The 72,089-nt window shown below is 45.3% G+C and overlaps 1 protein-coding gene and 1 long non-coding RNA gene across 2 annotated transcripts; both read left to right on the top strand.

The window, feature by feature from the left end:
- The first annotated feature begins 34,541 nt into the window (after window positions 1-34,541).
- LOC103646676 (UDP-glycosyltransferase 92A1) lies at window positions 34,542-36,312 on the top strand. Its single transcript, XM_008671382.4, has one exon. The coding sequence runs from the start codon at window positions 34,654-34,656 to the stop codon at window positions 36,103-36,105; it is 1,452 nt and encodes a 483-aa protein (XP_008669604.1). The 5' UTR covers window positions 34,542-34,653; the 3' UTR covers window positions 36,106-36,312.
- Window positions 36,313-53,345: 17,033 nt separating this feature from the next.
- Window positions 53,346-55,708, top strand: LOC109944523 (uncharacterized). The gene is made up of 2 exons (XR_002267586.2): window positions 53,346-53,484; window positions 55,534-55,708. It is a non-coding gene; the product is annotated as an uncharacterized lncRNA (long non-coding RNA).
- Window positions 55,709-72,089: the final 16,381 nt, after the last annotated feature.

Raw genomic sequence — 72,089 nt, 5'->3', positions numbered from 1 at the left:
CTCTTGAAGATAGGGGCGGTTCCAGGAAGAAGCTCTATAGCAAACTCAACTTTCCGCTCTGGTGGCATACCCGGTAAGTCCTTTGGAAACACATCTGGGAACTCGAACACAACCTTGATCCTCTCAATTGGGTCTGCTTCACTGCTATCAACAGCTATCTGATAACAACTTCCTTTCTTTGGCTCAGGCGGGACTAACTCGGTCACCACTTCCTCTCCTAGTGGGGACACCAACTTGATTGTCCTTTTATCACAACTGATAACTGCCTGATACTTATCTAGCCAATTCATCCCTAGGATGACATCTATTCCCTGAGTACCCATTACTATAAGGTTGGCGATAAATGCTATCCCCCTTATTTCCACACTTATATTCAAACAAATGCTATCGGCTCGAATTCTACCACCGGCTGAGTCAATTTGAATGGGGGTTGACATGGTAGTAATTGGAAGATTATGTGCTTCTACCCATGATGCAGTAATGAAAGAATGCGTTGCTCCAGTATCAAATAACACTTCTGCAATATGGGAGTCGACTGGGAACATACCTACTATCATGCCGGGGGTCTCCTGAACTGCTTCAGCCTCCAAGTGGTTCAGTCTCCCATGATTATAGCGCGGCTGAGAGCGGTTGCCTGCTCCAGGCTGAGGCACATTCTGCTTTGCTGGGGCATTGGGGCCTGACTGCTGCTGGGCTGCCTTCTTCGGACATTGCATCACCCAGTGGCCTTGCTCTCCACAGTGGAAACATGCCCTGTTTCCAACCTGAGCTGGTGCTGCCTGACTGTTCTGCTGGGCTGCTGGGGCAGGAAGACGAGGTGCCTGCTGATTCTGCCTCTGAAACTGACCTCCTGACTGATTGCTCTGACGGTTCTGGTACTGGTGCTGAGGATACTGCCTTTGGAACTGCTGATGCTGCTGAGGTGGACGCTGGTTCTGCCTGAACTGCTGAGGTTGATTGCCTGAGAAACGAGGACGATTGCTGCTTCCAGGCTAGGGTCCACTGATCTTGCGTTTACGATCCTCCATCTCCTTACGCTTCCTCTCTGTCATGATTGCTCTGTCAATCAGGTGCTGGAATGTCGGGAAGGTGTGATTCATCAGTTGGTACTGCAGAGGGTCAACCAAGCCTCTCAGGAAACGGTACTGCCGCTTGGCGTCGGTGTTGACATCTTCAGGAGCATAGCGAGACAACTGCAGAAACCTGTCCCGGTACTCACTGACAGACAATGGCCCTTGCTTGAGGGCCAGGAACTCCTCCTTCTTCACTGTCATCAGACCTGCAGGAACATGGTACTGACGAAAGCTACCTCTGAACTCTTCCCAGGTGATGGCGTCAGGGTGGGCATGGGTGGAGAGGTAAGACTCCCACCATGACTGGGCTGCTCCTCTCAACAGACGGGGACCATACAGAACCTTCTCCCTGTCATCGCACTGAGCGGTATGCAACTCCCGCTCCACAGTGCGCAGCCAGTCTTCAGCATCCATGGGGTCAGAAGAATGAGCGAACGTTGGTGGATGACCTCTCATGAATTCAACACGCTTGTCTCTGGGCATCTGAGGCATCTGAGGCTGAGGTGGGGCCTGCTGCTGCTGCTGCTGAATGGCGGTCAGAGTCTGACCGATGGCTTGAACTGCCTGAGTCTGCATCAGAAACATCTGCTCGATCGACATCGGGGGCGGGGGCGGCAGGTGCTGCTGCTGGGGCACCTCATCCTGTTGAGCGGCTCGCTCCTGCTGAGCACGCCTTCCTCCTCTGCGCCTGTTCTCTGACATCTGCAGAATGCAACCACACATCAGAACTGATCTGGCAAATCTTGCAGCATAAGAAAAGAGTATAGAATCCTTCAACAGCACTGAATAGATGAGCATCTTCACTGATCTCCAACACAGACCACACAACTTCTCAGAATAAGAGGAAAGTGGAATAAAAGGTTTCCCAACTATATAACTAACTCCATTAACATAATAGGTAAACCAAAATGCAGGGGATACCCACACTCTGGTGACAGTCATTACAAAGATCCAAACCAAACATAGTTCATCATGACAAACATAGATGCACAGGATATAACAAACTACCCTGTCTAACTAAGACTAACTAAGACTGAGACTAACGCTAAGACTGTAGCTTCTATGTATATATTTCGTATTAATTACAAGATCCAACTCTAACGAGCTATGGTTCTAGAGTTATCTTGGTCTTGCAGTCGGGATTGCCATAAGGCTGGTGTCCACGCTGAGGTGAGCGGTACGGGTGCTGAGTCCCGACGGGAGCGGGGGAACCACCGTCCAGGTGACGACGTTCCGCGCGCTCAGCCCGCAGCAGGGCGATCTCAGCACGAGCCCTACTCAGCTCGTCTAATGCATGGTCCAGCTCCGTGTTTAGCACGGCGGCTAGGTTGACTGTGCTGCTCAACCTAGGATTGCCCTCACCGACAGGTGAGACAATCACGCCTCCTGTGCTGCCAGATGGACGGCGGGGGTAATACTTCAGGTCAAGACCGTCAGCTGCCCCACCGAAAACCGAGCAGTAGTGCGAAAGCGCACGCCGTGCAGCATCTTGCATGGCTGCCTCAGCTGAGTCCCGCTCAGAGATAGAATAGTGCTCTGAGCAGGCCTCTGCACCCTGGAGACTGTTCTCCGGACAGCGCACCAAACAGGTTGCCTCCCAGCGGTCCGGGTAGACCCCGCGACTATGCTGGTAGACCACACAGCGATACTCGACAGACCAAGTATGGCGGTTAAATGCCCGACGTAGCAGGGTGTCGAGCGCATCATGGAAGTGACACCCGCGAGCAGCGTCGCGAGTGATGGGTCGAGCAACCCATCCTTCCGGCTCAAGGTTAGCAGAGAAGTCGGTGTCGTGGCTCGAGCTGTCGTCGCCACCTCCGTCGTCTGGGTCTCCTCCAGCAGCTACTCCAGAAGCTGGGGCGCCCAGTGGTGGTGCAGGGGGCGCCTCCAAAGGAAGCACAGGGGAGCAGCTCCTCACAGATTCTATCTCCTGTTGGAGCGAGAAGGAAGAGCCCTGCTGCTCCTGTCGTCGACGCTCCTGCTCCTCACGCAGGCGGTGGTGCAGTCTCTCCAAGTGGCTGGACTGTCCGGCCACGGGACGGCGAAGCGGACGCTCAGCAAGGCGGGAGGGTAAGAAGGGGATGACTGACTTTCGTGCAGTGTGTCTAAGTCGAGCCATCTACAAAAGACATTGCAAGCAAAAGGGTGAGAACAGAATTAATATGACCAGCAAATAATGAATCATAAGTAAATGAAGGATTAGAATAAAACACAATTTTCAGCAAGGTATATTATATAGTAGAACATAGGTTTGGTCGGTATGACCAACTTTTGAAGGGATATCAAAGTCAAGGCAGGGACAGAGGTCTATAGTCCTTAGAACGACCATTCTACTCTAGGTTAGCGGTCCTACAGTCAGCACGGCTTTGATACCACTTATGTCACACCCGGTTTTAGAAGGCAAACCGAATGCGAACCATGTACGTGCCAGGATCAGTTATTCACGTACACAACAGTTACATAATATGGACATCATCACACAATGCTCAAAATAGTATTAAGAAGGGAAATAGTCGATTACATCATACATCTGAGACGTCCATATAGTCCTTACAATAAATCAAAGTGCGGAAAAGAAACGTAGATAACCGCGGCCTTCACAGGCAGCCGACTGGGGGTTGCCGCTAACCCACACCTAGAACACGTCGTAGTCTTGGAACTCCTAGAAGTCTCCTTCCACAGCTTCATCTTCGCCTGAGCAGTGGTTGCAATGCTGACAACCTGGGGATGGGGGGGGGGTTTGGTGTGTAGAGCAAGGGTGAGTACACATCAACATACTCAGCAAGTATCCTGTTTGGCTGTAGTGGACTAGCTTTATGTGGGGGATAAGTCAAGCAGTTGCTTTTAGTTGGTCAGATTATTACTTACTAGTAGAAAGCCAAGTTTTAGCATTAACCCAAGTTATTAACCCAAACATGCTCCTTTCCAAACAGAAAGAGTACCACTTACCAGCACCATAGTCATAACCAAAACCATCGATCTCATAACCACCTATACCAAAGTATCTCTGATCAAGTACCACTAATCACTGGAGCTCCCTTGGCCGCTCATAACCGCGAGCACGGCTGATATATTAGTTTTCAAACACTCTGCAGAGGTTGTGCACTTTACCCACAAGCTGTGATTCCCATTCTGCCCGGAGATCATGACTCTCCATTGATCACTACCAAGGTGACCCAGCAGGGCATCACTACGTAGCCTTTACAGAGATTCCCCGGGGCTGTAGCCACCCGTTAGGTTTCCTAAATGCACCGCACTCCTCCCCAAGGGGCGAACCCAAACTTGGCAGAGCGAGCCGCATACACCGAGCCCCATTGATGGCACGACGGCTAAGTGAACTACACCCCGGATCCTCTAATTATTCAGCTAAGGGCATCCCATTCCACCCTCATGGTTGCACTGTTTTCCCGGGCGGTCATCCATAGAACAGGTCCTTACGAAGAGGCACTCGAGAAACCGCTCGAGCCCCCTTGATGACCACAAGTACCACATCATAATAAGAGAAGGGAAAACAGCGTATCATAGATAATCTCATCATGTTCATTGATTATAGTTGAGCAATAGCATAAAGCTAAACAGTAATAATCCAACCCAAATAGGTAAACAAGGACATGGATAACAAAGCTAGTCAATCCTTAGGCATAAATGTGTAAAGCGAGAGGTGAATTAAATAATGAATAGGACGGAGATAGGTCAAGGGACACTTGCCTCCACCAACCGACTGCTGCTCAGGGGCTTCTCCTGCGAGTTCCTCGGGCTCTTCGACCGGATCGTTCTCTAAGCGGGTGCAAACATACATACATCCATCCATTGAAATTAGGAAACCAACAGTACACCATACAAGAGAACAAGTAAAGCAAATATGCATAGAATACCACATACGATAATGGATTTACCTTGGTTAGAAAGAAACGAGGGAAGGTTTCGCAGGGGTTAAGGCTTATGCTCGAGGGGCACTACGGGTAAACGAATGACTAGACGTCACGCGCTCTAGTTCCAGTTGGTCCTAACAAAAGGATTAGCTACATGCACTAATGTAAACACGATCACTTTTAGTAGATTAACATTGAATAAGATAGACGATTGACTATACAAATTAACTAACGTAACCAATTTCCAAATTGAGACTCCTACTCTATTAATATAAACAACGTGATTAGCGCATATAGGAGACGGGGGGGGGGGGGGTAGACGGGGCGTCTGGGGGTAGACGGGGCACGATGAGTCGTGCCAAGGCACGCGCGCGAGGCCGCATGCACACGCCACGAACTAACCGTGCGCACGTCGGGGCCGTGCGCTAGCCGAGCTCAAAGCCGCGCGCCATAGGCACGCTGGGCCGAACTCAAGGCTACGCCGGGGCCGACACGACGCGAGCAAGGCACGGCGGGGCGGGCGGGCAAGCACGCCGGGGCAAGCGAGCGCGAGCGAGCGAGGACGCGGCCGGACGAGGCCGAGCGCGGGGACGGGCGGCCGAGCTGGGGCACGGGGGCGGTTGAACCGGGGGGGGCCCGAGCTCGCCGGGAGGCGGGCGCGCGCGGGCGGCTCGCCGGAGCGGGCGCGAGGGCGGGGCCGAGCGGGCGCGGACGGGGAAGGGGCGGCGCGGGGCGGTCGAGCTCGCCGGAGCCGGGTCGGGCGAGGGCGGCCGAGGGCGGGGAAGGGCCGGGGCGGGGCCGGGCGAGGGCGGCTCGCCGGAGGGCGGCGAGGCGGGGCCGGGGCGGGCGCGGGGTCGCCGGAGCGGGGCCGGGCGCGGGGCCGCCGGAGCGCGGCCGGGCGGGGGCAGCCGGGGCGCGGGGCGCGGCCGGTCGCCGGAGCGGGGCCGGGCGTGGGGTCGCCGGAGCGGGGCCGGGCGCGGGGCCGCCGGAGCGCGGCCGGGCGGGGGCAGCCGGGGCGCGGGGCGGGGCGGGGCGCGGCCGGTCGCCGGAGCGGGGCCGGGCGCGGGGTCGCCGGAGCGCGGCCGGGCGGGGCCGGCCGAGGTCGAGGACGGGCGCGCCCATGGCGCGGGGGAGAGGGCGCCGGAGGGAGGGGAGGAGAGGGGGGGAGGGGAGGAGAGGGGGTCTCACCGGAGGGGAGAACGGCGGCGGCGGCGCCGGGGAGCGGCGGCGGCGCGGGGGCAAGGGGCGGCGGCGGCTAGGGTTAGGGTTCGGGTGAGGGAGGGAGAGAGAGAGATGACGAGCGGGGCCCGCGGGGGGGATTTTTGGAAAAAAAAGAAAAGGGGTGGGGGGCGGCTGGGCCGTTTGGGCCCAAAGTGGGGGGAGGGGGCGCGCGGCTGGGCCGGCGCGGGGCCCACGCGGGGGGGGGGAGAGTGGAGGGGGCGGCTGGGCCGCCAGCTGGGCCGGCCGAAGGGGGGGGGGGCAGCTGGGCCGAATAGGGGAGAAAAAGGGGGGGAGAAGAGAGAGGGAAGAAAAAGAAAGAAAGAAAAAAAAGAAAAGGCTTTTTCCTTTTTTCTAATTTCTAATTTTCTCTAGACGAAAGCATTCACATTTTTAATCAATCAAAAGGTATGCATGGTTCGGCATGGTGCATCACACGAAATAAAGTGTTTTAAGGTTTTGCTTTACACGAGGTCTAAAGCCAAAACCCGCTGCGACTTTGGAAAAGATCAAGGCTTAGCGAGAAGAAAAGGGAAAAAGGAAAGAGTAACGCCTGAATTTGGTGAGAGAAAAGAAGAAAAAAATTCTACCCCCAAATTCAGGGCGTTACAGTTTAATGCGCTATCGTGCAACATTATTTATCTTGTGCTATTCCTACTCATATGCAATCATGTGCATCATGCATTTTATTAGGCGTGCTAGTTGATCATGTGATGTGAAGGACAAGAACTGAGTCAACCCCAAGATGGTGTAAAGTCCAAGCTACTCCACAAGGTAATGTCGGTGAATCAACCTAAAGATGGGAAGACGAAGCAAGTACCGGAACAAAAGCTGATCGCCAAGTGGTCGTCATCTAACCAGCACTAACTTAGTGTTATTCCAAGCAAGCCCCGGTGCATGCAACCCCTTCTTTATGTTTTTAAATGATTTTTACACATTTTAAGTCTAGTGAAATATGCATTAGGTTTATAGGAGTTGTTTGGAAACCTTTGATGCGTTGGCTACCTTGAAATCCATTCCTTTTATAGATACTTCTGGTGAAGTATCAAATTTTATTTACAAAATTTCTTAGCCCTGCCTAGAGGTAAATCTTGCAGATAGGGTTTGTCCTTTGCACTAATGCCTAGCTCAGGTTTATCCTGAGGAAGGATGGCTCTACCTACAAGAATATTTTCACCAGGATCATTGCGGGATCTAACGCAAGGTTCCCTATGATGTTTTAATCATCCTAAGGAACACAAACAATCCTAAGGATGGAAGTACTTAAATCGAGACTTGGGCTAGGAACAGGTGATGTTCTACCCAGGTTGATTAAGGATTATAGGGAATGTAGGCTTGATGATCGAGGACCTTTTAACTGGCCATATGCCTCATCATGGGTAAGCTTTGCCTCGATCGGACCAATACCAGAAAGGCCAACACGCAATGGGAGTGGAGAGATGGCGAGAGTAGCGTGTACCCTCCGTGGCAAGAGGCTGGACAATGGTGTATCTGTGCTCTTGGTTGGCGTAAACCCGGTCTGGTCTTGAGAAACTCGGTGGCGAGTTGACATATGCAAGGATTAAGTGCTACATATGTCGTGTGGTTGGAGATCCCCAGCTGGGTATTAATCGATTTGGATCGTCGTTACTTCTCGGATATGAAGACTTTGTCACTGCCTTGCAATCTAAGTCATGGATGGAATCATAATGAGCAAAAATCATGTTGTATTAATAAATGTGATGATGAAATTAGACTAGATGCAAACAAGGTCTATTAATACTTAATCTAGCATTAAAATGTTGAAAGTAAGGAGTCATTTTAGTAAGCTTTTCTGTAAACTATTAAAGTTGATTCTTGCTAAAAAGCCTTTCCTTGATTCCCAAATCTAGCATATCCTTGAGAGTTTTTTCCTTAGTTGGGTAAGACTTGCGAAAGTACACTTCGTACTCAGGGTTTTCGAACCCATGTTGTTGCAGGTACTAGATTTGTGCTAGTGTGGATGGTGTTAAGTGCCAGTGGGCACGACCTTCTTATAGGTCTATGTAGCTCTTCTATACTTCTTATTGAGGATTGTCATTGAGCTAGCATATATTTCAAACTTATAAATAATTTATAACATTTCAAAGTATATTTCTTTGGATCACTTTGTAATCACTCTGATAAATATAATGTAAAATTGTTGTAATTTGTAACTTTTTGTAATAAAGAAAATTCCACTGCAAAATGTGGGTGTGTGATTTGTGTTTACTTAATCTTGCGATCTTAGTTGTAAGTGGTTGTCACACCTAGTTTTAGAAGGCAAACCGAATGCAAACCATGTACGTGCCAGGATCAACAATTCACGTACACAGCAGTTACATAACTGGACATCATCACACAGTGCTAAAATAATGACATAAAAGAGGGTATAATAGTCGATTACATCATGATGTCCGAGACATCCACATAGTCTTTAACAATAATCAAAGTGCGGAAAAGAAACGTAGATACACACGGCCTACACAGGCAGCCGACTTGGGGTTTGCCGTTAACCCACGCCTAGAACTCATCGTACTCTTGGAACTCCTGGAAATTCTCCTCCACGACTTCATCTTCAACTCAGCAGTGGTTACAACGCGGACAACCTAGGGGGGGTTGGTGTGTAAAGCAAGGGTGAGTACACATCAACATACTCAGCAAAATGTCCCATTTAGCTGTAGTGGACTAGCTTTATGTGCAGTTAAGCCAAGCAGTTGCTTTTAGTTGGTCAGGTTATTATTACAAGTAGAAAGCCAGATTTTAGTATTAACCCAAGTTATTAACCCAATGTACCATTTCCAAACGGAAAGAATACCACTTACCATTACCATAGGCATAACCAAAACCATCATCCTCGTCACCACCTGTAAACCATACATCTCTGATCAAGTATCTCTAATCAATGGAGCTCCCTTTGCCGCTCATAACCGCGACCACGACTGATATATCAGTTTCATAACACTCTGCAGAGGTTGCACACTTTACCCACAAGCCGTGATTCCCTCTTGCCTCGGGCCGATCAAACCCTTAAACACTACCAAGGTGAATAGGCAGGGTCTCACTATGTAGCCTTTACAAAGATTTCCTAGGGCTGTAGCCGCCCGTTAGGTTTCCTAAATGCACTGCACTCCTCCCCAAGGGGCGAACCAACCTTGGCAGAGCGAGCTTCATACACCGAGCCCCATTAACGGCACGACGGCGAAGCGAACTACACCCCAGTTCCTCTAATTACTCAACTAAGGGCGTCCCACTCCACCCTCATGGTTGCACTGTTTTCCCGGGCGGTCATCCAACGAACCATTCCTTACGGAGAGGCACTCGAGAAACAGCTCGAGCCCCCTTAAATGTCACAGTACCACCATCATAGTCAAAAGAGAAAACAGCGTATCATAGATAATCTCATCATGTTCATTTATTAATGTGAAGCACTAGCATATAGCTAAACCAGAATAACCCAACCAGAATAGGTAAACAAGGACAAGATAAACAAAAGCTAGTCAATCCTTAGGTATAAACTGTGTAAATGCGGGGAGTGAATTATAAGAATGAGTAGGACATAGATGGGTCAAGGGACACTTGCCTTCACAAACCGACTACTGCTCAGGGTCTTCACCTGCAACTCCTTCGGACTCCACCAACTGACCGTTATCTATACGAGTTTCAAACATACATTCCACAAATTTCATACAAAAGAACACTATACCAAACAATATAATGCAGTAAATAAACAGACGTTCGACGCAGGGCTCACACCTACGACTAAGCGAGGAAGGGAAAGCAACGGTCAAGGCTACGGCCGACGAGCGATCACGTCACACGATTAGAAATTAAAATACTCGTCTAAACAGAACGGTATTAATTTAGCCATCACGTTTAGCATAGTGTAAAGTCATGTTCCATGTTTAATTATTATGAACAGATAAAAGCAAATTAAAAGGATTGTCGCGCGGCGAAACGCGCGACACAGCATTTAAATTGAATTAAGAAATAAACGACTCGTCACGCGACAGAGCGCACAATGAGGCACTTGCATTAATTATAAAGAGACGTTGAGCGTCGCGCGACGAAACGCACGACGACATATGCCATCTAAAACTGAATTTAAAACGAAACGTCGCGCGACTGGATGCGCGACGCCACACATTAAATAATTATGAAATTAGGACAAATCGTCGCGCGACGAAGCGCGTGATGCAACACGTCAATAGAATCTAAAATCAAATTAATTTGCCGCGCGACGAAGTGCGCAATGCAGCACGTTCATTAAACTAAATTTAAAAACTAATTAAATCGAGGTTCGATCGCCACGCGCGCTGGGGCTGCGCGCGCGGGCATGCGCTGGGTGAGCCACGAGGGGCCGCGCTGCTAGGGGCCAGGGGCTGTGCGCCGGATAGGGGACGCGCGCCAGACAGGGGCCGCACCGGGGACCACGCCGGGGACGAGGGGCCGCGCGCAGGGGCGTCAGGGAGCCTCGCCCGAGGGGCCTGGGGCCGGGCGGGGCCGCGCCGCCGCGCAAGGGGGCCGGGCGGGGCCACACCGTGCGAGGGGAGCAGGGGAAGGGGCCGCCGCCGTGCGAGGGGGCCGAGAGAGGGGAGCCGTCGCGCGCCAGGGGGCGGGGGAGGGGCGCCGCCACGCGCTGGGGGCCGGGGGAGGGGCACCGCCGTGCGTAGAGGTCGCGCGTAGGGGAGGAGAAGGGGAGGGGAATAAAGAGAGGGAGAGGGAGAGGGAGAGGGAGAGGGGAGCTCACCTCGGGGTCCAAATCCGGCGATCACCGTCTCCAAAACCTAGGGCACCACGGGTGGAGAGAGAGAGGTGGAGGAGAGGAGGTTGCTGCGCGGGAAAATCAAATGAGAGAAAGGGAGAGAAGGGAAGGGGCGCGCATGGGGGAGGCACGGGCGCCAGGGGCGTGCGGGTCGGAGCGGGCCGGGCTGGTTCGGGCTGGGTCGCGTCGCGGGGCAAAAACCCACGACACGCACAACCACCGATCGGAATCCGATCGCGAATCAAAATCCGAAACGAGACGAGACGAACACGCGATTAAACACGACATCAGACAAAAGAAATATGCTTCGGCATGATGCAACACCCATAACAACTTAGGTTTTTGTTTACACGTAATACGGACACCAGTCGCTACACCGCTTTGAAATTGTGAACAAGGAGCAAAACGGGAAGAGAAAAGAGAGTAAAAAGAAGAAAAAAATTCTACCCCCAAATTCAGGGCATTACAAACCTAACCCCCTTAAAAGAATATCGCCCTCGAGATTCAAGGTTGGCTAGCAAAGAGTTCAGGATATTTAGCCATCAGATCATCCTCACACTCCCAGGTTACTTCTTCCTCAGAGTGGTGATCCCATCTGACTTTGCACATTCTGATTGTTTTCCTCTAGGTGGCCCTGTCTGCAGTCTCAAGAATCTGCACTGGCTTCTCTATGTAGGTCAAGTCCTCTTGGACCTCCAGACCTTCCACTGGAAACTGCTCTTCTGGCACATGCAGACACTTCTTCAACTGAGACACATGGAAGACATCATGCACTGCAGACAAACCTTCTGGCAGACTAAGCTGATAAGCCACTTCTCCACGCTTTGCGAGAATCTGATACGGACCAACATAGCGGGGTGCTAGCTTGCCTTTGACTCCGAATCTTCTGACTCCTCTGATCGGTGATACTTTCAGGTAGACAAAATCTCTGACTTCGAAACTCAGCTCTCTCCTTCTTGTGTCTGCATAGCTACGCTGCCTTGATTGCACTATCTTTAGATTCTCCTGAACCATCTTGATGTTCTCTTCAGCTTCAAGAAGAATGTCTGGCCCAAACACTTGCTTTTCTCTAGGCTGATCCCATTGCAACGGAGTTCTACAACTCCTTCCATAAAGCGCCTGAAATGGTGACATCTTCAAGCTGGCCTGGTAACTGTTGTTATAGGAGAATTCTGCATAAGGCAATCTCTTGTCCCATCCGGACTGATCTTGCAACGCACAAGCTCTTAACATATCTTCAAGGATTTGATTGGTTCTTTCAGTCTGACCGTCTGTCTGCGGATGGTAGGCTGAACTGAAATTCAAATGTGTACCCAAAGCTTCATGCAACTGCTGCCAGAAATGAGAGGTGAACTGCATTCTTCTGTCTGACACTATCTTCTTTGGCACACCGTGAAGATAAATGATCCAGGACATGTACAACTCCGCCAACACTGCACTACTGTAGTTAGTCTTGACAGGTATGAAGTGAGCTGACTTGGTTAAGCGGTCCACCTCTACCCAAATGGAATCGTAGCCGGCTCGAGTGCGAGGCAATCCGACTATGAAGTCCATCCCGATTTCATCCCATTTCCACTGAGGAATTCGCAACGGTTGCAACAATCCAGCTGGCCTCTGATGCTCTGCCTTGATCCTTTGGCAACTGTCACATATAGCCACATGCTCTGCGATCTCCCTTTTCATTCCGTACCACCAGAATTTCTTCTTCAGATCCTGATACATCTTCTCACTTATAGGGTGTATAGAATAAGCTGACTCATGAGCTTCCTTGAGGATCAACTCTCGAATAGACTGGACATTGGGAACACACGAACGGTCCTTGAACCATACCACACCTTCTGCATCTTCCCGAAAGTCTTTGCCTCTGCCCTCTAGAATCAGCTGCCGGATTTCACTTATCTTCTCATCATTCTTTTGTGCTTCTTTGATTTCCCGCTCTAGGGTGGGCGCTAACTCGACTGTCACTCCTCGCATACAGTTCAGAAATCTGAGGCTCAACCTGTCAAACTCTTTGGCCAGCTCATAAGGCATCGTTGAGCGACCATCATATTAATCTGACTTTTCCTGCTCAAAGCGTCTGCCACTATGTTCGCTTTGCCTGGATGGTAATGAATTTCCAATTCATAGTATTTGATCAACTCTAACCATCTTCGTTGTCTCATGTTCAACTCCGACTGAGTTAATATGTATTTTAGACTCTTGTGGTCTGTGTAAACATCGCATTTCTGCCCATACAAAAAGTGTCTCCATGTCTTTAGTGCATGAACCACTGCTGCCAACTCTAGGTCATGGATTGGGTAATTCTTCTCATGAACCTTCAGCTTTCGGGATGAGTAAGCCACAACTCTTCCCTCTTGCATCAACACACATCCCAAGCCAGTGCAACAAGCGTCGCAATACACTGAGAAGGGCTTGTGCACATCAGGCAAGACTAAGACAGGTGTTATAGTCAACTTCTCTTTCAGGCTTCGAAGGCTTCTTGGCATTTCTGGGTCCACTTGAACTCCACTTTGTTGCCTAGCAAAGCTGTCATCGATTTCGCGATCTTCGAAAACCCTTCAATGAATTGCCGATAATATCCGGCCATTCCAATGAAGCTCTTGATTCCTCGGGCATCTGTTGGCGCTTTCTAGTTTAGAATATCTGCCACTTTCTTCGGATCCACAACTAATCCATCTTTGTTAATTATGTGACCCAAGAACAAGACTTCATTGTTCCAGAACATGCACTTACTCAACTTTGCATACAGCTGGTGCTCTCGCAATCTCTGCAATACCATCTTCAAATGATTCACATGCTCTTCTTCACTTTGATAAAATATAAGAATATCATCAATAAATACCACCACAAACTTGTCAAGATAATCCATGAATACATTGTTCATCAGATTCATGAAGAAGGCTGGTGCATTCGTTAGACCAAAGGACATAACAGTGAACTCATACAACCCATACATGGTAATGAATGTCGTCTTCAGAATGTCTGAGGGTCGGAACCTGAGCTGATGATAACCTGACCTCAGATCTATCATTGAGAACACGCTGACTCCTCTCAACTGGTCGAATAGATCTTCTATTCTGGGAAAGGGGTACTTGTTCTTAATCATGACCTCATTCAGAGCTCGATAATCGATGCACATCCTTCTGGTGCCATCTTTCTTCTCCACGAACAGGACAGGGGCGGCCCAAGGCGAGGTGCTTGGCCTTATATAACCTTTCTCTGACAGCTCATCGATCTGCTTCTTGAGTTCAACCAACTCTGGTCCAGACACCCTGTAGGCTCTTTTAGAGATGGGGGCGGTGCCAAGAAGAAGCTCTATGGCAAACTCAACTTTCCGCTCAGGTGGCATACCTGGTAAGTCTTCCGGGAATACATCTGGGAATCCGGACACCACTTTGATAATCTCGAGTGAATCTGGCTCCTTGCTATCAATAGCCATCTGATGACAACTTCCTTTCCTTGGCTCAGGTGAGATTAACTCGGCTACCACTTCTTCTCCTAGTGGGGACACCAACTTAATTGTCCTCTTATCACAACTGATAATTGCTTGGTACTTATCTAACCAGTTCATCCCTAGGATGACATCTATTTCCTAAGTACCCATTACTATGAGATTAGCGGGGAACACTATCCCCCTTATTTCCACACTTACATTCAAGCAAATGCTATCGGCTCGAATTCTACTACCGGCTGAGTCAATTTGGATAAGGGTTGACATGGAAGTGATTGGAAGATTATGTGCTTCTACCCATGATGCAGTAATAAATGAATGCGTTGCTCTAGTATCAAATAACACTTCTGCAATATGGGAGTCGACTGGAAACATACCTACTGTCATGCCGGGGGTTTCCTGAACTGCTTCAGCCTCCAAGTGATTCAGTCTCCCATGGTTATAGCGTGGCTGAGAGCGGTTGTCTGCTCTAGGCTAAGACACATTCTGCTTTGCTGGTGCACTAGGGCCTGATTGCTGCTGGGCTGCCTTCTTCGGACATTGCATCACCCATTGGCCTTGCTCTCCACAATGGAAACATGCTCTGCTTCCACCTTGAACTGGGGATGCTTGGCTGCTCTGGTTGGTTGCTGGGGCGAGGAGGCGAGGTGCCTGCTGATTCTGCCTCTGGAACTGACCTCCTCCTGACTGATTGTTCTGACGATTCTGCTGCTGGTGCCGGGGTACTGCCTCTAAAACTGCTGCTGTTGAGGTTGGCGCTGGTTCTGTCTGAACTGCTGAGGTGCGTTGCCTGAGAAACGAGGGCGATTGCTGCTTCCAGGCTGAGGTCCACCAATCTTGCACTTGTGATCCTCCATCTCCTTGCGCTTCTTCTCGATCATGATCGCTTTGTCGATCAGGTGCTGAATAGTGGGGAAGGTATGATTCATCAGCTGATACTGCAGAGGATCAACTAAGCCTCTCAAGAAGCGATACTGCCTCTTGGCATATGTGTTGACATCCTCAGGAGCATAGCGGGACAGCTGCAGAAACTTGTCTCGGTACTCACTGACAGACATAGGCCCTTGCTTGAGCGCCAGGAACTCCTCCTTCTTCACTATCATCAGGCCTGCTGGAACATGGTACTGGCGGAAATTGTCTCTGAATTCCTCCCAGGTAATAGTGTCGGGGTTGGCATAGGTGGCGAGATAGGACTCCCACCAAGACTGGGCTGCTCCTCTCAACAAACGGGGACCATACAGAACCTTCTCCCTGTCGTCGCACTGAGTGGTGTGCAACTCCCGCTCCATAGTGCGCAGCCAATCTTCAGCATCCATGGGGTCGGAAGAGTGAGCGAACACTGGGGATGACCTCTCATGAATTCAGCATGCTTGTCTCTGGGCATCTGAGGCTGAGGTGGTGGCTGCTGCTGCTGCTGCTGAATGGCGGCCAGAGTCTGACCAGTGGCTTGAACTGCCTGAGTCTGCATCAAGAACATATGCTCGATGGTCGTCGGGGGCGGTGGTGGCAGCTGCTGATGGGGTTCCTCATCTTGCGGGGCTGCCTGCTCCTGCTGAGCACGCCTTCCTCCTCTGCGTCTGTTGTCTGACATCTGCAGAATGCAACCACACATCAGAACTGATCTTGCAAGCTTGCACATTAAGAAAAGAGTATAGAATTCTTCCACAATACTGAACAGATGAGCATCTTCACTGACTTCCAACACAGGCAAACACAACTTCTCAGATAAAGAGGAAAGTAGAACAAAAGGGCTTCCCAACTAGATAACTAATTTTTATTAACATTTAACAGGTAAACCAAAGTGCAGGAGATACCCACACCCTGGCGACAGTCATTACAAAGATCCAAATCCAACATAGTTCATCATGACAAACATAAAGGCATAGGATAAGCAAACTACCCTGTCTAACTAAGACTAACTAAGAGTAAGACTGATGCTAAGACTATAGCTCCTATATATATATTTTTGCATTAATTACAAGATCTAACGCTGACAATCTATGGTTCTAAATTTATCTTGGTCCTGCAGTCAGGGTTACCATAAGCATGGTGTCCACGCTGAGGTGAGCGGTACGGGTGCTGAGTCCCGACGGGAGTGGGGGAGCCATCCTCCAGGTGACGATGCTCTGCGCGCTCAGCCCGCAGCTCGACAATCTCAGCACAAGCCCTACTCAGCTCATCTAATGCATGGTCTAGCTCCATGTTTAGCAGGGCGGCTAGGTTGACTGTGCTGCTCAATCTAGGATTGTCCTCACCGACAGGCGAGACAACCACGCCTCCTGTGCTGCCAGATGGACAGTGGGGGTAATACTTCAAGTTAAAACCATCAGCTACCCCACCGAGCACTGAGTAGTAGTGCGAAAGCGCATGCCGTGTGGCAGCTTGCATGACCGCCTCAGCTGAGTCCTGCTCAGAGATAGAATAGTGCTCTGAACAGACCTCTACACCCCGGAGACTGTTCTCTGGACGGCGCACCAAGCAGGTCACCTCCCAACGGTTCGGGTAAACCCCGCGACTATGCTGAAAGAAAACACAACGATACTCGATAGACCAAGTGCGCTGGTCGAGTGCCTGGCGTAGCAAGGTGTCGAGCGCATCGTGGAAGTGACACCCGCGAGCAGTGTCACGAGTGATGGGTCGAGCAACCCATCCTTCCAGCTCCTGCTCCTCTGAAAGGTCAGTGCTGTGGCTTGAGCTGCTGTCGCCACCTCCGTCGTCTGGGTCTCCTCCAGCGGCTGGGGCGCTCAGTGGTGGGGCAGGGGGCGCCTCTAGCGGAAGCACAGGGGAACAGCTCCTCACAGACTCTATCTCCTACTGAAGCGAGAAAGAAGAGCCCTGCTGCTCCAGCTCCTGTCGTTGACGCTCCTGCTCCTCGTGCAGGCAGTGGTGCAGCCTCTCCAAGTGGCTAGACTGACCAGTCACTAGACGGCGAAGCGGACGCTCAGCGAGACGAGAAGGCAAGAAAGGAATGACTGACTTCCGTGCAGTGTGTCTAAGACGAGCCATCTACAAAAGACACCATAAGCATAAAAGTGAGAACAGAACTAATATGACCAGCAAGTAGACCATAAATAAATGAGGAATTAGAATAAAACAAAATTTTCAGCAAGGTATAATAATATATAGTAGAACATAGGTTTGGTCGATATGACCAACTTTTGAAGGGGAACCAAAGTCAAGGTGATAATAGGGGTCTATAATCATTAGAACGACCATTCTACTCTAGGTTAGCGGTCCTACAGTCAGCACGGCTTTGATACCACCTATGTCACACCCGGTTTTAGAAGGCAAACCGAATGCGAACCATGTACGTGCCAGGATCAGCAATTCACGTACACAGCAGTTACATAACTGGACATCATCACACAGTGCTAAAATAATGACATAAAAGAGGGTATAATAGTCGATTACATCATGATGTCCGAGACATTACATAGTCTTTAACAATAATCAAAGTACGGAAAATAAACGTAAATACACACGGCCTACACAAGCAGCCGACTGGGGGTTTGCCGCTAACCCATGCCTTGAACTCATCGTACTCTTGGAACTCCTGGAAGTCCTCCTCCACAACTTCATCTTCACCTGAGCAGTGGTTGCAACGCGGACAACTTGGGGGGGTTTGGTGTGTAAAGCAAGGGTGAGTACACATCAATATACTCAGCAAAATGTCCCATTTGGCTGTAGTGGACAAGCTTTATGTGGAGTTAAGCCAAGCAGTTGCTTTTTGTTGGTCTGGTTATTATTACTAGTAGAAAGCCAGGTTTTAGTATTAACCCAAGTTATTAATTCAATGTACCCTTTCCAAATGGAAAGAATACCCCTTACCATTACCAAAGGCATAACCAAAACCATCATCCTTGTCACCACCTGTAAACCATACATATCTGATCAAGTATCTCTAATCAATGGAGCTCCATTGGCCGCTCATAACCGCGAGCACGACTGATATATCAGTTTCATAACACTCTGCATAAGTTGCGCACTTTACCCACAAGCCGTGATTCCCTCTTGCCTCGGTCCGATCAAACCCTTAAACACTACCAAGGTGAATAGGCAGTGTCTCACTACGTAGCCTTTACAAAGATTTCCTGGGGCTGTAGCCGCCCGTTAGGTTTCCTTAATGCACCGCACTCCTCCCCAAGGGGCGAACCAACCTTGGCAGAGCGAGCCACATACACCGAGCCCCATTAACGGCACGACGGCGAAGCGAACTACACCTCAGTTCCTCTAATTACTCAGCTAAGGGCGTCCCACTCCACCCTCATGGTTGCACTGTTTTCCCGGGTGGTCATCCAATGAACCAGTCCTTACGGAGAGGCACTCGAGAAATAGCTCGAGCCCCCTTAAATGTCACAGTACCACCATCATAGTCAAAAGGGAAAACAGCGTACCATGGATAATCTCATCATGTTCATTGATTAATGTGAAGCACTAGCATATAGCTAAACCAGAATAACCCAACCAGAATAGGTAAACAAGGACAAGATAAACAAAAGCTAGTCAATCCTTAGGTATGAACTGTGTAAATGCGGGGAATGAATTATAAGAATGAGTAGGACATAGATGGGTCAAGGGACACTTTCCTTGACCAACCGACTGCTTATCAGGGTCTTCACCTGCAACTCCTTCAGACTCCACCAAATGATCGTTATCTATACGAGTTTCAAACATACATTCCACAAATTTAATACAAAAGAACAGTACTCCAAACAATATAATGTAGTCAATAAACAGACGTTGAACGCAGGGCTCACACCTACGACTAAGCGAGGAAGGGAAAGTAACGGTCGAGGCTACGGCCGATGAGCGATCACGTCACACGATTAGAAATTAAAATACTCGTCTAAAAAGAACGGTATTAATTTAGCCATCGCGTTTAGCATAGGGTAAAGTCATGTTCCATGTTTAATTATTATGAACCGATAAAGGTAAATTAAAAGAATTGTCGCGCGGCGAAACGCGCGACACAACATTTAAATTGAATTAAGAAATAAACGACTCGTCACGTGACGGAGCGCACAACGAGGCACTTGCATTAATTACAAAGAGACGTGAAGCGTCTTGCGACGAAACGCACGACGACATACACCATCTAAACTGAATTTAAAACAAAACGTCGTGCGACTGGACGTGCGAAGCCACACATTAAATAATTCTAAAATTAAGACGATTCATCGCGCGACGAAGCGCGTGACGCAACACGTCAATAGAATCTGAAATCAAACTAATTCGCCGCGCGACGAAGTGCGCAACGCAGCACATTCATTAAACTAAATTTAAAAACTAATTAAACCGAGGTTCGATCACCACGCGCGCTGGGGCTACGCGCGGGGGAATGCACTGGGCGAGCCACGAGGGGCCGCGCTGCTAGGGGTTAGGGGCCGCACCGGGGGCCGCGCCGGCGACCACGGTGCCCGAGGGCAGGGGCCGCGCACAGGGGCGCCAGGGAGCCGCGCCCGAGGGGCCAGGTCCGGGCGAGGCCGCACCGCCGCGTAGGGCCGGGCGGGGCCGCGTCGCGCCGCACGAGGGGACCCGGGGGAGGGGCCGCCGCCGCACGAGGGGGGACCGGGGGAGGGGGCCGCCACCACGCCAGGGGAGCCGGGGGGAGGGGCCGCCGCCGCGCGACGGGGCCGGGGAGGGGTCGCGCGCCGCGCGCTTGGGGCCAGAAAAGGGGCGCCGCCGCGCGCCAGGGGGTGGGGGCAGGGGAGGGGCGCCGCTTCGCACTAGGGGCCAGAGGAGGGGCGCCGCCGCGTGTAGAGGCCGCACGCGCGTGAGGGGCGGGGGAGGGGTCGCACGCAGGGGAGGAGAAGGGGAGGGGAAGAGAGAGAGGGAGAGGGAGAGTGAGAGGGAGAGTGGAGGGGAGTACACCTCGGGGTCCAAATTCGGCGATCACCGTCTCCAAAACCTAGGGCACCACAGGGGGAGAGAGAGAGGTGGAGGAGAGGAAGTTGCTGCGCAGGAAAATCAAATGAGAGAAAGGGAGAGAAGGGAGGGGGCGCATGGGGGAGGCACGGGCGCCAGGGACGCGCGCGCCAGAGCGGACCGGGCCGAGCTGGGTCGGGCTGGGTCACGTCGCGGGGCAAAAACCCACGACACGCACAACCACCGATCGGAATCCGATCACGAACCGAAATCCAAAACGAGACGAGACGAACACGCGATTAAACACGACATCAGACAAAAGAAATATGCTTCGGCATGATGCAACACCCATGACAACTAAGGTTTTTGTTTACATGTAATATGGACACCAGTCGCTACACCGCTTTGAAATTGGGAAGAAGGAGCGAAACGGGAAGAGAAAAGAGAGTAACGCCTGAATTTGGTGAGTAAAAAGGAGAATAAATTCTACCCCCAAAATCAGGGCGTTAAAGTGGTTTATCCGGGGTCCTCGGGACACTCGGACGGATCCTGTTAAGTTATCTGGTGCACATGCATAACTATCTGAGGTCTTTGAGACAAGAGCAGGTGCATGTGGGTCCAATAACTTGGGACGTTCTGCCACATCGATGTATGCGGTATGTGGTGTAGTGGTGGTATGGAAAATAGGTTGGAATGCAATTTGCTAGTTGATGAGTTCAATTAGACTTGTTTTGTTAATGTGGAATGCATGGTGAAGTGATGACATGACTTTGTAGGCATCACGCCACTTATTGTGTGACTATGGCTAAATGTTAAAACAACTATAGAAGCATAAGTGAATAAACCTTGTGTTGCTAAAGTAAGCTTCATGAATGATGATGTCCATACTACTCGTAAATAACTTCTTAGCTCATTTGCATTTAGCATACATGCACTTTAGGTATTTTGCTCTAATGGTATAGTGATAGAATTGTATCTCTTGGTCACTTGTTCTCGAATGTTGTGGATCCAGAACAAGACAACACAATTGTTAAGAATTAAGGACCTTCGTCCTCCAATACATTATTTCCTCTCGGATATAATGATCTTCAGACGAAGGTCATGAATGACATGTTCTTATCATTTAGTGTGTGAATGAGAATACATGAAGATAATGAAGATAATGAATGTAATCTATTGGATCATTCACATTTATATTTCATAATATACACATAAAGATTAGCAAAATTTATATTACATTAATACCTTAAGCTTGTTCGAAGGTGTTGACGTGAAAGTGATTACAATCCAGCGTGAATAGTACGATACTATTGTTCATCTACTTATAGGCACGGGACGCAGCACGGGCAAAAGTACATTTATGTCCTTGACATTTACTTATGAACATAACATAAATCATTATGGACTAGCTGGTCTTTTTCCCTTCCGGTCAGCATCATGTTTGGTCTTCATCGCCATTTTTAAGCCGAAGCTATTACTCTTCGGCTATAGCTTCGGCGTTCATTCTTATCATCTTCGGATTATATCTTCACCTCGTATGCCTTTGCCATGGGAGAAAACCTCCATCCTAAAGACGAAGCTCCCTATAATATTCCATATCACACTGAAAACATATGGTTAGTCATGTTTTTGAGGACTTTCAGAAGAGGAAGGCCCCCAACAGTAGCCCCTTGCAGTATTAATTTGTTTTTTAGTAACAAATTCAAACTGTGATGTGAACGAAGGCCTTTAGCCGAAGGTCCGAAAAACACCTTCCCTTCGCTAGAATAGCAAATCATTCTGAATCGTGGGACCCACCGAGCTGTGGGGCTCTGAGTATATATATATAGAAGGTTGCGTTGTGGAGATTTTTCATGCCATCTAGTTGTTTGTGCTATAATTGCCATCTTAGCCTTCTTCTCTTTTGCAAGCTCGGTTGACTTTTGAGCTTCGGCATTTGCCGCAACCATCGTCTGAATGGCCGAGGACAAGAAGATTATAGACCCCACAATGTCTAGGTTTTACGAAGCTAAGGAGAAGACCAACACAGAAAAGATCACCAATGGGATGTTGGCTGGGTTGTCTGAGGATTGCAGTGATAGCAACAATTTTGACGTGGAGAGCGGGAATGAAGATGTCGAAGATCGGCCGTGGAGGCCGAGCCATTTTGTTTTTGGGAAGTCAACTGTCAAACAAGGGCAAATCGAAGCGATGAAGGGCAAATATTTTCATGATGTTTCTATAGTGAGGGCCAAAGGGGAAAGCACAGTTCCCCTTCCCGAAGCTGATGAGGTGGTGGTCTTTAAGAGCTTCATGAAAGCTGGGCTTCGCTTTCCACTACACAAGATGTTGGTTGATGTTCTGAGGACATTCGAAATATACCTTCATCAACTTACCCCCGAAGCTCTTATCAAAGTGGGGGTTTTTATATGGGCTATGAAGAGTCAGGGGCTAGAGCCGGATGCTAAGTGCTTATGCAATATCCACGAGTTATCCTACCAGACGAAGGCAACCGGAAAAGAACAATACCTTAACAACTTCGGCTGCTACAGCTTCGTGTCCCGCTCTAAGGCAAATTATCATGTGCCTACATTTTGGAAGAAGTGGTCGGGCTCTTGGATGAAACAATGGTTTTACGTAAAGAATGATCCAAATCAGAGGGAGGATGTGAGGGGCATCATTCAACGTCTCGTATGGTCATGTTTCGGCATTAGGAGGCCATCAATCGCAACTAGGAATGAAGTGCAAGCATGCCTAATGGCTTTCAACACCGTATGTACCTACATCGGTACTAGAGATTTAGTTCAAGAACACATCGCTTTTAAAGTATGGCCTCTTGCAAATGAATGGGAAATGCCGAAGGAAACTGTCACTGGCTCCAATTAGGGTGGTTCGGTTTACCTTAAATATTCCTTCCGGTACAGAAGTCAGTTTGACGAGCCAAATGCTGATTGGCTAGACGCTATAGAGGCAACGAGTGATGAGCTATTTGGAGCCTACTCGAGGACAGAGGATGAGGCCATGACTGTTGCCTTCGCCTCTCGAGGGAAAAGGAGACTGAACAGGGTTTTTGATGTTATTGGGTTTGTTTACCCTTATTATTGTTTTCCTGTTTGAAGGCAAGGGGAAAAAGGAAAGTTGCTGCTTCAACCTCTTCTAGTGCGTCGAAGCCGAAGAGGGCCAAGGTCTTGACACGTAGGCCGAAGCCTATTGGGACGGCCGAGGTGCCGAAGCTTATTGAAAGTGCAGAGGGTGCCCCCTTAGCCAAAGAAACAACTCCTGCGATGTTGATCGAATCTAGTACAGGACCGGTAAAAGAGCCAAAATCAGAAAAGGCAGCAGAACAGCCAAAAGTGTTGAGCCCTCTAGCTGTAACAGGGTTGTCGAATCCATCGAGTACTGCAATAGCAACTCCAAGGAATAGAAGAATGGCTAGCATTTTAGATGCTGTTTTAGAGTCCATGAAAGCGTGAGTTCCTGTTTCTACCGAAGCATCTGGTGAAAAATCTAGAGATGCAAAAGAAGTGATTACTGCAAGCACGGCTAATGCTCTTGCCGAAGCCGGACCTTCGAAAGCCGCGCCAATAGGGCTGGTGGAAGAGAGTGTTCCTGAAAAATCTAAATCTTCTGCTCCCGAAGCACCTCACCACGGCTAATACATTGTTCGACATGCTTTGGGAAAGTAGTTATCATTAGAACAAATTGCCAAAGTAGAACACTATGCCAAGGACTTGAAATACCCCCGAGGGTCCTTGGTATATGGAGGGGATGACGAAGACGACTTCCTCTACTATTTGCCCGACAGTAAGGAGGTTAATGTTTGTCGCGAGATGATGAACAACATGGGATTTCCGAAGCTCGAACTTGGTTTGTACGCTATGATAAAGGACCAGCTTGCGGACAACCTCGATTACAATAGCTTGAAGGTTTGCACATTTTGGCTTAGTATTTGGTACTTTTCGAGCTATTTTTTGGTAATTCTTACTTTTATTGTTTGTTTGTTCTTTTGTTTGGTAGGGTCTAATCCTCAGTAAGGCTCCGAAGGCTCAAAATGATGCAGAGGATGAGAGCTGACAGATAGCACATGGAAACCTCCGATCGGAGGTTATAACCTTGAGAAACGAAGCTCTTGCAAAGGACAAGATTTTGCTGTCTTTGGTCGAAAGGCTGAAATCCAGTGAAGCTAAGATATCTGCTCAAGCAGAAGCGCACAAAGCTGATGTGCAAGAGTTAGAAAAGAAAGTTGCCAAAGCAACTGAAAATTTTAATGTGGAGCTGACAAAACATGAAATATTTGAAATCGAACGATCAAGGGCACAAAGAAATGTTGACGAGCTTCGTGCAGCTAAAGAAAAATGCTACGATGTGGCTATAGAATGCGCGAAGAATTTGAAGAATAGCTTTGCTAAAGTTGGTGTGTTTTCCTTAGAACAAAATTTCATCCGCGGTGACCCTGATGGAGTTATCCAGTGGATTAATGGTGAAGCTGAAGCCTTTGAAGAGATCCTTAGTGACAGAGGTTGATTTTTGTGCCTTTGCTGGTGCCCACAGAGCTGTATCAATCCTGGAGGAAGTCAGGTGCGAACATGCGAAGACTATAGCTCAGCCAGGATTCTCACTTTCAACTGATGATATTAAAAACCTTTCGGCTGACGCTACTGCATTAAGTAGAAAATTCTATTCCAAAGTATGGCTGAAGGGTGGCCAGAGATAGCTGATGAAGGTATTAGAAGAAATGAGAAAGAGTCTCATGACGCCTTAGAAGAGGCTAAGAGAGCTGAAGAGGCTGCCTGAACGCGCCAGGCTTATAGGTATACCTATTTTAACTTAGTTTCGTAAATTATTGTAGCTTCGATACTAATAAGTACTTGTATTTTAATGCAGTTGAGCTTTCTCCCCATCTAGAGCCATACAATCCTGAAGCTAATCCATCTCTGAAGGGAGCGCTCGAGATAATTAGAATCGCTAATGAAGCTATTGATGAAGCTGTCAACAGACTGTTAGACGAAGCTGCCGACAAGGTCTTAAAAGAAGACTAAGTTTTGTATATTTGAGAGTTTAGGGTCTTTGTATGTAGCTTTCATTTTTGTAAGAAACAATTATCAACTATTTGCATGTATATTAATGTAATATATTTCTTTGTGATGCGTGAAACCTTCGTACATACCATTTTTGAGCCGCTGGCGAAAAAACACCGTCCCTTCTTTTCACGCTCACAAAGAAAGAAATTCCCCTTCTGCCGATACAATATTGAATATGATGTCATGGCTGTTGTATAGTAATACTGTTGACAAAGGTACCATCCATGTGTAAAAATATATCTGCCAAAGGCATATCTTGTGTTATTGGTACGTTCTTTCATGAGCCGACAGGTATATTTGAAGGAGCAATTTTCCTTCTTCTCCACTGCTTTTGTCGATGAAAAATGATGTATGATGCGATGCTATGAAATAAGATATGTTGGTATGATGCAAATGATGTTTACGCACAAATCGTCAAAGAAAAACCAAGACTTTGCATTCCCTTAGGAACGACTTTAGAGTCTCTTCACCTTTTACTTAGGTGGTATTGTAGCTCTGCATTCCCTTAGGAACGACTTTGGAGCTTCTTCACCTTTGACTTAGGTGGTATTTTAGCTCTGCATCCCCTTAGGAACGGCATTGGAGCTTCTTCACCTTTTACTTGGGTGATATTTTAGCTCTGCATCCTCTTAGGAACGACTTTGAAGCTTTTGTCACCCTTGTTACACTCGATGGTGTAACCACAGATTCATTGCAACAGGTCGAAGGTTAAACCTTCTTATATTGTCTTCGAAAGGGAAAATTTAAAGACAAAAAAGTAAAAATACATTGAACTTGGATACTTTCTAGTCGAGCCCCTATGTTGCTTTTAGTAAATATGTCTCGATTTGGGAACAGTGTTGTTGACTGTGCGAGCTTTGGAATGCCCTTGAGTGTCGCGCTATTGTTGTGCTTGGGGATGCCCTTCTGGCTGCTGATTATGAACCAAGGTAGGTGCCAATGGTGGTGGGGGTTGTAACTGAGGCCATGCGGCTTGAGAATGACTTGCCAAAGCAACTGATGTCGTGGGTTGTTAGTTGCCCACATACTCAGGGATATATGGCGAATATCATGAGGTAGTATGCAAGACCTGCTTTGGCTGATTCTGTCGTGCTTCGGCCTCAGCTATCTCGTTTTGCTTTTGGATCGAGACTTGGCACGTCCTAGTTGTTTGTCCCTTATCCTCCCCACAGAATAAGCAGAACAATCTCCTGGGTTGAGTGCTAAACCTTCCTCCGAAGCTTCTTCCTCCTCTGCCTCTTAGAGCTGGTGGCCTGTAAGAGGCTTGCTGCATTCCTGATGATTGTGAGCTTTGTTGGTTGCCTTTAGTATGGTTTGCCCTGTCATCATTTGTGCTGGGGTTGTGGATTGTTTTGACATGCCTAGGGTGGAATCTTCCTCCGAAGCCCCTAGTCATCTCAGAATACATGTAAGCCTCCTCCCTTCTCTAGCAAAAATCATTGTCAGCTCGGATGTATTCATCCATCTTCTGGAGGAGCTTTTCCAGAGTTTGTGGTGGCTTCCTAGCAAAATATTGCGCTATCGGTCCTGGCCGGAGCCCCTTGACCATAGCTTCGATGACAATCTCATTTGGCACCATTGGCGCCTGGGCTCTGAGTTGTAGAAATCTTCGGACATATGCCTGCAAGTACTCTTCATGGTCTTGCGTACACTGGAACAAGGCTTGGGCAGTTACTGGAAGCTAGTTACCAGCATGTCCTTCAGCTTTTGCCATGACATGATCGTTCCTGGATGAAAGGAAGAATACCACGTCTGAGCTACACTCCTGATCGCCATGACAGCCGTGTTGCCACCATATGAGGATATTGTTGCTTTGTAACTCATGAGAAACTGCTTCAGATCTGAATGCTCGTCGTACATGGGAAGTTGTGGTGGCTTGTAAGATGGTGGTTATGAGGTAGCCTACAACTCTGCTGCTAGAGGAGAAGCATCATCAAAAGCGAAGTTACCATGATGAAAGTCATCATTCCATTCATCATCATTGATTGGACTTTCTTGATGAAGCTCTCTCTATTGAGGCCTTCGTCCTTGGTCATCTTGGGTGATGGGACGCATTTCTGCAGCAGCTTCGTCGATCTTCCTCTGAAGGTCGGCTAGCCGAAGCATCTTCTCTCTTTTCCTCTGCACTTGTTGACGTATGGCTTCCAGGTCTCTGATTTCCTGGTCCAACTCCTCTTCCTGTGGTGTTGGGATGGTAGCATTCCTTTTCTGGCTCCGAGCTTCTCTCAGTGAGAGTGTCTCTTGGTTGGTATCCAGTGGCTGCAGGGCAACCCCTTGCGCTCTTGCCTTTTTCGGTGGCATGACGAAGGTGAATGCTTGCCGAAGGTTGTGGAAGTGAGTTCAACGGAGGTGGGCACCAATGTTGGTAACTTGTTCTAAAATGATGTGGATCAAAAACAAGGCAACACAATTGTTAAGAATTAAGGACCTTCGTCCTCCAATACATTATTTCCTCTCGGATATAATGATCTTCAGACGAAGGTCATGAAGGACATGTTCTTATCGTTTAGTGCGTGAATGAGAATACATGAACAAAATGAATGTAATATATTGGATCATTCACATTTATATTTCATAATACACACATAAAGATTAGCATAATTTATATTACATTAATACCTTCGGCTTGTTCTAAGGTGCTGATGTGAAAGTGATTACAATACAGTGTGAACAGTACGATGCTACTGTTCATCTATTTATAGGCACAGGACACATTTATGTCCTTGACATTTACTTATGGCCATAACATAAATCATTAAGGACTAGCTGGTCTTTTTCCCTTCCAGTCTACATCATGTTTGTTCTTCATAGCCATTTTTAAGCTGAAGCTATTACTCTTCGGCTATAGCTTCGGCGTTCATTCTTATCATCTTCGGATTATATCTTCACCTCGTATGCCTTTGCCATGGGAGAAAACTTCCATCCTGAAGACGAAGCTCCCTATAATAATCCATATCATACTGAAAACATATGGTTAGTCATGTTTTTGAGGACCTTCGGAAGAGGAAGCCCCCCAACATTATCATGACTAGTAATACTCTAGTTACTAAACTAAAGAAAGTGGCATTCCTCTTTGGTTAATGTATTGCTGGAATTATAAGAGATTTGGTAAAATTTGTACTGCAAAGAATATGTTACTAAGAAACCAACCTCATTAAAGTAGTATACTATGTAATTGTGATTAAACTATCTCCTGATGTGTGTTCTCTTGGGTGTATGCTTGCAGTAGAATATTATGAATGATTGCAAAAATCGATTATGTGACTATTCCTTTTTAACTAAGTCTATCTATATATGAGTCATAACAATTTATGTGTATTTAACTAGTTTAATAGTAAGTAACCAATGAACGATTAAAGTGAACTTGGGAAATGCTTATACTCATGATGTCGTGTTTGTGTTGGTTAAATATAGGAAATGTTCATCATCCTTCTCAGTGATGTTGACTTTGTGTGTCGGATAGCGTATGGATAACTAGTGCTTGCGTATAGTCCTTGCAGTGTCTTACTATTTAGAGTTTACTTCGCTAATGTGTACTTGGAGTATCTGATGCTACTTTCATCATATTCATACATATACATCATGCACCTTATTTAGGATCGAGAGATGATGATCGTGCAAGTGTTGTGGTGCCAACGACAAGATGCAGTTGATGGACAACCCGAAGAAGGATGGACTTAACCAGTGGATGCTCGCCAAGCGAGTACCCTCTAGCCAACACTAACATAGTGTGAATTCCAGGACCGTTTATATATATATATATGCTATTTTACTACACTTAATGTTTGTAGGTTTGTACTGTGCACTTAAGTGTAGAAGTTGTTTGAAACCCTAGTTGCATGAACTCAGGTTTCCTTTTGAGATGGATACTAGTATGCTAGGTCGAGTAGCTTCTATGCTAATTGAGGATCTCGATAGAAGTCGAGGATTTTCTAGCACTCGCGCGAGGTCAAGAATTGGTTGTATCCACTTTGATACTGGAACTATGATGGTCTGTGGACAAGGATCCATGGGGATGCCTTGTCTACAAGATGAAACTGGAATAAGGATTAATGTGTGGTATCGTGTGTCAAGCGTTTGATAGTACTAAGCGAATGTTGAGAAATATGGTAAATCGGTAAGCCTAGTACCTCAGTGAACCTGCCCATAGACATACCTCCCCACGTGTTCATAAGACCTGTTTGAGTTGAAATAAACATATTGTGAGTTGTGCTAGTATTCTTGGTGTTGTGTGCTACATTTTGGTCTTGTGTTGTGTTCTACTCCTCTCTCTCTCTTGTTGTTCTTTGGAGTTGCAACTCCCATCAACTTTTGTACAGCTGCAAGAGACTCCAATCTGTGGAGATCCTTGCGAGGAGATATATTTGATAAGAAATATCGTGGGCTCAAGTTGATCATTGGATCACTTGAGAGGGCTTGAGTGCAACCCTCATCGTTTTGGACACCATAACATGGAGTAGGCAAGCATTTGAGATTTGACCGAACCATGGTAAAAATTGATGTGTCTTGTGTGCTCTATTCTTATTGCGATTTGTTCTTACTCTCTACTTTGAAGTTCTTGATCTAAACTTGAGCATTTGCCCCTAGACTAATTCATAAATCAAGTTGGGCATCAATTGCAAGAACTTTTCCACTTTTTTCTACTCTCTTGAATATTGGCTTTGCACTAATCATTAATTTTGATCCAAGTTTGTTTTAAGATGTGATTAATTCAAGATCACCTAATCACTCCCCTCTAGGTGACTATCAATCACGCAGTTATGGTTCGCTTTGTGCTCACTGCTTTACCTATCTATATGTTGGTGGCTATGAAAGTCCCAAAATGGTTTATACGACTAATTGATAAGATAAGGAGATGCTTTTGTGGAAGGGAAGGAGTGACATCAATGGGGGCAGTTGTTTAGTTGCATGGGAGAAGGTTATGATACCAATTGACCTTGGTGAGCTAGGCATTCACAATCTCAAAATCATGGGATGGGCACTACAAATGCACTGGCCCTGGATTGAGAAGACCAAACTAGGTTGAGTGTGGGCTAGTCTAAAGGTGCCAGTACATCCCAATAGGACTACATGTTTGCATTACCTATTGTCACCATAATGGGCAACAAATGGAATATCTTATTTTGGTTAGATAACTAGCTGCATGGATGCTGTTTGAAATTCATAGCTCCAAATTTTTTTAATGGCATGAAATTGAAAATACAAAGAACAAGATTAGTGTTTGAGGCTATGTAGGATTTTTGGTCACCCGTTGAGATTCAGTCAAGAACCAAAATAGGGCAACACAATCAAATTAACATGATCCCCTCTCCATTTTGATTTACTCAAGATGAAAAAGTAGAACAAAGAGGAGAAGGTTACATTAGGTGAGAATGGTCAATGAATTATAACAAGAAGATATAAAAAAATATTAATCATATAACATAAGCTTCATCCTTTCATTTCCCACTTCTAGTTACATATAATTACAAGACTAGATTTGGAATGTTTGAAGGTACTTGAAAGTGTCCGTATCTTATAGCATCGGATGCTGAGCGATCCATACGGCAAGCGCATGCGGATAGCCAAAAAGGTGCCCATGCATGGCCACTTTATCTCTATTATAGTGGTGATGCAATGTACAACTTCATACAATATTAATTTCATGCCCTTAAAGCCTATACATATGATCTATTGAACATGTCGAGGGTATTGTTGTGCTTTCCTTTTAGCGTAGTGTTGTGCACACTGCTTGAACCTCCCTTTGTCTCATGATTGCACGCTTCAGACGCTCTATGGTATTTCACCTGAGCGTCAATGCCAAAGTTATTACCCACGAAGATCATAGTAACAGAGACCACTTTGCCATAATGAAACAAACTTGTCACACTCGATTTTAGAAGAAAAATCGAATGTGAACCATGCATGTGCTAGGATCATAACTCATGTACAAAGTGACTACATAAATGACAAATCATTGCACAATGCTCAAGATAAAAGAGATATTTAACATAACATTATACAATACTTAAGCAGTAACGGAAGCATACGAAGATGAGAGAGTACATGGCCCTCCACAGGCATATGACTCGGGGAGATTGCAGGCCTAGACTTCATGCTTGACGAAGTCTTGAAACTCTTGGGGATTAATTCAATAGCTTCTTCACCTGAGCATAGGTTGCACCAAGGGCAACCTGGTGTTTATGTGAAAGAAATGGTGAGTACACATCAATATACTCAGCACATGTCCTTTTTGGCTAAAGTGGACTAGCTTTATGTGGGTTACGTTCAAAGTAGTTGCTTTTATTTCGTCAGATATTTATTATTAGTAGAAGCAAAGTTTTAGCAATAACCAACAAGTGGATAATTTCCTCATCGAGGACAATCATTACCATCATTGTCACCAAATCCATAAACAGAACCATGGTATCTCAAACCATGTATATCTCTAATCAATGAGGATCCTAAGGTCGCTCTTAACTGTTAGCATGGCTGATATATCAGTTTCATAACACTCTACAGATGTTGCACACTTTACCCATGAGCCGAGATCCCTTTCGCCTTAGGTTGTAGAGACCCTTAAACACTTCCAAGTTGAGTCGAGAAGGTTTCACTACAAGGCTTTTCACTAGAGTCCTCATTATGCAAATGTTGGAAATGGCCACTACGTAGAGGTCATCTGACATATCCAATCCAATACCCTTAGCCCTTAGGAAAAAAGCATGGGAACAACGCTCGTATCTAGATCCTGAGCAGGAATATAAGAGCATTACAGATGCCTCCATCCCTGGCAACCAAAACCAGCACACAACACAAGACTTCCCTATTTACTTAGCCAAGGGCATCCCATACCACCCTCATGGCAGCACTATTTTTCTAGGTTGTCTCTCAACAAACCAGTTCTTATAGAGAAGCACTTGGGATACCGCCCGAGTCTCCTTGATATCACAAATCCATATCCAAAACATTAGAAACCTAGTATCATAAATATATCTCATCGTGTTCATTGACTAAGTTCGAGTGCTAGCAGTTAAGCTAATCATCATAGCTCGAACCCAATGGTAAACAAAGACAAGGAAAACAGAAAGCTAGTCAATCTTTAGGTTGGATCATGTTGTGTGGGAATATAAGTTCTCATGGGAAATAGGACAAAAGTAGGTCAGCAGACACTTGCCTTGTTTTCAAACACACGATCACTTTATCATCAATTACTCAAAGCTCGAGAACAGCTCACATTACATTCGCGACACGCAGAGAACACGAATAGACACAAACAAACATATACATGCATAAGAACATTACACCACACACAGAAAAACATTATAAAACACACACCAACAGGTAGGGCTCGACGCTATGGTCATGTGAGAAAAAGAAATACGGAAAAACTATGATTGGAAAGGTATAACTTTCGAAATTTTACGTCATTAGCACGTAAAACTATATTTCTAAGTTGATTTAATTAATATAAATTATTCGTGGAAGATATTTCAAAGAAATATCTAATGTAACATTAATTTGTATTATAATTTAGTTGGAAACTCGTATTTTAAAACTAGCCAAATTATATTTATAACTTGTTGAGCACTATTTGTAAAATTTAAATAATTAAATTAGAAAAGATGCTACATATGGGAACTACTAAATAAATATTGTGTTTATACTAAACAAGTATTAAATCAAGATGTTTGAGTTGACATTATTCACATTAACATGTATTTACAAAAGCACGAATGAAAACTATAAACTATTGTTGACTAGATTACTATTTTAATAATCATCAGAAAAAACAAATAATTAAATAATTAATGAAAAATATGTAAAGACCAATCAATGGTTTTTAACATGCGCATAACCTTATTATGGAATTCACGCACTAATTTTCTAAAACGACTACTATTTTGGGACGGAGGGGTATAAAATTCATTTGTGTGCCTTTGGATAACATCCTTATTCACCCTATTTTTAGTCGAACAAAGAATATAAGTTGTACAAAAAATTAGCTCTGTTTGTCCTATCTATGGTCTATTCGTATCAATTATTGGTAATATATATTCAGCAACTAAATTTAGTACTACTGAATCCAAACAGATTTACTAGAGCAATAAACTATTAGCTAGTAAGATCCTCTTTGGATCCATGAAACTATTAGCTATTAATAGTTACTCTTCGTTCTTTTTTATTTACCATATTTTAGTTTAAAAATAAACTATCGGAAGATAAATATTTAAAACTTTTTTACATTAAAACAGACCTAGCTAATAGTCTATCTAATTATTATCTAATACACAACTATTGATCATCTCATTAGTTGGACTAAACCAACTAATACGTAGCTATCTAACATTGGCTATGACTATGAGCTAACTAAGACCACGTTTTATTCCTTTAGTCCAGGGACTAAAGTTTAGTTAGAAGATTAAAGTTTAGTCCTTACACTGTTTGGTTTTAGAGATTAAAACTATTCAAAACACATTGACCGTGTGTTTGGTTTGTGGACCAGGAGAGCCTGGCTACTCTAATCCGTATGTAGAGAACCAAGCTCCCACGAGACAGACTCAATGTATCCGAGATACTCTTGTTTGGTTACATGTGTAAGTTTATATAGACTAGATACAAATGTTGTTTGGTTGCCTGCGTTATAACGAGGTCAGATAAAATAATAAATAAAATTATTAAATTTTATATAGCAAGTGTGGTCTATTTTTGCTTGTAAACTACAGAGAATATATATGTTAAATCGGTAGAACAATTGGCTATTTAAACTAAAAGATTTTAAAAAACAAAGATAAAAAATGTTTTTGGACTGCGTGTCGGAGAGCAGCCAGCATGCTTCCGACCTGCATGAGCAGCGATGCTCTTGGTGACCGCACGAACGGAACCTGGCCCGATGGATGATTTTGCATCAACAGCGCCTGTATGCAACGATCATCCAACCAAACATACTGCGCTTTGAGGATCCACGCCTACAACGTCCGCGCTCGTCCATGCAACCAAACACACGGTAAATTATTTATAGTAGGACTAAAATACCCCTTAACATTCTCACGCCATCAGTGCAACTTAAATAAATAAGGGCAAAAGGTGTAATTTATATGGTTTAGTTCCTTTTAGTCACCCTTTAAGGAATTAATTCGACTAAAATAGAGGTCTTTAGTCCATCACCAAACCGAACCTAAGCATTAGCAGCTAACGAATCTAGGATCTATTCTCGATTCAAAAGCAGAGCAAAAGTCATTGAAATTAAATAGCTCATCTGTCAACCTCGCGCTAGCTCGTTGATTAAAGCAAAAGACCTGCTGGCTCTAGGTACATCCATGATTGTAGGTCAGGTCAACTGCTCTACCCATTCGAATCCAAAGATCCAACCACTATGGTTGGTACCGAGCACCCCGTGCACGTTGTCCTGTTCCCGTTCATGGCGCAGGGCCACGTCGCGCCGTTCCGCTTCCTCGCCGAGCTCGTCCGCCGAGCCCGACCAGACGCCAGCATCACCATAGTCGCAACTCCCTGGGTGTCCGAGTCACTCCGGGCCACTCTCGCGGCGAGCAACGTCGACGTCCACGCCCTGCCGTTCAACCCAGCCGACCATGGTCTCCCGGCCGACGCCCACAACTCGGCAAGCATCGGCCCCGATCAGCTCGGCAGCCTCTTCGCCGCCTCTGAGTCCCTCGGCCCAGCGTTCTGTCGCTTCGTCGCCGGCCTCAGGGCCACCGACCCTGCCGCTCATGTACATATCATGGCGGACATGTTCTTGGGCTGGACGGTGGGCGTCGCCCGCGACGACGCCGGCGTGTCCCACTCCATCGTCTTCACCTGCGGCAGCTACGGGGCGGCGGTTTACTTCTCGCTATGGAACAGCGTCCCGCTCGGCGCATTCAGCGCGGGGTCAACCGACGACGCCTTCGTGTTGCCGCAGTTCCCGCAGATTAGCGTCCGGCGCTCGCAGCTCAGCGACCAACTTGCCGCGGCCGACGGCAAGGACACCAGGTCTACTTTCATCCGCAAGCAGATCGCCTTCTTCTCCCGTGCCGACGCGCTGATTGTCAACACCGCAGAGAACCTGGAACCCAAGGGGCTGACGATGCTCCAGCAATGGTTCAACGTACCAGCGTACCCAGTTGGGCCACTCCTCCGTACCACGGTGGCAGCGTCGTCGTCAGAAACGAAGGATACTAGCAGCACAATCTTCGCCTGGCTCGACAAGCAGCTGCCGGGTTCCGTTCTGTACGTGTCGTTCGGGTCACAGTTCAACATCAACGCCACACAGATGGTGGAGCTAGCGATTGGGCTCGAGCAGAGCGCCCACAAGTTCGTGTGGGTGATCCGGCCGCCGTCTGGGTTCGACGACAACCGCGAGTGCTGGTCCGAGTGGCTGCCGGACGGGTTCAGTGAGAGACTAGTGGTCACAGGGCAGGGCCTTGTGGTACCGTGCTGGGCGCCGCAAGTGGAAATCCTTGCGCATGCAGCTAATGGAGCCTTCCTGACGCACTGCGGATGGAACTCGGTGCAGGAGAGTCTCGCCCATGGCGTGCCACTGATAGGGTGGCCGCTCTCGGCGGAGCAGTTCTACAATGCCAAGATGCTGGTGGAGGAGATGGGGGTGTGCGTGGAAGTGGCTCGCGGGAGCGACGGCGTGAGAAGGGAGAGGATCACCGAGGTGGTGGCAATGGTGCTTGGCGATACCTTGGAGCTTGCAGCGCTGAGACGGAATGCGGCGGCCGAGGCGGAGAAGTTGATTCGCGCAGCAGGGGAGAACGACCGCAACGGGTCGTCGGTGAAAGTGATGCAGATGTTCTTCAACGAAATGTCTCATCTCTTCTAACGATTATTACGGTCGTTGAGCAAAGGCTGCAAATTGTAGTTTCTTTTTTTTTAATTTATATTTGACGCTTATTACGATCGTTGAGTGATGACAGCAAACTGTAGTTTTTGTAATTTCTGTTTGTGTTTCTTTAGAACAACAAAAGCAATGGTGACAAATATATAAAGCACTATTATCAAAGTGACAGTATGTTGAGGATTCGAACCACAGTTGGCTTTAAACCCACATTTTTAGGTACCTAAGAGCTTGTTCGTTTTACCGTTAATCCATATGAATTGGCTAATATTAAGTCGGTTTAAATTTATAGTATATTAAAATCCATTTCAATACACTCTAATCTACATGGAATTGGAATAATCCAACAATACATAACAAAAATAAATACACATATCTTTATATTTTATACTCTATATTTAAACATAATTAAAAACGGTAACAAAGACGTAGGAGCACTTTGACTTTGCTAGTGCTGACAAAAAAAATAGTGAATAACGTTACGCGGTATAAGGAATATTGACTCTTGCTGTAGGATGTGATGTGTGTTGAGAGAGCGGGGTACCTTCATCATCTCACTTTGACTTTGCTTGTGCTGACAAAAAAAAATAGTGAATAACGTTACGCGGTATAAGGGCCCGTTCGGTTGTACAGGAATAAACCAGGATTCGTTACAACTCATCAAAATCTATATAAATTAGAGAAATAATTCGGCTAGAAATCAATCTAGGGCTCCAATCCGTGAAAACCGAACAGGCCCTAAGGAGTATTGACTTGTGTTGATTGAGCGGGGTGCCTTCATCATCTCACGACTCACGCCTACACTGGAGGATCGACCGCGTCTTTAGGTACTCCATAATGTTTCTTGGATTAGATAATCCTGAACCACTAAATTGCGGTCGGACCTAATTAACTCCACTTTGTGCTGCAATTATTTATTTATAAAGGAAAATATACAAACCACTGGACTCCACTTTGTGCTGCAATTATTTATTTAACTCCACTTTGTGCCACCAGACTACTCGTTGTTGAGAATCTCGTCGCCAGCTGTAGGTAGGTGGATACTTTTCTATGTTCATTGTTTTATGATACGCCTATCATGGCTGGATCCAATGCTCGAACGAACACCAAAAACTAATTACTAATTAGTCCGGATCTGAGGCTACTCAAATGATGAATATGAAGCTCTTAGAAGTGGTAAGTGGAACCATGATCTCCAGATTATAGTTCACCTCAGTTGTATGGTATTATGCCTAACTTCGTCGTTTACCTTCTCAAAGTATTTAGAGAAATATATTAACATATATGAGAAATACACTACATATCAAAACAAATTTTGTACAAATATTTATAAAACTACCTGAGACGGATGTGGTTTGCGTATTTTCTATGAAAATAAAGAAATTTGGTTTTAGACATATTAGAGTAAACTATAATTTACTAAATTTTGTACATCACGTTGTTTGTTGAGAGGCCAATGTGTGGATCTACAGTGGCTTAAACAATAAAACACTTAGGAACACAAGTGATCTATCCTAGTTCAGGCTCTATGTTCAGTAGTTGGCATTCTTCGAATTTGAAATAGTCAAATGAGAGTTCTTAGGGCCCCTTTGGTACGGCTTATTTTTCAGCTTCGGCTCTGGCTCATGCAAAAGTTGTGCCAAACACCTTTTTTTCAAATGGCTTCACGAGTGAAGTGCTTTTCCAAAATGAACTAGAGGGCATGAGCCAAAAAAAGTGGCTCACCCGGCTTCAGCTCACGTCATTTTTCCACAATAGCCCTCTCACCAGTCCAAATTATTTTTTTTGGTCCTGCCCTCAATCCCTAGCCACGTACAGGAGAGATCGACCTATACAGGGTCTTTCTGAAAAACAACCTATAAGTCGTTTTGCCAAATGATTTTTCAGAATGGCTTTGGCTCATCTAAAGAAGTGGCTTCACCTCGTGAGCCAGAGCCAAAGTCGTTTTTGGAGAAGCCAGAGTCCTGCCAAAGGGGCCCTTAATATTGGGAAATCGGGAGAGGTGAAGGGACTAACGTTATTGTACATCCCAGGTGTTAGTAAGACTGTTTATGTGGGGCAATCTTTAACTTGCATTCAGTTTAAATGAGCCGTCAACCACTCCATCATGATGAGAGTTAGCATGTGCTCACCCTATAATTTACCACATGCAAAACCCCGTCAAAGGTACATGGTCGAAAAACAACTCATTTAAAACGAAAGCAAATCTGGTTATCCTGGTACATGTCACGCTAGGATTGATACATGTACCACACCAGATGCATATCATCATACATCCATGAGAGCAAATTCAAGCACAGGTTCTCATAATTTAAGATTACAACAATTTTCACATTCAACTATGTAGGAAACAGTGACGTCTAAGAAGGGGTGAATTAGGACTTCTAAAACTTCTTTGTAAACTAGGCACAAATAAATCACTAGAACAAAACCTATGCAAATAACTTAACTATATTGTGCAAACTAGATTTTGTCTATGTGTTGCTATTTGTACCGCAAAAGGAGTTATGCAACTTAAGTTCCAATCCTATATAATATACACTAAGAATAGTAAAGATTGTAACTTAAGGAGAGAGTGTAAATGCGGAAGATTAAGGAGCTAGTAGAGAAAGCAAACTCTCGTGGATGACGCTGGTATTTTTACTGAGGAATCTCGAACCACGCAAGGTGCCAACTAATCCTCGTTGGTGCCCCTACACAAATGGTAGCCCACGCGAGGGTCAAGCACCACGGTCGAGTAACTCCATAGAGAGGCACGAGCCTTCTCCACGCGGAAGTGTTGCTTCGCTTCTAGCTTCTCTCGGACACTCTCCGCCGTCTCCACTATCGAGCTTTCGGCCAAAACGCCACGACCCTCATTCTCTCTGGTACATGGTGGCGGCCGTGACATATTCTCGGTTGTCATGGTCTCGCGAGACTCTCGCCCCACTTGGTACAATATTACAATGACTCACACAAGAGCCGAGGGGTTATGTGGGTTTTTCTAGACTCATCCAACTAACTAGGAACAATCTAGAGCAAGCGCATAAGCAGTTTAACTAACCTAAGCACTTCGCAAAGCACCTATACTAATCATCGAGTGATTCTATTAAGCACTTGGGTGTTTGAGCACTTGAAAATGTTTATAACATGTGTTGGTATGTTGCTTGGGCTCCCACACCTTCAAATAGTCAGTTGGGTGACGTATATATAGGTCCCATCTCAAATATAGCCGTTGGAGAAAAAGTTGCTCCTCTCTATGGCACACCGGACAGTCCGGTGGTTGGCATCGGACAGTCCAGTGCTATGTCCAGTGCGCATAGCCGTTGGATTTGACCGTTGACACGCTGTCAGCTTTGCACCAGACAGTCTGGTGATTCGCCGGATAGTCTGGTGGCTTCCCTCCACAATGTCACCGGGAACTAGCCGTTGGACTTCTATTCCCTCGTGCACCGGACAGTCTGCCAGGTGGCATCGGACTATCTTGTGAGCCACCGGACGGTCCACTTCACATGGGCAGACGATCGCGAGTGGCTACACTTTCTTCATGTCTTGGACTTTGCTTGATACTTGTTGATCTTCACTTATGGTCTTCATAATGTCTTATTTTGAGGTGTTGCTTCCTCAATGCCTTAATCCAAATCACTTTTGCATCCTGTGAACTACAAATACAAACACTAGCAAACACATTAGTCCACAGATTATGTTGATCATCAACCACCAAAATCATTTAGTCAAATGGGTCGGGGTCCCTTTTCCCTACAAACTCACTAGTCGTGATAAACCCTTCATTATCGATGGTGAGTGTTGTCATGGTGTAGCCACCATTGAGGATGCACTCACCGTTTGCAACCTTCATCCACATGCCAGTCTTAGGTGTAACTTGTGACCCAAGACATCGAATAATCGTATCACAGATAAAAGTATGAGTAGAGTTGGAGTCCATGAGAGCGTTGAGTGTGATGCAATTGATGGTGACTCGGAGTTTGAGGGTGTCGACGATGTCGATCTTGGTCACAACATGATGGAGATGACCAGTTTCTCCGCAAGGGCATCCATATCACCTGTGTCATTGCTGTCCAACTCTACCAGGAAGACTTTACCACTCGCACACTTGTGATCGGGCGAGTACTTCTCGGACAATGGTAGCATTCAACATTGACATGCTTTGTGGCGAGTTCTTTGGGCAAGAGACGATAGAAATGGGGCTTGTTGTAGTAGAGGCCACATACTTTGCTACAAATGATGTCGAGGTCTTCATGATTGAGGGAGAGGTTGACAATGTCGGGTTGGTGCAGGCAGATGTGGTGGACATGCATCGTTCATATGTCTTGTCTAGGTGCATAGCACGTTGTAGAGTCGTTAGGGCCTCCAACTTGACGTCGGTGCGAAGAGGTTCACCAAAGCCAGCGGTGTACATGTTGGATTATTGCATTTGGGACATGTTTTCGCAACGACATGAGGAAATGCCATGTGCTGGCTATGGGAATCCATCTGTGAGTTCATGGTAGTAAACTAGGCAAGAATTTGATCTAATTTGGCCGAGTTTGCCATGCTCTCAAGATCTTTGTTGATATTGGACATGGTGGTCGATGCGTCGAGAGGCTTTGTTGGTACCAAATTGATACACCTCTACGAGCGTGGTGTATATGTATATGGGAATGGAGGAGAGGTTTAGACTGAGCGAGAAAGCACATGGGGTATGGGGGTTGGCTAAAGATATCATCACTAGAGGTATGGGAAGCCACAGTGATCGAAGCAGCCTCCATAACATAGGAAATGACTTCTTCGATGAACTCTTAGGTACACACTATTGACCCTTTCTAGAATCAGGGCATGATTTTTTCAACTAGATAAGCTCCTGCTAAGGATAAGCCCTTTTTTCTAATCATTCTTTATTCTCATCTCTAACAATCGAATAAGCCCCAGCTATAACCAGGGAGGTCGGATAAGTCCAGCTAAGGATAAGCCCTCTCTGTTTATTCTCATCTCTAACTGAAATAAACTGGGCCTGCTAGACAGGTTGGCATTGACATGAACCTGCTAGTCGGTGCCACTATTATTGTTGCCCAACGAAGAAGTAGACAATACTTTTGGAAATGCATATTGTTTTCTTTTGGAGCTATAAAGATGAAGATAGTGTTTGCAGAATATAGCTGTCATGATACTCTTTTGAGTTTGTATTTCTTTTCTCCTAAAACCTTTGTTTAGGGACATTTCACATAGTATATTTTTCTTTTTTTTGTTTATGTGTGGAATCTAATAAAATAAAAAACTTTTGACCGGAACACTTAGGCCTTATTCAGTTGCATCTGGATTGGAGAGGATTCAGGGGGATTAAATCCCTTCCTTTTGAATAGAAAGGGGTTTAATCCATTTCAATCCACCCATAACTAAACAAGCCCTTAGATGGTTGGTAGCGCTAGATTAGAAACCATTGGGTCATAGGTTCTCAGCAGACACTTCATACAAGTAAGGCACTTATATCGAATGTATGGCTAGTCTATTTTGGAACACTAACAAAACAAGATTTTGTATGTCTTAAATCAGAAATGACTATTGATTTCTGATTTGCCTTGGATAATATATTAATTCTTGCAATTAACTAATGAGTTTATTTGACATTATTTTCAAAGTTTCCTTTGGCGGGCAAGGATTTTGTCCATTTTTCTAGCATTTTTGCTAGCTATTCTCGCGTCATATTGGTACTGGTGGTGATATCATTTATAAAAATCACCTTCCATGATATTAATAACCTGTGTATTGGATAGCCTCAGATTACATAATGTAGAAACTTCATCCCAGTCCCTGATATTAATATTTTTTACATTGGACATGATCAACTGATATCTATGTTAGTAGTTTTGACTAAAGTTGAGCAGTCCTATTCTAACCACTAGGCAGTGTTCGGTTCCAGGGATAGTATGGTCATTGTTAGGATATCCCACTTTTTTGATGGTGTTTTGCTTTGGAGACACCTAGATATGGGGTGGTTCCACTAGGGAATATACTCTCTAAATACAGGTTCAACTTGCCCCTAGAAATTTGATGGATAGGGTCATCCCATGTGGCATGAACCCTCTAAGCGCTAGCACGCGGGCATGCGAGAAGAGAGGTTGATGGTGTCGGCGAGCTCCTAGGCTCAGGTAAGGTCTGGTTAGAAGGTGATGTGTCACGATGTCCCAATCTTTATGACGTAGGATCAATCTTCAGATAACTAGCTTCGAAGAAGCCAAGATAACTTGCTACAAGCAGCGATAACTAGTGCATCCTGACAAATAAAACTCGAAGCCAACCACCGTCTTTAACCGGCAACCTTGTTGGGGCGAAGGCAAGGACGCCACCCTTCGCTCGAGGCCTTCGCCGCAGTCGCTGGTCCGACGGAGACAAAACGGGCAGGGACACCCTTCGCTTGTTACGGCACCAGACGAAGGCCTGCGACGCGGTCATCCCACCGTGCGGCCTCGTCCGGCTTGGAGGCCCACATGTGATCCGGCCCATTGTAATGGGCCCTGCGTGGCCGCTGCGTGTTACGGGCCTAATTTGTAAAGGCATTCCTGTAATTACAGTCTGTAACCCTGCTTTATGGGAATATTCTGGGGATAAACTAGGTGTCTGAGGGCACATGCGTCCTTAACACAAGGCGCTGGGCACTCAGATACCTATAAATACCCCCGCACAGTGCCCGTGAGAGGCCAGATTAACAGAGCTATTGCCATCTTGCGCGTAACCCTGTTGACGTCACTGTTCACCCTTGTTGGCCCCCCTTGCGACCGAGAGCAAGTTCCAACATTTGGCGCCCACCGTTCGTGCTACGAGAAAACCACCCGCGATGGCACCCAAGAGAGCTAACCCGAAGGCTGACGAGGCCGCGAAGGCAGCACTGTTTGCCGCAAGAAAGGGCAAGGCCCTCGCCCTCACCCAATCCACCCACCAGGAGGCCACTGAAGACAACATTCCCCGCACCTGCGAAGACGACACTCTCCGCACCTGCGGCCCTGAAGGACAATCGCAGCCACCCCCAGGCTTCGCCTCACTAGAGGGCGCGGACCTCACCGAGGATGGTGAAGTCCTCGGCGTTTCAGCGGAAGAACAGCTACAGCTGCGCGCCCTACGCCTCAAGAACCGCAATCTCCAGAGGCAGAAAGAGATACTGGAGGCCAAGCGCCAGCGCGTGTCCGCACTAGCCAAAGTGCGGCAAATGATACGCGACGAAGAGCAGAAGGCCCAAGACCTCGAGCGGGAGATCGCGCTGATGCAGCGCGAAGGCCGCCTTGGCCTGCAGCACGGGCCACCCCTCCAGCAGCGCGCACAACTGGAAGACACGCGCGAAGGCCACCTCGGCCTGCAGCATGGGCCACCCCTGCAAGACCGTGCACAACAGGAAGACCCGCATTTCCCCCAGCGCGACCATACCTTCCCGCACACTGCGCCATTCCAAGGAGTTAACTGTCTCGACGAGCGAAGTCCCCTGGCGCCACACCTGCATGTGACACCTTGGCCAGCTAACTTCCGGGCAGGGGCATATCCCAAGTACAACGGCAGCACCGACCCAGCACAATATATAATGAGTTATCAGGTAGCCGTTGCATCTTCCGGAGGGGACGACGCCACAATGGCGAAGTCTTTCATCATCGCCCTGGAGGGCCCAGCTCTCACCTGGTTCACCAGGTTGCCTCCGCTGTCCATTGATTCCTGGAGAAGCCTCCGGGATAAGTTCCTACTCAACTTCCAAGGGTACCGCCCAGACACCGACGCCTTGGCCGAGCTCTCTCTTTGCAAGCAGCTGGAAAAGGAGACTCTGCGGGAGTATTACCGCAAATTTTTAACACTCAAGTCACAGCTGCCCTCAGTCGATGACCAGATCGCCATCCACTACGCTATTAGTGGCCTTCGTGCCGGCGTCCTCTACAGCCACTGTATCAGAGATCCGCCCAAGAACCTCCAGGAACTGTATCAGCTCTTTGAAAAATATGCCAAATCCGAAGAGCTCCACCAGCGCAAGGTTGAGTCGCAGCGGAAACCCAAAGATGCTCCACAATCCAGCCGCACGTGGACGAGGACTCCGCAGCTAGACTCCGGTCGAGACAGCCGCAATCAGCAGCAAGTGCACAACATCGCCAACCAGCACCCCGCTGCTGACCCCCCTCGTCGCCAGGAATATCCCCCCAGGGCCGCGGAAATGGAACTCGTGGTAGGGGTCGAGGGCGTGCGCAGCCGCCGCGCCGATTCTACTGCCTCTTCCATGGCGAAGACTGCGCCCACCAAACCAAAGACTACCCCGAAATGAAGGCCACCAGAGACAGAATGGCACGGGCGCAGCCAGCCGACAACCCCAGAGTTGTCGCACACACTTACCAGCAACCCCCTCCACCATATATCCACGCCCCCGCCCCACATCCACCGCACCACGCTTACCAACACCATCAGGAAGTACAAATCGTACCTCCCCCACACCCACCACCACACCAGCAACATCAAAACATCCCCCACGCCCCAAAGCAGGAAGACTTCGCCGATCAACCGTATCGCGGAGTCATTCACATGATAACGGGGGGGGGGGGGGGGTCCAACACTGACTTCGACACCAAGCGGCAGAAGCGGGACCACTACCGCATCATCAACCACGTCGCTGTCACTGGCCCAGTCGTGCAGATAAAGTGGTCCCACATACCGCTAACCTTCGACGCACGAGACGTTGACCTGCGCAGCGCCCCCCACATCGACGCCATGGTTATCAATTGCAGCGTGGCAGGCTGGGACCTACACAAAGTCCTAGTCGACAATGGTAGTCAGGCGGACATCATCTTCTTCCACGCCTTCGACCGCATGGGTATAAGCCACAGCCTGCTCAAGCCTTCGGACAACCCGTTGTATGGCTTCGGCGGCAAGGGCACTTTTCCAGTCGGCAAAATAGCGCCGCCTAAGACACAACACACAAAATTCAGCAACCCACACATAGCCCACATCCAGCAAACACCAAACAAACGCCAAACGTTACCTGAGCCCTCGCCGTCTCGGCCCGCTCCCTGACCACCTCGCGACCGTGCGGACCCCACATCCGGTCGTAGATGGCTCCGGCGGATTCCTTCACTATGGGGTCCTCAACCTTGTAGATATCTCGCTCAAAATCTTCATCGGCTTGGTCGAAGACCTCGAAGTGCCGGCACCCTTCGCGGGAGAGCGCGTTCATCGCCCCCTCGCAGGTGACCAGGGAGGCATACGACATAAACCCCTCCACGATAGTGGGGAGTGCCTACAACTCCTCCTGCACCCACTCCAGGCAGCGAAGTCCGGGCTCTCGGTCCGGCACTTCGAAGTCACTGGTCCGCGCGCCCAGCTCATGGTATGTATCCATAAGCTGTTTGCGCATCCGCTCTGCCTCCGCGCGCGACGCGACCTCGGCCCTCTCCACGCGGCTCTCCAGGGCGGTGAGCCGCTCCTGCAGCTGCTCGGCGCGCTCCCTGGCAAGATTGCCCTCCGCCCGCGCCAATTTGGCCTCCGCCTGCGCAGCCTGCTCCTTGGCGAGGGCCTCGTTGGTCTCCCTCCTCTCCCCCACCAGTTGGCGCCGGAGGTCAGTCTTCTCCCTCTCCAGTGCGGCCACCTTGTCCGCCAGCTTGCGGCACTTACTGTCGACGGCTGATTTTTCACGGATGGCGTCAGCATGTTGCGTCCGAAGTCTCTCGACTTCGGCAGACACAACTGCCGTGAGCGCCCCCGACGCTGTGCGGTCGACGAAGTCAGCCGCCTGCAAAACACACGTAAGACCGCGGCCCCAGCAAAGCCGACATAAAAAAAACACACACACACACCGAAGTCTAGCTCAACGGACCTGACTTATTGCCTCCTTCACCTCCTTCAGCCGGCGGGACACAGCGCCCGCCTCATCCCTGACAGCCGCGAGGGCCAACATCTCGCCTCCGGCGCTAAGGGCCCCGCCCTTTGCCTTCGGCACTACGGCAGCCGTCGTGGTCGCCGCGGCAGGCGCAACTATAGCAAGTTGGCCTTCGTCCGACCCTGCGACGTATCAACGAATAAATAAATTTTTTTTAAAAAAAAACCCGAGCCAACGACTTACCACCAAGATAGTCGTCCACACTAATATCGGTGGCGAAGTCGGCGACGCGCTTGCCTGCCGACGGCAACACTCGGGCAGCCTCCGGCACTCTGCTGGACGGCGGCACAGCCTTCGTCGGTTTGGAACCACCGGCGCCTGCCGCTGCCTCCGGTGCTTTGCCAGATGCAGGGACGCCCGACTTTGCCGCCAGCGGCGGCTTGCCTCCGCCGGGGGCCGCAGCCTTCGCAGCCCCCCGCTACCTCTTCGGCCTGGCTTCAACGAGCCTGACAACCGCCTAGCGCTTTTGTGCAGCTCCCTGGCGATCCTTGTCCATCACTGCCGACACAACAGCAGCAATATTCCGCCCGTAAGGAAAAACTCTCCATTCACGAACCATGCGAGATGTAAAAAGTCTTCGCCGGCCGCGCGGGGGATAGGAAAATTCCTAGGCCACCAACCCCCGGTAACCCTCAGCATCCGCGCCGAAGACTCCCGGAGCTCGGGCGAAGACATCCTTCCCCCCGGGGCCGCGCATGTCCGCATCAACTCTCTAGCAAAACCATCGGAAACCCCAAGTCCTCCCATAGCAGTACCTAATTTCCTCTTTTTAGAGGATGGGGCGGCCGCCGGCGCAGGGACGTCTCCAGTCTCCACCACCGGCTTCTTCCCACGGCGGTCCACATCGTCTTGGCCGGGATAGCCGTCATACGGCAATTGATTCAATTCAAAAACCCTGTTCAAACGGTCATTCGACCCGCGGATATCCCAGCTGCGCTGGACCTCTGTCCTCGGCACGTAACGACCAACGAGCCGCACCGCCCTATCCTCCGCCTCACGCACAAAGGCGGCCGGATCACGGTTTTGCAGATTCAGCGCGAAGGCAGGACTTCGCACCATCTTCCCACCATGCACTACCGGAATCGCGTTCTTTGCCGAGTGTCTAAGACACTCGGCAAAGGCAATTTTACACTCGGCAAAGTCGGCAAAGGCTTTGCCGAGTGTAACACTCGGCAAAGAACACTCGGCAAAGATTTCATCGGCAAAGGGTTCTTTGCCGAGTGCTTTTTTTCGGACACTCGGCAAAGACTTTGCCAAGTGTCAAAAAGCACTCGGCAAAGAAAAACACTCGGCAAATTAAGAATCGAAAAAATAAAAAAAAAACAGTAAAACATTTTTTAAATTCTAGGAACAACTCTCCAACCCTCCCCTATTACCTTACCCGTTGCCCTATCATTTTTCACGATTATTTTGAATCAAACTTATATGTTTTGTAAATGGTGAGATTCGAACTAGCAACCTCTCTCTCGCGCATACCATCCTATACCACTACACTACTACACCAATTATGTTTATATTACGTTTCCATTCCCCATATACTATAACAAATCGAGAGTAATTTGATTATTTAAGGCACTAAATGAGTTCATTTGAAAATGTGACCAACTATAAAGTTGCATAACTTTTTGAGATCTAAAAGTTTTATTTTAATAGTTTCTACATCCGAGACTGTTTATAAAATTTGAATTTTAAATTTAAAAACTTCACACGAAATTTTCAATGATAAGATGATTTTAAATCAAAAAATTGTCAACTACAAAGTTTCATTATATTTCAAGACCTACAACTTTTATTTTGGTGGTTTTTCCATCCGAGACAGTTTGAAAAATTCAAATTTCAAAATTCAAACATAGTTTTGCATAACAAGATGATTTCAAACTAAAACATTGTCAACTACAAAGTTTCATAACTCTTCAATACCTACAACTTTCATGTTGGTGGTTTTTCCTTTCGAAGTCGTTTTCAAAATTCAAATTTTAAATTTTTTAAATTCAGACGTAGTTTTCGTTGACAATATGACTTCAAATGAAAAAGTTGTTAACTATAAACTTCTATAACTTCTCAAGATCTACAAAGTTTATTTTGGTTGTTTGGTAATTTGTTTATCTCAAATGATGGTTCTAACAATATGCACAAATTCTATATGTCTCTCTCGTAGTTTCATAAACTACGAGAGAGATATAGGTTTTATGAACAATTTTTTTATTTTGTCATATGAAGAAATGTTCAATATATAAATTGTACATCATGATGAGTTATACAAATTTGTAGTTGAAAACTTTTTCATTTGAATTAATTTACTACTTTAAAATGTGATTTTTAAATTGTCTTTGCCTAGTGTTGGAGAAAAAACACTCGGCAAAGAGCTCTTTGCCGAGTGTTGTATTTGTGACACTCGGCAAAGAGCCCTTTGCCGAGTGTCAAAAAAAGACACTCGGCAAAGAAACTCTTTGCCGAGTGTCAAAAATAAAACACTCGGCAAAGAGTTTCTTCGCCGAGTGTTTTCTTTTACCGAGGGTTTTTTGCGTGGCACTCGGCAAAGAGCTCTTTGCCGAGTGCCCGAAATAAAACACTCGGCAAAGAATATGACACTCGGCAAAGAGCCAAATTCCGGTAGTGATGGGAAGGCATCTGGCGAGGGCACACTTCGCCCAACGCCCAGCCATGCGCCAAGGGCCATACCCCGTACGCCACAAATTCTTCAACCAAATCGCGCCCACTGCTCAGGCCGGCGGCGCACCGAAGGGCCCCTTCGTCCGCATCATCCTCCACCACCTCAAAGGGCGGGTATGCTGAGTAAAAATGAGAACACATCTCGGACACGGGGAGCCCCTCATGGTCTTCGACGGTACCCTCCGCGACGTAAAACCAAAATTCATTCCAGTTGCCCCACTTGTTGCGGGCGCAAGGAACCAACTCGACTACCTGCATCGTGGTCTTGCCGGTCTTCGGCATAAACGTACAAGACCCAAACTGGGCAACTTCGTCTCCAATCATCCTCTTCTGCCAGTGCAGGCAATAGTACCTTGCAAAGACTTCGACTGATGGCTGACCGCCGTACGAAGTCGTCGCCCAGACATACTTCGATAGAGCCACCACGACATTCGGAGTCAGCTGATGTATCTGAACATTAAACCTGCGCAGGACTTCGCCAACAAATCGGTGCGCCGGCAGACGGAGACCAGCGGCGAAGAACGCCTCGAACACAACCAACTCGCCTTCCGGCTCGGGGACCTCCTCCGTCCCCGGGACACGAGCAACCCCGCTGCCAAAGTAACCCAGCCTCTGCATATCTTGCACGCGGGCCGACGACATCTGCGACACGCCAAAATCCACAGAATCGCCGACGCGCAACTCCTCCGCCACCAGAGTACTCGGCGTCCCCTCAGACGAGGCGTCGGACGGCGGCAAGGCGTCGGCCGGCGGCGTAGCGGCAGCGGAAGAAGAAGAGGTCGGCATCGCTACGTACTGTCGACGGCGGCGGGCGGTCTGCTTCACTCGAGCCAGATCTCCGGCGAACAAGAGCACGGCGGGCAGACGAGCAGCAAGACGGTGGAAAAGGCGGCTAGGGTTTTCACGGAGCGCGGAAAGTGAAGTTCAAAAAGCACCGACCCCCGCCCCCTTTTATAGACAGGGCGCGGCTCTTCGGGAAACCTGCAATCCAACAGGGCGCGACGCTTCGGGAAACCCGCAATCCAACAGTACGGTGTCAATCAACGGTCATGTCAAAAACCCCCGCGGAACCACTTCGAGCGAGGGCAGCGTCTCCGCCATCTAAGCGACGTCTTCGGCACCAGGTGACTTTGTCGAACTGGTCCCTCGGAGGGCAAATGTTGGGGCAAAGACAAGGACGCCACCCTTCACTCGAGGCCTTCGCCGCAGTCGCTGGTCCGACGGAGACAAAACGGGCAGGGACACCCTTCGCTTGTTACGGCACCAGACGAAGGCCTGCGACGCAGTCATCCCACCGTGCGGCCTCGTCCGGCTCGGAGGCCCACATGTGATCCGGCCCATTGTAATGGGCCCTGCGTGGCCGCTGCGTGTTACGGGCCTAATTTGTAAAGGCATTCCTGTAATTACAGTCTGTAACCCTGCTTTATGGGAATATTCTGGGGATAAACTAGGTGTCTGAGGGCACATGCGTCCTTAACACAAGGCGCTGGGCACTCAGATACCTATAAATACCCCCGCACAGTGCCCGTGAGAGGCCAGATTAACAGAGCTATTGCCATCTTGCGCGTAACCCTGTTGACGTCACTGTTCACCCTTGTTGGCCCCCCTTGCGACCGAGAGCAAGTTCCAACAAACCTAAATCGAGGATTCGCCCAACCACACTCTCAAAGAACCAACCAACACAACCTACAATCATTCGAGGAGACCTCGAAGGGAGTAGGAGCACCACTTGGGAGCAGATGAAGCCGCTGCTTCTGCAATCCAGCGAAGGAATTCACAAGACCAAAGTGGTAGAGATCACTCTCAATATTTGTTAGTACACAACTGAACAAAAGGGTTCTGTTTTTAGATCATCCAAAGTTGTCTTACATCATAGACATAGGGGGTATTTATTACTAGCAATGACCAGCCTTAGATAGGTATAAACACGAAAAGAAAGTATTTTAACGTGCAAATGTGAAGGAGCCTCTTCGAAAGATCTACAGAGCTGAATTTTGTGTGGTTGTTTGACTTCTGCGCTTATTAGAGTATTTTGATAATAACTTCTCCTAGGAATCTCCAAATGACATGGGGATGGATGCGTTCGAAAGCTGACTTGATAAGCTTTCTCACCATGTATAGCATGCCTAATGAAACTTCGTAGAATGATGCAGTTTAGTACGAAAACTTGGTCATCAAACAGACTGTTGACCTTCTGACCAGTCAGCACTAAAGTAGGTCGTCCGCCTTTCTGGTAGATTTGATTAAGTCCGCCTCAGAAGAATTGGAAACTAGACTTCAAGAGCTTTCCAAAAATACTTATGGGCCTTCATAGGTTTTGGGAATCAAAAGATATGACTGTTTCTTCTAAACGGTTCTGTTGCGCTGGACTGAATCGAACATAGCTCTTCTCTCTGATTCGCCCTTGATATGTTTTGTCCTTCCTCTTTGGTGAACCTAAGAAATATCAACATACATGACTTAGGTAGCATAAAGTTCTCATTAGGTTTAATTGAAATTCATAAAGTAGCGCGTGCACCTCTTGTTGTAGCTTCTTAGCTCGGCTACGTGTAATTGGTCCATCAAAGACTTGGGCTGGTGATGATGTTGGTTGTACTTGAGTTGATATAGCTTGACTTAGGGGTTGTAACATGTTGCTTAATGGCTTGGTCGTATCAGAAGGCTAGCTTCATAATTCGTGAGCTTAATGGCACATACGAGATCTATGTGGGCTATGGGAAGAAGAGAGAAAGGATGGCCTGACCTCAATTAGGCATAGCATACTTCAATGGCGTGTGGATGGAACTTGGCACCTCGCCAGGGCTGCCAAGCATAGGGACACCTACGATAATTGCATAGGGCTACCAGCCATGGGGACATGGGGCCGTGGGGATGCTGGCCATGAGGCATATGTATCATGACAACTATATTCTTAGAATCATGGGTATTTATTTGTCTAAGTGTTCTCGATTTTCTTGGAATCCTGGAGTTTAGGGTTTAGGGTATGCTTGCTGTTACTGATGAGATGAACTGATGAGTTTAGGGTTATTACTGGATGAACTGATTAGATGCTTGCTATTGCTTGCTGTTGTGATGAGATGAATAGAGGTAAGATTCTTTTTGTTACTTTGTAGAGATACAATGAGTTTCTTGCTATTACTTTGTAGAGTTATTACTGGATGAGCTGACGAGTTTAGGGTTTGTAGAGTTATTACTGGATGTTGTTACTTTGTAGAGATGAGATGAGATGCTTGCTATTACTTGATGCTATTACTTTCTAGAATTACTACTAGATGTTATTACTAGAGTTTACTCTTTGCATTACTCTGTGATGAACTGATGACCTTGAGTTGTCTAAGTTTTATTTGGTAGGCCATGAGGAAATGGTGCGCGTCACCTTGACAGCGATGGAACAAGTGCTCCAGCCTCCAACTTTCTGAGTTGTGATGGATGAAGATGTTGGTGGTGAGAACAGTCCATCTCAGTTCATTAACAATGGTCCGAGGATTGTGTTTGGTGAAGAGAACGGTCCATCTCAGTCAATTAACAATAGTAGCAGTGCCACCCCTATTGACCTTGAAGAGGGTGCTTCTACTGACAATGGTTTTGCTCCCACTTCAGATGCTAATGGTAAATAACGAAAAAGAATTTGCACATCTAAAGTGTGGCAGGATTTTGAACCACTCTACAAAACAGTAGACAGTAAGAAGATCAGGTATGGTGGTAAGTGTCGCTGGTGCAAATGTACATTGAGTGTTGTGTCGTCTAGTGGTCTTAGCCATTTCCTTAGGCATCAATGTGATTGTAGAGTTAAGCTTGCTAAATATGGCAAGCAGTCAATGCTTAAGTTTAACCCTGATGGTTCTTTGTGTAATTGGGATTATTGTCGTGATCGTGCTAGAACTCATATGTGTAGGTTGATTGTTGTAACACTCCAAAATATTAATTTTAGGATTTAGGAAGAATTATTTCCCAGATTTAAATGAATGTGTTTTTTTAATAAGGATTAAATAAAAAGATCCTCATATGAATTAAATTATCCTTTGTTCAATTATAAATTCAGAACTATTTTCAAAAAGGATTAAGTTAAAGTATTCCTTAATAAACACTACATATTAGAATTTACTTTCAAATAATTATGTGTGTGCACTACATATTTGAGGCATTTGTCAAAATAAACAAAATAATTAATATATATATACACAAATATATTTGATGAACAACTCATGTTGGATATTTGATTGTTGCATTGAGGTGCAAATTTGAAATCTGAATTTCATTTTAATTTTAAGATTAGAAATGGAAACACGAAGGAAAATAGAAAAGAAAAGAAAATAGAAAATAAAGGATTAAATGGAATAGTAAAAGATAACCTCAGACCGGCCTACACTTCTTTTTCCCCACACCTTCTCATCTATTCCTTTTTTATTTGTATCATTTCCATTTGGGCTGAAGTTTGTGGTCGTCCGTTTCAACCTCTCGCATGTGCGTCTAAGCCGGGAGGTTGTGCGTCTCTGATCCAGGAGCCCACACTCTAGATATTTTCTTCCACATCGAGACATCTCATAGGCACGTAACAAACTGGCACTATAGCAGACGTAACAGAACCACTGCGTAATCATCGGGCCTCCTACCAGCAGAGGGACCCGAATCGGTCCCATCCACAAGTATATATATGAGTGGTCGAACCATCACCTGCGCTATTTAAGTCATTGAGAAAGTAGCCAACTCGTATGAGAAAGTTTGTTGCCAAGGTCGCCAGACCGGAGCAACTCCGTCATTCGTCGTCAACAGCATGCCGCCCATGTCGAGGAGTTGCCAACATGTGCCGCATCGAGGTACAACATCTAATGCTACAAGTAGTAATTCACTCGAGTTTTTCCAGTCCGTCGATGGCGTTCGTCAGCATAGCCGCTCTCTGTGGCCCAACCTCGCCGCCGCCAGCTAAGCTCGCAGGCATAAACCGCTATGACCAGCTCGTTGAAGTTTGAGTTCCTCCCTAACTCTAGCGACAGCTTTGGCGAGTAATTTCTCATCGTCCGTTCATCTTCCGGGGCAACCCAGAACATCGTCGTGACCAGCTCATGCGAGCTTCGTCACTGCGCTTCCGGTTTGTCGATCGGATCTCTGGTTCATAATAAAAAAACCGAAATGACCAGCAAAAACCGAGATGATCAGCAACAACCAAGGTAGGTTAGGGGTCTTTTCCATATGATAGGCTTGACGCTTTCCACCTAATAAATAACCACCACCATATACCCTTTTTTACATGCAAGACTGCTATACAACACAAATTTAACAGTAAATACAATCATGATAAGTTGGCAATAGATAGGTCATACATTTGTAAACAAACCTTTCCTACCGTCAATGTCACATATTTCTGAGCAACCCTACTAGTTTATTAAAAATGTGATATCTTATAGGTCAAATAATTTGTTTTAAACTGTTCAAGTTATGTTAGTTTCATATTAATTTTTGTGTAAGTTTAATAACATTGTTTTAATTATGCCACATGTTTTAATTAATTAATTATTTAATTAATTAATGTTAATTAACTAGATAATCTAGTTAATATAATTTATAGTTGTGACATATGCTTATTATAATTAATAACTAAATTGATTAATATCAACTCAGATATTTTAACTTAATACATGCTTAATTTAAATGCAACATATATTAGATTTATTACGCCTAAAAATATTTTTTTACCCATAACTTTTTCGTTTTAATTCCGATTTTAATGGTTCTCGAACCTACAATCTCGTAGCGGCACGTAGGACATTCTTACATTGTTTGTTCATATGCTTTGGTGTAATGTTACTATACCCATTATTTGTTTGATTGTATATATTGCTACGCATAGAAGTGAGGTCACGAGAAATCTGAAGACCAACTTAGTGAAGTACCTAAAATCTCAAGTCACAGGCAAGTTGTGCCATTGATCACTCTTCTTTATCTAATAATGTTCTCTGTTAATCACTATAACATGCTCAGGTTAATTGGATGGGACCTAATAGGTTTCCCTAGTTTTGTTTACCCTATACCTTGCAAACCGATGAACTATTGGGTAGACTTGCTATTGCTCTAACTAGTTTTGGGATTAATGTTATATCTAAATTATGATCATGTTCCAATATTGTTGTTGATTTAATTATTGTTCATGATAAGATTATCGTGTTAATTGAAACATGGAGCTTAACTTGAGATAAAGTGCTACCACAAGGGTGGAATGAGACGCCCTTGGCCAAGTAATTAGGAAAGAGGGAGAGATTACCATACCCGAAAGGGGCAAGCAGGGAGGCATCATTGCAGAGTATAGGGAGGTCCTCGGGTCGAACTCCTGCGATGGCTTTTCGGACAAGGGATTCCGATGCTTCCTTCTTCCTTAATCCGTAGCGGGTTTTCTCGAACTAGTGGAACTTTGGAAAGGCCTCGCAGTGGATCCCTAGGCATTCACCTTGGAAGTGTCTAAGGGTCTAGCTAACCCTGGTTAATCGGAAAACACATCTTGTGGGTAAAGATGTGCAACCTCTGCAGAGTGTAAAACTGGTATATCAGTCGTGCTCACGGTCAAGAGTGACTCAGGACTCTCGCATGATTAACTTATGGAACTAAACTTAATCTGTCATATGCATTGCATTGTGGGTGTTATTATTAATTGTGATCTCTTATTTAATTTGGGTTGGTATCAACTTATACTTAGTAACTGCTAATAAAACTTTGACCAACTTTAAAAGCAATGCTCAGCTTTAACCATTTCCTTTGGTAAGCCTTACTTCACATGAGCCCCATTGTAAGTGAGCTCATGCACATTATTCCCCACAACTTGTTGAGCGATGAACGTATGTGAGCTCACCCTTGTTGTACTCACATTTCCCCAGGTCAAGGACAGGTACCACAAGATAAGGATCATGATGCTGTGATGAGTTCGTGAGAGGTCTAGGTCGTCGTCTCACAATCAACTATGGTTGCTGCATCTTTGTCTTTGTATGATTTAATTATTTGACTATTTTGTATAGAACTACATTATATATTAATGATGTGACATTCGTTTCTGTACCATGAGTCATCATATGTGTGAGACTTGATCCTAGCACACATTTGATTCGTGCCCGGGTTTGCCCCCATAAATCTGGGTGTGACAGAAGTTGTATCAGAGCAATGTTGATTGTAGGACGAACCTAGATAGAACTGGACAACCCTTACCTACTTACCTTTGCTACTCTGATTCTTTTTAAACTTTCCCTAATATTTCTCATCTATTGCTGCTTTACTCTGATTACTCTTACCTTTTCTCTTCTAAAGACAAAAGTGGATTCACACTTTGAAATTATGTACCTAAAGTGACCTTTAGGAATAGGAAACCTAATCTTAGGAACAAAACAAACTATTTTTGTAGGTATATATACACTTGAATGTTTGTTCTTATTATACCTGTTTGATTTGGTTCTTTGATTGAGTGTGATGGGTTGTGGAGTAATATCCACAATTGCATCTAAATACATATAGGCATAACAATATATTTATAAAGATAGAATATCCCCCATAAAACAGATCTGTAGATCCATCTCATATTAATAGATTCTATCTTATCCTTATAGATTCATCTTGCCCTAATAAGCATACCTATCCCACCCTAGAGTAGCAACCATGATCTAGTCCAAAATAAATTAATTAGATCTTATAAGTCTAATCTAGTCCTACCAAGTTAATCTAGAACCCATCTAATTTGATCACATTTAATCTAAGGTGAGTTACTTAAACATGTTAGTTGATATTGGTAAAGTAGATTAGATCCTACTCCTAACCTAAATTGGTGCCTTAGGCCAAGTCGACCAATACACAAACAACCTAACCTATATATTCTTGTTAGGTTGCCTAAACTATCTATTTCACAACAAAATATTCTAACCTACCCACCTAATCTACATGTTCCTAAAGATTTGTACCTAGCCAACCTAACAAAGCAACTAGACCAGGTTTGGCCATAGCACACTCGTCCTATGCCATCTACCTATTAGCTATATGTTCTTATCTACAAGCTATCTTAACTATATGTCCCTAGCTGAGATGATGACGTCAAGACTAGGGATCGAAGGTGATCGACCTCATCAAGGCAATGAAGAACATAAGCCAGAAAAGATCTTCAAAAGTCAGGATCCACCATCCAGGATGAAATCTTCCCTTACCATAACCTTTCTCGCCCCCAATCTATTTCAAACAAGATTCTAACCTATCTAGTCCAACCTAAAAACCAAAAAAACCATGTTTCATCTATATCACATTTCACAACCATCTACATACCTAAACCCCAGAAGGAAACACCAAAACCGAATGTCCTTAACTTGGATGATAACACCAAGACCCGAGAAGAGAATATCAACCTCGTCAAGGAAGGACAAAAGTCAAACCATATTTTCAGATGCATCACCACCCAAGATGGAGTCTTTCCTTGCCATAATCCTTGTTACCCCAACATATACATCTCTTATCTCACATAATAAGTGGCTAGATACATATACTCTCCTAATCACCCATTAATGATTATTATAGAAAGGGGGGACTCTTGATTTTTGAACTAATTAGAAACTAAAAGCTAAATTACAAACCATTCTTTCTATATCCCCTTTCTTACCAATCTCGAGGACGAGAATACTTTTAAGGTGGGTAGAATTTATAACACTCCAAAATATTAATTTTAGGATCTAGGAAGAATTATTTCTGAGATTTAAATGAATGTGTTTTCTAATAAGGATTAAATAAAAAGATCCTCATATGAATTAAATTATCCTTTGTTGAATTATAAATTCAGAACTATTTTAAAAAAAAGATTAAGTTAAAGTATTCCTTAATAAACACTACACATTAGAATTTACTTTAAAATAATTATGTGTGTACTATATATTTGAGGCATTTGTCAAAATAAACAAAATAGTTAATATATATACACAAATATATTTGACGAACAACTCATGCTGGATATTTGGTTGTTGCATTGAGGTGCAAAATTGAAATCTGAATTCCATTTGAATTTTAAGATTAGAAATGGAAGCACAAAGGAATATAGAAAAGAAAGGAAAATATAAAATAAAGGATTAAATGGAATAGGAAAAGATAACCTCAAACCGGCCCACACTTCTTTTTCCCCACACCTTCTCATCTATTCTTTTTTTAATTGTTTCATTTCCATTTGGGCTGAAGTTTGTGGTCGTCCGTTTCAACCTCTCGGATGTGCATCCAAGCCGGGAGGTTGTGCGTCTCTGATCCAGGGGCCCACGCTCTAGATATTTTCTTCCTCATGAAGACATCACGTAGGCGCGTAACAAACCGGCACTATAGCAGATCGTAACAGACCACCGCGTAACTGTCAGGCCTCCTGCCAATCGAACGCCCGGAATCGATCCCATCCACAAGTATATATGAGCGGTCGAACCATCACCTGCGCTATTTAATTCGTTGAGAAATTAACCAGCGCCGTATGAGAAAGTTTGTTGCCAGGGTCGCCAGATCGGAGCAACTCCGTCGTTCGTTGTCAACAGCATGCCAGCCATGTCGAGGAGTTACTAGCGTGTGTCGCCTCGAGGTACAACATCTAATGCTACAAGTAGTAATTTCCTCAAGTTTTTCTAGTGCGACGATGGCGTTCGTTAGCATAGCCACTCTGTGGCCGAACCTCGCCGCCGCAAGTTAAGCTCGTAGCAATAATCCGCTATGACCAGCTCGTCAAAGTTCGAGTTCCTCACCGACTCTAGTGACAACTTCGACGAGTAATTTCTCACCGTCCATTCATCTTCTAGGGCAGTCCAGAATATCATCGTGACCAGCTCGTGAGAACTTCGTCACCGCGCTTCCGGTTCATCGATCGGATCTTCGGTTCATAATAGAAAACCGAGTTGACCAACAAAAACCGAGATGACCAGCAACAACCAAGGTAGGTTAGGGGTCTTTCTCGTATGATAGGCTTGACACTTTCCACCTTATAAATAACCACCACTACATACCCTTTTTTACATACAAGACTGCTATACAACACAAATTTAACAGTAAGTACAATCATGATAAGTTGGCAACAGCTAGGTCATACATTTGTAAACAAACCTTTCCCACCGTCATGTCACTTATTTCTGTGCAACCCTACTAATTTATTAAAAATGTGATATCTTCTAGTCAAATAATTTGTTTTAAGCTGTTCAAGTTGTGTTAGTTTCATATTAATTTTTACGTACATAGTAATAACATTTTTTAATTATTCCACATGTTTTAATTAATTAATTAATGTTAATTAGCTAGATAATCTAGTTAATCTAATTTATAGTTGTAACCTACTCTTATTATAAATAATTGCTAAATTGATTAATATCAACTCAGATATTTTAACTCAATACATGCTTAATTTAAATGCAACATCTATTAGATTTATTGTGCCTAAAATATTGTTTTACCCATTACTTTTTCGTTTTAACTCTGATTTTAATGGTTCTTGAACCTACGATCTCGTAGCAGCGCGTAGGACATTCTTACGTTGTTTGTTTATATGCTTTGGTGTAATGTTACCATACCCACTATTTGTTTGATTGTATGTATTGCTACGCATAGAAGTGAGGTCACGAGAAATCTGAAGACCAACTTAGTGAAGTAACTGGAATCTCAAGTCACAAGAAAGTTGTGCCCTTGATCACTCTTCTTTATCTAATAATGTTCTCTATTAATCACTATGATATGCTCAGGTTAATTTGATGGGACCTAATAGGTTTCCCTAGTTTTGTTTACCCCATACCATGCAAACCAATGAACTATTGGGTAGACTTGTTGTTGCTCTACCTGGTTTTGGGATTAATATTACATCTAAATTATGATCATGTTCTAATATTGTTGTTCATTTAATTATTGTTCATGATAAGATTATCATGTTAATTGGAACATGGAGCTTAACTTGAGATAACAGTGCTACCACAAGGGTGGAATGAGACGCTCTTGGCCATGTAATTAGGAGAGCCAGGGAAAGATTACCTTACCCGAAAGGGGCAAGCGGGGAGGCGCCGCTGTAGTGTATAGGGAGGTCGTCGGGTCGAACTGCTGTGATGGCTTTTTGGATGAGAGATTCCTATGCTTCCTTCTTCCTGAATCCGTAGAAGGTTTTCTCGAACTAGAGGAACTTTAGAAAGGCCTCACAGTCGATCCCTAGCCATTCACCTTGAAAGTGTCCAAGGGTCTAGCTAACCCTGGCTAATTGGGAAACACGTCTTGTGGGTAAAGATGTGCAAGCTCTACAGAGTGTAAAACTGTTATATCAGCTCTTCTCACGGTCAAGAGCGACTCAGGACTCTCGCATGATTAACTTATGGAACTAAACTTAATCTGTCATATGCATTGCATTGTGGATGTTATTATTAATTGTGATCTCTTATTTAATTGGGTTGGTATATATTTATACTTAGTAACTGTTAATAAAACTTTGACCAACTTTTAAAGCAATGCTCAACTTTTACCATCTCCTTTGGTAAGCCTTACACTTCACATGAGCCACACTATAAGTGAGCTCATTCACATTACCCACAACTCGTTGAGCGATGAACGTATGTGAGATCACCCTTGTTGTACTCACATCTCCCCTAGGTCAAGGACAGGTACCACAAGATAAGGAGCATGATGCTACGATGAGTCCGTGAGAGGTCTAGGCCGTCGCTCCCAGTCAACTATGGTTACTGGATCTTTGTCTTTGTATGATGTAATTATTTAACTATTTTTATAGAACTCCATTATAAATTAATGATGTGACATTTGTTTCTGTACCATGAGTCATCATATGTGTGAGACTTGATCATAACACACATTTGATTCGCGCTCGGGTTTGCCCTATAAATCCGGGTGTGACATTTGCTAGGCTTGATCTTCCTCATAATTTTGCTGAGTCACCTTCTTTTGAGGAGTATATTAGGCTATATCATAATCCTATCTTTAGGAAAGTCTCTTGACAAACCAGTTCTAGGGACTTTGTTAAGTTCTTCAATGATCAACATAAGATAGTTGTTGTTGCTCCTTGTTCTCGGATGATATACATCAAGAACAAAGCAACACAATTGTTAACGATTAGAGACCTTCGTCCTTTGAAGCATTATCTCCCTTGGGATATAATGATCTTCAGACGAAGGTCATGAAGGACATACCTTCATCATTTCAGTGGACAAAATGTAAATAGGGACATATGAAATACAAAAGAATATAAACAATCATCACAAATCATTATATTATTTATATCCTCATTTTATAAATATGAATGAACATTAATGATATTTATATTACATTTATACCTTCGACTTGATAAAAGGTGGAAAAGCAAGAGTGATGCAAGAGTGTTCACAATTCAACGTGAACAGTACGGGGTTACTGTTCATCTATTTATAGGCACAGAACGCAGCCTAGATAAAATTACATTCATGTCTCTAACATTTACTGTTGACCAGGCTGTCGAGGACTAAGCACTCTTTTCTCCTTTAGGTCGGTTTCATCTTTTACCATCGTCATCGTGCTAAGTCGAAGCTTCTTCAGCCACAGCTTTGAAGCTAGTTTATCCTTCCTTCAGACCGCACCTTCATACCATGCACGCTTTCGTCTCAAAGCCGAAGCCTCCTATGGCAATCTATGTTACACTGAAAGACTTAAATTTTTGAGGACCTTCTGAAGAGGAAGGCCCCCAACAGTAGCCCCTCGCAGTATTATATTGTTTTTGCAATTAACAAATTCAGACTGCGACGTGATCGAAGGCCTTTAGCCGAAGGTCCAAAAAAACACCTTCCCTTCGCTAGAATAGCGAAAGTCAATGACATGTAGGGCCCTCCAAGTTGCAATGCACTGGGCATATAAATAGGAACCCATAGTGATAGCATTTGATGCGCCATTTGAATCGCTTGTGCTATTTTTGAAGCTTGAATTTTCTTGCTCTGTTAGATCTCGCTCGATTTGTGAACTTCGGCATTTGCACAAGTGCTCACCAAATGGCTGAAGAGAAGTAGGTTGTTGATCATGCTCTAGCTACTTTTTACGAGGCTATGGAGAAGACAAACACATAGAAGATTACAAATGAAATGCTAGCTGGGTTTTCTAAAGATTCTCGCGATAGCGAAGCCTTTGATGTGGAATGTGAAGATGAAGATGCCAAAAATCGGCCCTGGCGGCCAAGTCACACCATCTTTGAAAAATCATCCATCAAGCAGAGTCAAATTGATGCTATGAAAGGGAGATATTTCTGAGATATTTTCATTGTGAGAGTTGGAGGGGATAGCGCCGCCCCTGCACCCGAAGTAGATGAAGTGGTTGTTTACAGGAGCATCATGATGGCTGGGCTTCGGTTGCCGTTAAGTAAATTTCTGGTTGAAGTGTTGAAGACCTTTGAAATTTTTCTTCATCAGATTACCCCCGAAGCCATCATCAGGATGGGGGTTTTTATTTGGGCTATGAGAAGCCAAGGACTGGAGCCAAGTGCAAAATGCTTCTGCAATATGCATGAGCTGTCTTACGAAACGAAGGCTACTAGGAAGGAACAGTATCACAATAATTTTGGTTGTTACGGCTTCGTGCCTCGCTCTAACATGAGCTATCCAGTTCCGACGTTTCGGAAGAGGTGGCCAGGATCCTGGATGGAAGAATGGTTTTATGTGAAGAATAACTTAGTTGAAAGGGAAGATATAAAAAGGATTATCCAACGCCCTATCTGGTCTCGCTTCGGCATTAGAAGACCAGCCACTGCACTTGGAAATGAAATAGAAACATGTCAGAGGATTTTTAACACTGTATGCACTTTGATTGGCACAAGAGACTTGGTCCAAGAGCACATTTCCTACAGAGTATGGCCTCTCGTGAGTGACTGGGAGATGTCAAAGGAAGATGCTGCCGGGTCCAGTCACGGCGGTTTGGTTTACCTGAAATATACCTTCAGATACAGAGATCAGTTTGTTGAGCCGAATGATGACTGGCTGAACTGTGTTGAGGCAACTAGCGACGAGCTGCTTGGGGCCTACACAAGGGACAAAGATGATGCCATGACCTTAGCCTTCGGAGGTCGAGGCAAGAAAAGGTTAAACAGAGTTTTTGATGTTATTGGTTTCGTATACCCAGATTATAGCTATCCCTTGCAAAAGTAGGGAAAGAAAAGGAAAGCTGCTACTTCGGCCATCTCTGCTGTGCCAAAGGGTAAGAAAATTAAGGTTTTGACGCATTGGCCTAGATACATTAAAACAGCAAGGGTGTCGAAGCTTGGTGAGGGGACAACTTCCACCGCTGATCTAGGATACCTCGCTATTGTCGGTTCCAAGGGGGAATTGGCTGAAGTGCCGTAAGTAATAGGGCAGGAGAAAACCGAATCGACCGAAGCGCCGAAGCATCCTGCCGAAGCTAAAGAAAAAGCGGTCGAAGAGCCAGAGCTAGGAGAATCGGCAGGTTTACGGAAAATCCTGAGCCCACCACCGAAACCGGAGTTGTCGAAGGTGCCCAGAGCTCCTGCAATAACTCCCAAGAGAAGGAGGATGGCTAGCGTGCTGGACACTGTCTTAGAGTCGACAAGGGCATCGACTCCTGCTTCTGCAAAGGAGACTGTCGAAGATTCTACAGCTCGTGCTGAAGCCGAAGCTGGGCCCTCAGTGCCCATTGAAACAAAGCCTGTTGAACTAGACAGAGTATTGAACAAGGACCTTCAGACATCGGTCTGGTGCCAGAGAAAGAAGATGCGCCCGAGGTTGAATCTCTGACTCCTGAAGCATCTAGTGAAGAGCTAGACTTCATTATTCGACATGCTTCGGGTAAAAAGTTGTTGGAAGAGGAAATTGTGGAAGCCAAACATTATGCCCGGGAATGGAAGTACCCGAAAGGGGCCTTGGTGTATAATGGCACCAACGAAGATGACTTTTTATACTGCCTCCCAGACAACAAGGAAATATCTGTATGCCGGGAGATGGCAAAAAACATAGGATTTCCGAATCTTGAAGTTGGCCTTTCTGCTATGTCGAAGGATGACCTCGCAGATAGCCTTGCGTACAATAGTTTGAAGGTACAAAAGTTATTGACTTATAAGCAGATTATTTTTGTGTCTTTTACTCTTGTGCTGATCCTTTGTCTCCCCCTTTTTTTGTAGGGCTTAATTTTGAGCAACGCTTTAAGAGCACAAAAGAATGCTGAGGATGAAAGTTGCCAAATAGCCCTTGGTAACCTTCGGTCAGAGGTTAACAAACTGAGGAATGAAGCTGCAGAGAAAGATAAAATTCTACTTTCCTTAGTAGACAGAGTCAAAGCTAGTGAAGCCAATCTTGCCGCGCAGTCCGAAGTTCATAGAGCCAAAATTGAAAACTTGAAGAAAAAACTTGCCGAGAAGAATCAAGATTTTGAAGTGGTTAAAGCAAAACAGGAAATAAGCGAGTGGACTAGCGCAAGATTGCAAAAGAATGTAGTTGAGCTTCGAGAATCGAAGGAGAGATATTACGAAAAATCCTTGGATTGTGCCAAGAAGCTAAAAGACAGTTCTGCAAAGGTGGGTGCTTACTCATCCGAGTAGAAATTTATTAGAGGCGATCTCGAAGGAATCATCGAATGGATCGGTGAAGAAGCCAAAGCTTTTGAAGAGATCCTTAATGATCGCGGTGATTTCTGCGCTTTTGCCGGTGCTAGAGGGGTTGCAGCAATTTTGGAAAAATCTGGCTGCGAACACGTTAAAGCTACAACCCAGACGGAGGTTGTCTTCACTGTGGAGAACACGAAGGATCCTTCGGCTGAGGCGACTCTGATGGGCGGAAATTTTTACTCCAACATTTGGATGAAAGGCGACCGAGAACTAGCCCATGAAGCTATAATGAAGAATGAGAAAGAAACTTATGAAGCCTGAGAAGAAGCCAAGCGAGTCGAAGAGGCTGCCGAGCGCGCTAGGTGCATAGGTATTTTAACTGTTTCGTAGCTTTAGTATTTTTCTGGCTTTAGATTAAAAACTTATTACTTTTACTGTAGCTGAACTTTCACCGCCACCTGAGCCATATGATCTCGAAGCTGATCCAGCCATGAAGGCGACGGTAGAAACTATAAGAATTGCTGAAGAAGCTGTTGACGAAGCTGTCAACAAACTTCTTAACGAAGCTGCTGAGAAGATTTTCAAGGAAGACTAGATTTTTGTGTAGCTAAGAAATGTAACATTTGTGTGATGTAATATTCGTGCAAATTAAACATTGTATATCCATGTGTACATTAGTGTAATATATTTCTTTGTGATGCATCACTACAGGAAACACCTAAATTTTCGTGGGCCAAAAACTCACGAAAATAAGCGTAAACCGACGAAAACAGGCTATTTTCGTCGGCATGCCGACGAAAATAGCCACCGAAAATATGTTCGACGAAAATAGGCAACTATTTCGTCGGTACCATGAAAATATTCCCCGACCCACGAAAATACTCCACATTTTCGTCGGTCACGAGGCTGATGAAAATAACTTCCGTATTTTTATGGGCCGGCCGACGAAAATATCCAGGCCCACGAAAATTTATGCGTTTCCTGTAGTGCATGAAATTTGCGTACGTACCATTTTTTAGCCTTCGGCGAAAAATCACCTTCCCTTCTTTTCATGCTTCGTAAAGAAAAAAACCCTTCTATGGCACAACTGTTTGCATGATGTCGACAAAAGTTTTCCTGGTAAGATTGTAATTGCCGAAGGTTTACTTCGTGCTCCGACACTTTCATTCATCATGTAATTACCGAAGGTTTGCTTCGTGCTCAATCTTGCTGTTGATGCGACATGATGTATGATGTAATGCTATGCGAAATGATGCAATGATATGATGCATCATGATGTTTATGCCGAAGACACATATCCACACGGAAACACTCTGACTCTGCATCCCCTTAGGGACGTCTTTTGATTCTCTTCACCTTATATTTCGGTGGCATTTAAGCTCTGCATCCCCTTAGGAACGACTTTGGAGCTTCTTCACCTTTTATTTCGGTGGCATTTAAGCTCTGCATCCCCTTAGGGACGACTTTGGAGCTTCTTCACCTTCTATTTCAGTGATATTTTGGCTCTGCATTCCCTTAGGAATGACTTCTGAGCTTCGGAACTTACTCTGCGCTCCCTTAGGAACGACTTTTGTAGCTTTAGAACTTACTCTGCGCTCCCTTAGGAACAACTTTTGTAGCTTCAGAATCTTGTTAAGAGGAAGCATCCCATTCGATGATATGAGTTCAATATTATTACATGAAATTGGAATTCAATCCTTCATGAATTGTTTTTCATACAATAAAAATAAAATGGTAGAAAAGATAAAGATGCACCAGAGGTAGGATATTCTTCAGTAGATGTGCTTGGATTCAGGCACAGTGCTATTAACTGTGTGAGCTTCGAACTCCTCCCGAAAATCGCGCTGCTGTTGAGCGTGTTGGTGCCCTTCTGGCTGCTAGCTTCGGGCTAGAGTAGGTGCTAGCGGTGGTGGTGGTGGGAGCTGGGCCCAGGAGGCTTGAGAGTGGCTTGCCGAAGCAACAGAGTCCGTAGGCTACAGGAAACTGGTTAAAGAACGTGGGTGAAAAACCGTCGAACTTAATGTAATAGGTCGTCGAACTTACCATAAGAATGTGGGTTTACCGACGAATATAGCCAACGACAATTTTTGGACGAACTTAGAGAAGTAAGTTCGACGGCCCCGACGAACTTAACATTAAGAACGTGGGTACCGTCAAACTTAACATTAAGAATGTGGGTTTTTAAGTTCGACGGGGGCCATCAAATTTTTTCCCATAAGTTCGACGACACCCACGTTCTTACATTTAAGTTCGATGGGGCCACGTGGCCATCGAACTTATGGGTCCTGCGTGGGTCGGCGAGGGCTGCCCATTAAGTTCGACGGTACCCATGTTCTTAACATTAAGAACATGGGTACCCACGTTCTTAACCCTTTTCCAGAAAAAAATAAAAAATACAGAAATGAAAAATTAGACACACATAATATCACATGCAACACAGAATATCACATACAATACAGATTTCAAACACATTGATATATGTTCATATCACAAATTCACCCAAGTCCAAATATATAAGTTCACAAATTCACATAAGTCCAAATACATAAGTTCACAAATTCACACAAGTTCACATCCATAGTTCACATTTGTAGTTCACAAGTTCAAACACACAAGTTCAAACATTAGCTCCATCGCTCTCAATTAGGACATCAGATTGTTGTTCGTAGCTCCACCACTAGAATTGAGACATCTGTCCGCAAAGTCATCGTGAGGGGGAGGAGTCACTTGATGAGAGCTGGAATCCTACAAAATAAACCAAAATTCTCATAAATATACAACTGGCATTAAATCACATGTACACAAAGATATTAATTATGCATGCAAGAACAGCTGAACCAAGAAGATCATCTACAACCTATATATATTCGTTCTTGCATTGGTCGATATATAAACTGCAGCCAACACTAGCAATTATATTATACTAGTGTATTACGCGCGACCATGCGCGCGTGGTAAACAACAATTTAGAATATTTGTAGAATGTTAGCCTTTTGGATATTGCAACATGATCAAATTTAAGGTGAAAATACTGGTTCTGAAGCAGATAAATATTCTACATGATCATATAAGCGATAATTGTTTTAAATAAGATAAGCATACTATTGTTGTACTAAATAATTTGAGCACAAGATATTACGGTAACCGCAAGGAACATGTTTACATTAATGAAAGTAAGTGCCAAACAATGTATTCATGTTATGAGACATGGCTACTTGACTAATGTACAACTGCATACCCAACTTTGTCAGTGTTAAAAATGAAATGGACAGAAATACTGCAATACAATCACAAATTGAGCCTGACCCAGATCAAAAGGGTACTCAAAATGCATCTTGCATTGTCCACATTCCATAATTAATCATTCAGCAACATTATGGAGTTGTAGGTATTCATGTGTGCCACATAAAGGGACCTAAAAGTATAAAAAAGTTGTAGGAATCATAATTGTTTGAACTGCCAACAAAAGGAGGTGTGGACAAATGAGAGTTCAACTTTGTCCCTAATACTGAAAGTTCAACTTTGAACTAACCATTAGAAGCATTTCGACCACCAAGGCCACCACCAGCACCAAGCACACTGAATATGTTCATCAAGGTGTTGAGGTTGACATTGCCTAGGATTCAAATTTTGCAGAAGTTATTAAATAAGCAAAGGGATATGTAAATCCACATAGAAAGGTACTCAATTGTCTAAAGAAGTTTAATTACATCAAGTTCTGACCAAGACTTGGGACCCCAACAGAGTTGAACCAACTAAATTAATCAGGAAAATGACACATGCTTCTTCATACTACAGTCACTTGGTCATAGAATATTACTATTCTTGTGTGTGAATTTTCAGTCAAGATAAATATTTAATGGCATTTGGAAGCAATGCTTAAACTGATCTTGTGGTTTTTCCAGACCAACTAAACAAACATAAATATTCTTAGTGCAAATATTTTTTGGGTAAGTCCATTTTGAAACTATAGGTAGTAAATTCAGGGGATACTTGCGCAAGAGCCTGATTGTGTCCACTCCCTGGATCAAATAACAAAAAGAATTCAAAATACAGTTGGTTGTGCAGGAAATCTTGTGCAGGAGTAACAAAAATGGAAGTGTTTGCATCATCAGAACACAAATCACAAAAACAGAAACCAGAGAATATAATGTAAAACCAAATGCTCAAGATTGTTTGAGCTTTATGACTGCAACTGTAGTTCAGGCACATTAAACATCAACTGGACCTGTATTTTTAAGTGAAATCCAAACTTCGTCACATCTCTCAAACATGGCTAAAAATGTCCAAATGGTAACTGTAGACGATTTATGCACACAAAGCATCAATTAAATCATATATCAAGTTAAATGGTACACTCCAACAGCAGCAGCAATAGCATAGCATTTGAAAGGAGAAGAAAAAATAGATTGCTAAGTATGTATATCGACAAGCTAATCAAAGCTAGTCAACACGCACGTTCCAACGCCCATAGTCCCACATTAATACATTATGCATTGCTTGGAAGTGTAGCATTTGAAGGGATCGAACACTTAAAAGTATGGACCCTAAATAAAAGTTTAAACATTTATCTCAGAGAGGGAGATGGTTATCAGTAGTGCGATGGTTACCCAAGAACTTCCGGGCGGAGAGGGAGAGGGTACCGGTAGCGCGTCTGTAGCGCGATGGGCTGGCTGGCGGCGGTGCGGTGGGCGAGCTGGTGGCGGGCATGGTGGGCGGGCCGGCGGCGGCACGGTAAGGGGCACGGTGGGCGGCGTGGGTGCCGCGCGCGGCGGGCGCAGTTGCTGCGTGCGGCGGGTCGCGCGGGTGGGCAGCGCGGGTCGTGTTTGGTAGAGCACTAGAGCTCCTCCTGCACTCCTGGATCTATGAGGACTGATAAGTGATCACTTCATGGAATCAGCAAAAGTTAAGGTCTCTATAAAAATACCTACTTGGCAGAGCTCCTCCTTGATTCAGCCTAGAAGCTGTTCTCGGAGTTCTGCTATTCTAGTCTTCAGTTCTTCATAAGATACAATTCCATCATTGTCAGTATCCATAGTCTTAAACATATCCTTTATATCCTCAACTTCCTCAGTAGACAAATGATCAGCAATGACCTATTCAAACACATACACCTCAGCAGACAAATGATCATTGTCAGTTTTCTGAAGTAGAGTAAATTTAATGACAAAATACTGGTTCAATAAAGAAGTTACCAGCCCAAAATGGTTGGACACATAGTTAAATGGTTGAAATAAGCTCTGAAATAAACATGCACCTGTCTAAGTAATCATCTTCCAAGATAACTCATTATTCCTATAAGCATTTGCTAAGTTTTTTTTGCTAGAGAACAAACAAAAACAATAGCTACAGTGGAAACGGATCCACTATGGCAAATGGGACCTGAATCTTCTTTTTAGAATCGCAGAGGTAGGAGATATGAAGTTTTGCAGAAGGGAAGAACAGCAACAAAAAATCATAACTTATTAGACACAAAATATATGTTCTCAAGTTACAACTACAACTCAAACTGAACTGATATATGACACATTACTATATTATATTGGTATTTCATCAAACAATTTAATGGCATGATAAGCAGTGGTAGGTGTTGTTGGGCCTAAAAGCTATATCAGTTAGAGCCATAGTTCGACAGCAGGTGCGTACCTTTAAATCGGCGAGCAGCGGGAGGAGTTTAAACCTGGATGCCAAGATTTGTTGATAGGTAATATACATATCTAGACATAGGAGCTTAATCATGGGGTGCACCTACTTTGGATTAACATCCTAATCCTCATGTATCCATTTGGCACAATAACGCTACTGCATCAGCAGTGGCACATCAATCAAAGGGGTTGTTTGAGCTTAAAAGTTTATTTTATATATTGGCACATCTCTACATAATGCCCACACATTTTAGGCGAACTAATGGATGTATAAAGTACCATTCTTGAAGCTAGAGTTAATGTAAAATAATATTTGAGAGTGACCTAGCCCTGGCCACACATTTTAAGCAAACTATTTGAGAATTGCAACTACCCCTAGAGTGACCACATCTATAATGGTGCATACCAAACTGGAATTAAAAAAATCTTCATTTGCAGTGGTAGTTGCTAGAACTTATACATTGTATAACATGTCGCAGTTGAAAATATACCTGAAATTAACATGCCTGCTAAACACCTCTTCCCTAATAGTAACATCCATCTCCTCCCCCACACACCTAGAGACCGATATTGCTACAACCTGGATGAGTGCAGGCAACCATGAATGAAAAGGCCACTGCCAACTCCAGATAACCAGAGACGTTCCTGACAAGAAAAAAATCATTAATAAGAAAAGAAGCAATTATCAGGAATAAGTTCAACTCAAACCACAAGAAATGCACTTTTACCAGGGAAAACCTCGATTGTCAAAAACCACCGCAGAATACAAGTTACTAAACACAAGTTGTACATAAGAAAAAATGGTGCTAGACACAATAGATTATTTTGATAAAAATATAGAATAGTTTGCAGGAGCTATGCCCTGACTTGCACTGTGAGTGAAGCAAAGAGCTGTTGAAATTCGTTTGATTTTGCTCCCACAACAGCTTGTGGAGGCGATGGCGAGCGCGAACCCGACCCAGCACTCGGCGTCGAGGTCAGGAGGAGGAGGCAGCAGCGTGAAGGGATGGACGACACATGAATCTGGATGGGTGATGGTCGTGGGTCCGAGTCGGACAGGGAAGGGCGAACCGTGGACATGACGAAGGTCTCATTGAATCAAAGAAAATTTCGCTTCCGAAGCACGGGCTCGCGTCGACACGTGCGTGGCCCGAGCCCACAAATTGCGAGGAGGCACCCAAACTGGGTGGAGTTTTAATAACTCCGATTACTGAAGATCGTTCTTGCTATTATAGAAGTTAGGCAGACTGCATCTCTGGCAAGATTAAAGCAGTCCGTCTGAATCCCTTAAATAAGTGAGTCATGCACCCAATATCCATAGCTAGTCAGCTACCAATGCAGAATAATTGACAAAAGGTCTTAATCGGACCCGGAAAGCACAATGTGCCAACTCAGAATCTTTAGAAATTAGAATACAAGTTTTCTTGACCCATGAAACAGAAAACACCTACTCCTGTCCTGCATTAGATGACATTTTAGGATCTCGCACGAAAACCAATGGTGAAGCCAAAAGACCAAAATGAACCTTAAGGAGTAGACATAAAGATGGATTGGACAAAAAGAAAGGTGTATTGGGAAAAGAAAAATGTGCATTAGGAAGTGAGAATGTCAAGCATTTGAGGACAAAATTTGAATGCTATAAGGTTACCATAACTAGTGCCTCATACAGGCCACAACAAGGGACTATAAAAAGTAAAACTGTCGGAGGGATTAGGGGGGAGGGAGATATCATGTTAAGATATAATGGCCGCATGGAAGGGCAAACCATCAGTATTACCACCATCGAGGACTAAATTGACATGAGTAATAAAGTATAACCGAGCATACTTTGGATGGTATTTGAGTGTACCAATTTCTTTCTACGGCATATAACTGTGACACCCCAGGTGTCAGTTTCGTGCTATGTCGGGAGATTTATCCTAATCTCGGATGCTCAGTAAAAATTTCTATTTCTTGATCGTGTCTATCTCTGATTATCCAGATTATTCATTCACGATTCACCGAATTCGGAGTTATTCAGTTTCACAGAAGGCCGAATTTGGAGCCTGTTAAAACTTTTAGTTCTCGGCACGAATGCGAACTCGCTGATCAATCTCGATTTATAAAATCTCGTCGAAAGCTCATTTAATCAACGCTCGACAGTTGCTAGTCGAGCTGTGTCTAAATCTGATCGTTCGGACTTCGATCGATGTCCGACTATTTTAATCTGAGTCCGTACTCTCAAACGGAATACTTAAGTGTC

Source organism: Zea mays, chromosome 2 (assembly GCF_902167145.1).
Source record: "Zea mays cultivar B73 chromosome 2, Zm-B73-REFERENCE-NAM-5.0, whole genome shotgun sequence".
NCBI classification, from domain to species: Eukaryota; Viridiplantae; Streptophyta; class Magnoliopsida; order Poales; family Poaceae; genus Zea; species Zea mays.
Note: the sequence above shows the minus strand (reverse complement) of the source record. Positions and strands in the feature narration are given on the sequence as shown.

Bases quoted from the DNA above. Each gene is read 5' to 3' on its own strand.
- LOC103646676 (XM_008671382.4), top strand. From the start codon at position 34,654: ATGGTTGGTACCGAGCACCCCGTGCACGTTGTCCTGTTCCCGTTCATG.